Raw genomic sequence first — 72,089 nt, forward strand, 5'->3', positions numbered from 1 at the left:
AGCTGCATGACTTGAACAGGCTACATTGGGTAACTCCTAGCTCTGTCAATACAGCTTTAGAAGAATGTTTTACAGCCAGCATTTGAGAATCAAAGGGTTACAACTATATACCCTATTAGCGGAGATTGCCAACACTGTGATGCTAAATCTGATCAATATTATATATATATAATATATAGAGAGAGAGACGACACATGAGCAGACAGAACCTTTACTGCCTCTTATTCCAATTTCCTACTCCCAATAGCACGAGGTTTCTTTATAACCACTTTGAGGTTTGCTTATTGAGAAAGCCTGGAAAGGTTCAGAGAGGTGAACAAAGTATAGTGATTTGGATAATTGCTGGGTGAGATAATTAGGTTTTCATTGCTTTGGCTGTAAGTAGCAGTTTTGCTAACAAACATGCTGAACTGCCCCCCTCCCTTCCATCATCTGCTCCGTAGGGGCAGAAAAGGTGACAAATACAATTTTCCATGGTGCGCAAACACCAAGGAAAATTGAGAGTGAAACTTTTGGCTTTGATGAAAAGAGGCTGGTCAACCCCAGTTTTATCAAAGAAATGTGAAGCTACAATTTCTTTTTGCCAAGAATGGAGAGCCTGTCGGGTTCTGGGTGCTGCTTGGATACAGCTTACATCATTTCCCACCACTGACCATGTTGGGAGTGGCTGATTTGGTGTGTGTGTGTGGGGGGGGTAATTTCCTTAGCTCTCCTCCAAGAAATACAGTGGTGCCTCACAAGACGAAATTAATTCGTTCTGCGAGTTTTTTCGTCTTGTGAATTTTTATTATTATTATTATTATTATTATTATTATTATTATTATTATTATTATCAAATGGGCCTTAGAAAGCATTGCAAATAACAAGGCCAGTGGAAGTGATGGTATTCCAGCTGAACTATTTAAAATTTTAAAAGATGATGCTGTTAAGGTGCTACACTCAATATGCCAGCAAGTTTGGAAAACTCAGCAGTGGCCAGAAGATTGGAGAAGGTCAGTCTACATCCCAATCCCAAAGAAGGGCAATGCTAAAGAATGCTCCAACTACCGCACAATTGCACTCATTTCACACGCTAGCAAGGTTATGCTTAAAATTCTTCAAGGAAGGCTCAAGCAGTATGTGGACCGAGAACTCCCAGAAGTGCAAGCTGGATTTAGAAGAGGCAGGGGAACCAGAGACCAAATTGCAAACATGCGCTGGATTATGGAGAAAGCTAGAGAGTTCCAGAAAGACATCTACTTCTGCTTCATTGACTATGCAAAAGCCTTTGACTGTGTCGATCACAGCAAACTATGGCAAGTTCTTAAAGAAATGGGAGTGCCTGATCACCTCATCTGTCTCCTGAGAAATCTCTATGTGGGACAAGAAGCTACAGTTAGAACTGGATATGGAACAACTGATTGGTTCAAAATTGGGAAAGGAGTACGACAAGGCTGTATTTTGTCTCCCTGCTTATTTAACTTATATGCAGAATTCATCATGCGAAAGGCTGGGCTGGATGAATCCCTAGCCGGAATTAAGATTGCTGGAAGAAATATCAACAACCTCAGATATGCAGATGACACAACCTTGATGGCAGAAAGTGAGGAGGAATTAAAAAACCTTTTATTGAGGGTGAAAGAGGAGAGCGCAAAATATGGTCTGAAGCTCAACATCAAAAAAACAAAGATCATGGCCACTGGTCCCATCACCTCCTGGCAAATAGAAGGGGAGGAAATGGAGGCAGTAAGAGATTTTACTTTCTTGGGCTCCATGATCACTGCAGATGGTGACAGCAGCCACGAAATTAAGAGACGCCTGCTTCTTGGGAGGAAAGCAATGGCAAACCTAGACAGCATTTTAAAAAGTAGAGACATCACCTTGCCAACAAAGGTCCGTATAGTAAAAGCTATGGTTTTCCCAGTAGTGATGTATAGAAGTGAGAGCTGGACCATAAAGAAGGCTGATCGCCGAAGAATTGACGCTTTTGAATTATGGTGCTGGAGGAGACTCTTGAGAGTCCCATGGACTGCAAGAAGATCAAACGCATCCATTCTTAAGGAAATCAGTCCTGAGTGCTCACTGGAAGGACAGATCATGAAGCTGAGGCTCCAATACTTTGGCCACCTCATGAGAAGAGAAGACTCACTGGAAAAGACTCTGATGTTGGGAAAGATGGAGGGCACAAGGAGAAGGGGACGACAGAGGACGAGATGGTTAGACAGTGTTCTCGAAGCTACAAACATGAATCTGACCAAACTGCGGGTGGCAATGGAAGACAGAAGTGCCTGGCGTGCTCTGGTCCATGGGGTCACGAAGAGTCGGACAAGACTGAACGACTAAACAACATTATTATTATTACATATTAAAATAAAAAACTATTCTAGGGTGTCATATTCTTTTTGTAATACTTATTATTAAATTTATATCATACCCCAAGAGCCCAGGGTGGCTAAACATAAATGTTCTAGCAGGTAAATCATCTAAAAGCATCTAAAAGCCAATTCCTGGACAGATGCATACTGGAAAGATCTCTACTTAAAAGGCTTGTTGAAAGAGTCAGATCGTCACTAGCTACTGAAAAGGTATCATATGGCCAGATAGTCTCAAACAAACATGTGCTTTCCCAAGTAGGTAAACATTGCCAGCATGTCCACACTCCTGTCTCCATCATGTCTACTCTGGCTTGGTCATGTCCACATAATAGAAGATGGCAGGATCCCCAAGACTGTGTTCCATGGGGAGCTAGCTTCAGGTACCAGGCCCATTCTGACATGAAGGTTGGCAACATCAAGCCCACCACGTGGGAATCCCTTGCAGATGACCACAGTGCCTGGAGACAAACACCTTTTTAAATGATGAGATTTCCCTATTTCCAGGGTCTCTTAGAAATAGAATACTTCTGAGCCATATAATTGTCAGAGATTCTCCATACATCATAAATGCATTGGCTTTGTCATCTGTTAAATGAACATAAATATTTAAGACTATATCATGAAATCCATCCAAGTCATCAAAACGGGCTACTTGTGGGATTCTTTGCGTGAAGGCTAAACAGATTCCATTATGGGAAAGTAATGGCTCCAGGGTCTGCAAGAAATGTTCTCCACTATTATCATCGACAGTGAAGAGCCCGACCCAGGTCCATCCAAAATGCTTAAGCAAACTGATAATCCCCATATGCTGATGGGCTTCATTGGGCACCATGCAGTAAAATGGTACTTGACTTCCATAATTTTCATCTGGGGGAAATGATCCATATGTGAGCTACAAGAAAATGTACATACGTTAAAGAGACTGTTTAGCAGCAGATGCCTGTTTATTTAAAAAAAAATACATTTTAAGGAATTTGTGGTGTAAATCCAAGAAGTTAGTTAGTTAGGTAAGTAGTTAGGTAGTTAGGTAATTAGGTAGTTAGGTAGTTAGTTAGCGTATTGCCCTTCATCTGAAGATCTTGGGGTGTTTTCGTCATATAAATGTGTAATAAAAACACAAAATAGCAAATATAAACAAGAACAAAACAAAACAAAACAAAACAATGGCCCCTACTCACTCCCAAAAGGTTTTTATAACTGAAAGGAAAGGGGGAAATTGAAAAAGTAAATGAGTGCAGGAAAACAGATAACTAGAACAGACAAGGAAGGGACAAAGGGCCAGGAAGGAAGAAACGGCAGGAAGCTTCGGATGAAGTTGAAGAAGGAGCAACAACTTTGAATGAATTGAGGTAGTAAGTGCATGTGACAGAAGGATGTTAGAAGGCAGTGATTTCCCTTTTGTTTCAGTGAGTGTGGCAGGGGAGGAGGTTGGAAGCTGTAATTTCCAGCCACAGATTTGTTCATGGAGCAAGAATGTGTCCTCCTTATGGCTGACCTGGAGATGGGAATGGATTTTCTAGAAATGTAATGCTAGGGAAAATGGCACTTGTAGGGGGATGCACAGAGATGTACTAGACGCACTTTAAACCAGAAAGTTGCAGAAAGCTCAGGTCAACTTAAAGCTCTGCAATCTGTAACAACAACAACAACAACAACAACAACAACAATGACCGTAGCATCAATTTAAAAAATCAGATTTAAATATCAGTCAAAAACCCATCCTTTTTCTAAAGTTCAAAATGACTCCCAGAATGGTAAGGCAAGAGTGCATTTGTGATACCTTTTCAGAGACCCTACCTGCGGAATCTTGTAGAGGCCAATTGAAGGTTTGTTCAAGGAGCAAGCATGTTGGGGGTGGCTTGACTGTGTCCTCCTTATGACCAACATGAAGATGAGAATGGATTTGTTAGAAATGGAATGCTAGGGAAATGGCTCTTGTAGGAGGATGCTCAGAGATGTACTAGGCCAGCTTTAAACCAGATGGGGAAGAGTTGCAGAGAGCTCAGCTCAGCTTAACACACTGCAGTTTGTAACAACAACAACTACTACTACTACTACTACTACTTCAGATTTAAATGTCAGTCTTTCAAAAGTTCATAATGACTCCCAGAAAGGTAAGGCAAGAGTTTATTTTGAGATACCTTTTCAGTGATCCTACCTGTGGAATCTTGTAGAGGCCGATTGTGTCAGCCATATGGAAGGAGGTGTCAGCGCTAAGTCCCCCAATGATGGCTATGAGATTTTTCTGGGTGTCACATTTGTAGTTGGGAACAAATCTATGTGATTTGAAGAGCAGGTCAAGAGTGGTACGATAGGTCATTCTGGCATCATAGTAGCTATCATAGATGTGGAAGCCGAGAGTGATATTAGGACAAAACTTGGGGTTCTCGTTTATCTCTTTCACAGCAAATGCCAAGGCAAGAATGTGCTGGTAGAATTTTGTTACTACACTGTAAGCAAAGATAATTAATGTACAATTTTGGAATATGAGATCTATTTGCCACAATGCCATTTTTAGCACAAACAGATTAAGATTGACCTGAAATTATTTTAAATGTCATTGATGTTTCTAAGCTATTAAACTCAGTGCAGTTCATATAAAGATTATGCTCTCTCAGAGCATGCCTAACACTTTGAAACACATGCTATCAGTTTCTTTCTTGACCTTCTCAGTTCTCTTGGTTCCCCAGTGGGAATCTTGGGAGACAGTCTACTATACTCCTGAAAGTTGTCGATTGCTACATATTATAAAGTACTTTTATTTATTTATCTAAAGGGGAGAAATTGTTTATTTAGGCAAAATGAAGGATATTCCTTTCTTAAAAAAAAATCAGCAAGACCACTAATCCCAGGGGCTTACCAGCCAGATTCACCATCTCCCAACATTATTTTAAAACTCAGGGAAATACAACATGAGTTATCTCCTTCCACAGAGGAGGCAATTTGAAAGCATTGCATAAATGTTTACTAGAAAGAAAAACATGCACAGATTTAGCTTTTTAATATGGCTTTTAACTTTGCTTACTGCTTGATTTTATGTATTTCTGATGTAAGCTACTTTGATATTTTTTATAAAATAATGATGTATAAATATATATTTAAAATAGATTTGTAAATAAAATATAAACACACATATTGTCCACTGCACAACAATGAGATAAGCTTAACCTCATACCTTGAAAAATTACTAACGTTCCCTGCAAATGCAGAAAAATTTAGGATTCTTTAATGTGGGAGGAAAACTTTTGAGAAATTGAAAGACAACCTTAGACATGGCTCTAGTCTTATCATTTGAAATTTTTTCCCCAGATTACCACAGCACCTGAAAAAATATCTAAGACAATATCTGTCTTCAGATTTGCAATCTAAAACACATGACACAAAACAAAGGGGATTTGGAATGATGCAAAGAGGGGAAAGGCTCTTACAATGGAACATCAAACATATCCTGTGAAGGGTGCTCCTTGAAAGAAACTTCATTGAAGACATAATAGACCTGAGAAGCAATCCCACCAATGATGAAGCCACCTGGTTGGTACCACTGATGTGGAGCAGGGAGTGGATAATTCACGGGGCACCTAAGAGTAACTTCTTTGCACACAGCAGGAGGGAGAAGAGATAACAGCAACAGCCACATCATCCTAGTGGTCAGACTTTTCTCTAAACACACCCTGTCCTGTTTCCATTCAGAGCAGCTGCATGACTTGGACAGGCTACATTGGATGATTCCTAGCTCTGTCAATACAGCTTTAGAAGAATGGTTTACAACCAGCATTTGAGAATCAAAGGGTTACAACTGCATACCTTATTAGTCAATATTGCCAACACTGTGATGCTAAATCTGATCAATATTTTGTGTGTGTGTGTGTGTGTGTGTGACACATGAGGATTATCCCTGTGTCCTGCTCCCAATAGCATGGGGTTTCTTTATAACCACTTTGAGGTTTGCTTATTGACTGATTTCTTGAGTCCTAGGAAGCCTCGAAAGGTTCAGAGAAGTGAACAAAGTATAGTGATTTGGATAATGTTGGGTGAGATAGTTACTTTTTCATTGCTTTGGCTGTAAGTAGCAGTTTTGCTAACAAACATACTGAACTGCCCCCACTTTCCATCATCTGCTCCTTGGGGACAGAAAAAGTGAGAAATACAATTTTCCATGGTGAGCAAACACCAAAAGAAAAGTAAGACTGAAACTTTCGGCTTTGATGACTCCGAGAAGTAGTAGATGATCCTGAAATGAAAGGAGGCTGTTCAACTGCAGTTTTATCAAAGAAATGTAAAGCTACAATTTCTTTTTGCCAAGAATGGAGAGTCTGTGGGGTTCTAGGTGCTGCTGGAATACAGCTTCCATCATTTCCACCACTGATCACGTAGGCAGGGGCTGATTCCTAAAGTGTTATTACTCAGACCAGAAGTGTGGGAGATTGGCTGCTTTTGATGGGGATGCACGTCTTCTGAAGGAGCCGGTTCATAGCTTGGGGGTATTCCTGGATCCCTTGCTGTCATTGAGGCCCAGGCGGCCTCAATGGCCCAGAGTGCCTTCCATCAGCTTTGGCTGGTAGCCCAGCTACACCCCTATCTGGACAGGGATCGCCTAACTACTGTTGTTGATGCCATGGTAATCACAAAACGTAGGGTTGCCTCTGAAGATGGATCAGAAACTACAACTGGTGCAGAACTCAGCAGCCAGGTTGATCACCGGAACTAGACGGTTCAACCATATTACACCGATCCTGGTCCAACTGCACTGTCTACTGATATGTTCTGGTCCCAATTCAATAGACCTAGGAAGCCTTAAACAGCTCAGTACCACAATACCTTAAGGGCATCATAGAATTCTAGAGTTGGGAGAGACCTCAAAAGTCATCTAGAACAAGTCATCTACTACAATCTCCTTTAATGCAAACTGAGATTGTGGCTGACAGGAAAAAAGGATAACCTTTATCAATGTTATCAAAAACTGTCAAAACTTTATTAACAATAAACTGGAGGGTGTGACATAGAACACTGAACAATAAATTAAACAATGATGTCAAAATAAATGCAAGTGTTTTCATCTAAATATCATTTATTTGTTATATAAAGCAGGTGGTGGAGAACATTTGGCCTTCCAAATTTTGCTAACCTATAACTCCCATCACCCCTATCCACTAGCCATACCTGCTTGAAATAAAGGGAGTTGTAGCTTCTCAGCATCTGGAGGGCCATACCTTTCAATCACTTGGTGTCGCAATGCCAGGCAATAAGTCTATTTGAAGACACATTTCCACAAATGCATCCTCTTGGAGCAGGTAGTGTCTTCCACTGCAAAACTGAGTCTTTGCATGCAGTTGCTGCTTCTTATGGCAAATGCACAATCAGGAACTCACTTTAAGCTCCGAATTGTTCCTCTGAAATAATTGGTACCTGTGATACACTTACTGTCAATTGTATAGTCAGATGAGGGGTAGATGAGTGTGGATTGTCAGGAATGGTCTGGCAATTGGAATCATTCCTAGATGAAATTTGGCCCACCAGCCAGAGGTCCCCTATCCCTATGCTAGGTTGACATAACATTTAATCCACTTTAATTTCACAAATCTGAACTTTATAGTACGTGATGTACTTCTCCCACAAAAGAGTTAGAGACCAGAGGTACTTATAGTAACAACTTTCAACTAAACTCCTTAATATATAAGAGTACAATAGAATAAAGAACTAAGATGCAATCTTTAGGAGAAAACTTTACATCTTTCTCCTTATTAGTTGCTCCCTGCTGTTCAGCTCAGGCTTCAGAACAATGATGTAGAATTTAGGGGCAAAGATGCATCCCAACAATCCAGCGCTGGAGGACAAGATGGAGAAAATCTCCACCACCACCATGTATTTTCCTTTGGTGCTCAGATAGGTTGGAACAAAAGAAAGCCAAACACTGCAGAACAGCAACATGCTGAAGGTAATGAATTTGGCTTCATTGAAACTGTTTGGTAATTTGCGAGCTGCAAATGCCACAATGAAGCTGGCAATGGCCAGGAGGCCCATGTAGCCCAGGACACAATAAAACATGATCACTGACCCTTCATTGCACTGCAAAATGGTTTCCTCTGTTACTGAGTTCATGTCTAGATCAGGGAATGGGGGAGAGGTCATCAACCAGCCACTACAAATGCTCACTTGAATGAGTGAGCCGGAAAGGACAATGGTGTTGGTCAGTCTTTTTCCTATCCATTTCCTCATACTGGATCCAGGCTTGGTGGCCATGAAAGCTACAACTACAGTGATGGTTTTGGCCAACACACAAGAAACAGCCACGGAGAAGATGATTCCAAAAGTGGGTTGTCGAAGAAGGCAGGTCATTTTGCCAGGGTGTCCAATGAATAGAAAGGATGACAAGAAGCAGAGTAGGAGGGCAATGAGGAGAGCATAAGTGAGATCCCTGTTGTTGGCTTTGACAATGGGGGTGTTTTTGTGTTTAATAAAAGTTCCCAGCACCAAAATTGTAATTAGGGAACAAAGAACAGCAACTGATGTTAAGCCAATCCCTAAAGGTTCCTTATAGGAAAGAAAGGTTATTAACTTGGGAATGCATCCATTTTTGTTCTTATTTGCATACTGATCTTCTGGGCATCTGAAGCAGTTGTCCATATCTGAAAAAATAGCATAAAGCCAAAATCCAGTTGCAATTCATGAGTGTTCTTTGCTTCTTACATCTAAGTTATCATTCATCTTGTCAGAATCCAGGTAATTCTCTCCCTCCTCCGGTGGATGCAAGGAGCAGAGAAAAAGAAGAAAGAGTGTCAGCTGGCTGCTCTGTCTCACCTGGCTCTTCTCCCAACAGCTCCCAAGTCTTTTGTTCATCTGTCTCTGAGCTGCGACTTTCCTAAACTAACAATTGTTATTCAATACAGTGGTACCTTGGGTTAAGAACTTAATTCGTTCTGGAGGTCCATTCTTAACCTGAAACTGTTCTTAACTTTAGCTAATGGGGCTTCCTGCTGCTGCTGCGCCACCACTGCACGATTTCTGTTCTCATGCTGAGGCAAAGTTCTTTACTCGAGGTACTATTCCTGGGTTAGTGGAGTCTGTAACCTGAAGTGTCTGTAACCTGAAGTACCACTGTACTGCCATCCTCTCCACTGGAAGCTTCAGGAGAAGGGAGGGCAACCTCCACTATTTCCCTCGATCTTGTTCCCTTTAGACCAGCCCCTGCACCTGTTTATCTCAATCTTCTGAAATTAAGGAAATTGGTGGTAATGTAATATTATCTGAATTACCTTTTGAGCTGAACATATTGTAGCATTTTGTAAAACATTTTAATTAATATTCATTTTTGAAAGTTTTTATAAGAAGTTACTGGAAGGCATCAGAAAAAATGTTCATGCCACTCTAAGGAGGATAGTGGCTACATGCACAACATAGTATGTAAGTTCTTTTAAGTCAATATGACTCATTAATCATTACTAGTCTTGTACGATGAAAAATGTCGTATACCCTTCTGGTTTGAAATCTTCCCTTCTGGACATGGAACACAATCGTAGCAGCAAAATTTCTGCCCTTCCTTCCTTTTCTTCTGATTACCAGGGTGGCAGTAGTCATTGCACACAGAAACAGGCACCACCTGTCAACAGGAAATTATCTTATTTTTTTGGAGAGGGGTTTTTAAATGAACTTTATGAGGGTTTATAGATAAAAATACAAAACTTAATATCAAATATTTTCCCTCTCCTTTTTCTCCAAACTAAGACTTTGATCTTAATAAAATAAAAACATAAAGAGATGTGGGCGAAAGAAAGGGATAAAGAAAGAGAGCAAAACAAAGAAAAAGAAATAGAAAAGAGGTTAAACGAGAGAGAGAAATAAAATTCAGAATGAAAGTGACTTAAAAACTATAGCAGGTCTGATATAAGTCTTACGACGCACAAACCAGTAACAATTAATAGCTGCAGAAAAAAGAAATAACTTCTTATTAAGAAACCCGAAAACGGAAGGGTAGGAGGTCAAGGGAGGTGTAGGGAAAAGGTTTAAATATTTAAAAATATAATGTTTTAAGGAAAAGGACAAAAACGGTAATGAATGTCATTCCTGTGTTATGTACGGATATTGCTTATTAATCTGTTGATTTGTTTTGTTTTTTCTTTTTCTTTTTGATCTTTTTCTTTTTTTTCTTTCTTAAGAGAAACTCAATAAAAAGAATTTAAAAAACAACAACACAGAATGAAAGTGACTTCTGGTTCTTCCTCTGTCTGCTATAAATAAGCAATATTCACTTTATCCACTCCAATATAACACCCAGAAAACCACACAACCATTAGCTTCAGTCCTCAAATCAAACTGTTATTATTTCTTTTTCTTTTTCACGTGAAATGTCCAAGAGAGGTTTCCAGTCTTTAACAAAGTTTAAGAATGACTTTTCTCTGAATAAACATGCCAATTTTGCCATCTCAGCTAGGTCCATTAGTTTTAACAGCTATTCCATTGTTAGAATAATGGATCCTTCCATCTTTGTCCATATAAACGTTTGCAGCCATAATCCTATATTATAGCAAAGTTCCATTTTCTAACTGTATATCCGTAAGACCCAGGAAGTGTTTTGGCACAGAGAAAATTGCATAGAGAAAAGACCATGTGTAGGAACTATTTAAAACTTTCATAAGCTCCTAATCCTGTCATGATAGGGTGAGGTATTCATGATTCACAAAGTTAAAAGACTTCTGCTTCTTGGGAGAAAAGCAATGACAAACCTAGACAGCATCTTAAAAAGCAGAGACAACACCTTGCCAACAAAGGTCCATATAGTTAAAGCTATGGTTTTCCCAGTAGTGATGTATGGAAGTGAGAGCTGGACCATAAGAAGGCTGGTCACCAAAGAATCTATTGAATTATGGTGCTGGAAGAGACTCTTGAGAGTCTCATGGACTGTAAGAAGAACTAACCAATCCAATTGTAAGGAAATCAGCCCTGAGTGCTCACTGGAAGGAGAGATCCTGAAGCTGAGGGTCCAATACTTTGGCCACCTTATGAGAAGAGAAGACTCTCTGGAAAAGAGCCTGTTGTTGGGAAAGATGGAGGGCACAAGGAAAAGGGGACAGATGACAAGATGGTCAGACAGTGCTGGAATTCATCCGAAAAGCACTTACTAGACTGCCTCCACTAACCGCACCTACCCTTTATTGCTTATACAGTTTCCAATGAAGTTGGAAAATCCCTCCCCCACCCAAACCATCAAGACAATCATAGGAGAGAAAAAACCTACTTGGCCTAAACAATGGTGATCACTTTACATAAAATTGCATATGGTGAAGAAGAAGGATGGGGTGCCGCCGGCAAATGATAGACAATCTACATTATATGGCAGTGCTTCTCCAATGCTGGCACACATCAACAACATAGCCCAAGTCACTTTTCTAAGCTAGACTGGGGGAGCGGTAATAACACTTTAGGAATACAGAAATGGTTAGGGTTTTGTCAGCACTGATCTGTCTCAGGAGACAATGGAAGAGTGGACCTTCGGAGTGAAGTCAAACCAATGGAAAGTTACAGAACTACCTAAATATTAAAACATGCCCTTCAAAAGTGCTATGTCAACTTACCATTTAAAAGGGAAATCACCTATTTTTGCCTCAGTTTTTTTATCTATATAATTTAAGCATTGCCATGTATAAATGTGGCATAGTAAACATTATTAAAATAAAAGATCAGTTTTGTTTGGGAAGTTCATAATTGCATCCAGCTGGTACCAAAATTATTTCCATGCATTTATGAAAGAAATTAGTGATGGTTATGTAGAGACACCTGAATGACCCATCTGAAGAATGATTACTCCAGATGCCAGACCTGTTTGAAACCTTTGTGCCACATAATCATGTCCTCATTAATGATGAATTCTTTTCCATCAAGAGCATAGGGATTCACCGATCCTATTTTCAATTGAATGAAGGACTTATTTGGGAATGTGATCATGTTCATAATGTCAAATCCACCTCGCATTTCTCTCTTATCAGTAAATGATACTTTTTCTCCAGCTGAGTTGTTAAATGAAATGTCATGCAAAAAATGGTGCAGCTAAGGAAAGAGACGAAATATATGAATGGAAAATAACACAACAGAGTTTTTGATAAAATGCCATGATTTTCTGCCACCATTCTTTAGGGATATTATTTACCTATACTTATGTGGCATCATCTAACAAAGACCAAGCATGAATCAATTGTTTGATATTAAATATTTTTCAGTGAATGAGACACGCAATAACATTTCAGTGGCTACTTGTTTCTGGCAATTGTGATCAACCTTTTACTTTTTACTAATCTGTTCATTGAAATTGTCCTATATTTTGCTATTCTTCAATTGCAATGCATTACCTGCCAAGGCTGCAGATCCTGAAATTTTAATATTCCACTGTTTCCCATAGCTCTTTTCTTGAAACTAGTAAAGTATATGCCTTGCAAAACATGGGCCACAACATAAACAGCCTTGTAGATGCTGTAGCTGTGGCCAGTCATGCTCAGTTCAAATAGAGACCCTGGAAGACTCTGCAAGCTCTCTTTCCTAGTACACATGTCATTGACCTCCATTGGCACACTGGGATTTGGAAATGTACAATCAAATGCTTGCTCCCAGAAGTCCTTGAAAAAGCCATCTCCCTGTGTCCAGTGAAGTTTTATTCCCTGAAGAAATTCTTGGAACTGTGGGAGATTTTGTGAATGAATTGTGAAGGAAATAGCACCTTGGAAGATCTGAAGGCCCCAACTCCTTTGAAATCCTGTTAATATGAAATCAATCTGAGTTGTTACAATCCACACCTTTTTAAATGATGAGATTTCCCTATTTTCAGGATCTCTTAGAAATAGAATCGTTCTGAGCCATATAATTATCATAGATTCTCCATACATCATAAAAGCATTGACTTTGTCATCTGTTAAATGAACATAAATATTTAAGACTGTATCATGAAATTCATCCAAGTTATCAAAACGGGCTATGTGTGGGATTCTTTGTGTGAAGGCTAAACAGATTCCATTATGGGAAAGTAATGGCTCCAGGGTCTGCAAGAAATGTTCTCCACTATTATCATCGACAGTGAAGAGCCCAACCCAGGTCCATCCGAAATGCTTAAGCAAACTGATAATCCCCATATGCTGATGGGCTTCATTGGGCACCATGCGGTAAAATGAAGGTACTTGGCTTCCATAATTTTTATCTGGGGGAAATGAACCATATGTGAGCTAAAAGAAAATGTACGTACGTATTGGTTAGCAGCAGATTCCTGTTTATTCAAGAAACACTTGTTTAAGCAATTTATGAATTAAATCCAAGTATTTATGTATCTATTTGTTTGATTTGTATATTGCCCTTCATCTAAATATCTCGGGGTGTTCTCAGCATAAAAATGTCAAATAAAAACACATTATATAAACAAGAACAAGAACAAAACAAAACAATGACCTCCCTACCACAAGGTTTTTCTAACTGAAAGGAAAAGGTGGAATTGAAAATACGAATGAATGAAGAAAGACAGATAACTAAAGTAGACGAAGAAGGGGTATTAGCAGAGAAGGAAGGGGGGAAATGCCAGGGATGATATTGAAGAAGCAGCGAGGACTTTGAAAGAATTGAGGTAGAAAGTGCATGTGACAGAAGGATGTTAGAAGGCTGTGAGAAGGTTTGTTCAAGGAGCAAGCATGTTGGGGGTGGCTTGACTGTGTCCTCCTTATGACCAACATGAAAATGAGAATGGATTTGTTAGAAATGGAATGCTAGGGAAATGGCTCTTGTAGGAGGATGCTCAGAGATGTACTAGGCCAGCTGTAAACCAGATGGGGAAGAGTTGCAGAGAGCTCAGCTCAGCTTAACACACTGCAGTTTGTAACAACTACTACTACTACTACTTCAGATTTAAATGTCAGTCTTTCAAAAGTTCATAATGACTCCCAGAAAGGTAAGGCAAGAGTTTATTTTGAGATACCCTTTCATAGATCCTACCTGTGGAATCTTGTAGAGGCCAATTGTGTCAGCCATATGGAAGGAGGTGTCAGCGCTAAGTCCCCCAATGATGGCTATGAGATTTTTCTGGGTGTCACATTTGTAGTTGGGAACAAATCTATGTGATTTGAAGAGCAGATCAAGAGTGGTACGATAGGTCATTCTGGCATCATAGTAGCTGTCATAGATGTGGAAGCCGAGAGTGATATTAGGACAAAACTTGGGGTTCTCGTTTATCTCTTTCACAGCAAATGCCAAGGCAAGAATGTGCTGGTAGAATTTTGTTACCACACTGCAAGCAAAGTTCATAAATGTACAACTTTGGAATAGGAAATCAACATGCCACAAAGCCTTTTTTAGATCAAATTGATTTAGATTGACATGAAATTATTTTACTTTTCATTGATGTTTCTAAGCTAATTAACTCAGTTCACTTCATATAAAAATTATGCTCTCTCAGGGCATGCCTAAGATTTGAATCACCTGCTATTAATCTTTTTCTTGACCCTCTCATTTCTCTTGGTTCCCCAGTCAGAATCTTGGGAGACACTCTACTCCTGAAAGCTATCAATTGTTACATATTTAAAAGTCTTTTTATTTATTTCTCTAAAGGGGAGGAATTTTTAATTTAGGCAAAATGAAGGACATTCCTTTATAAAGTAAATCAGGACCACCAATCCCAGGGGCTTGTCCAAAAGATTTTCTGTCAATAATTAAAAATGATTCCTTGAGGAAAGATAGAAGTATTGATTCAAGCATTTTTTAATGCCTCTCTTCAGCTACATGTCTCCCACAGCACCTGAAAAAATATCTAAGACAATATCTATCTTCAGGTTTGCAATATAAAAAGCATGACACAAAAGCAAAGGAGATTTGGAAAGATGCAAAGAGGGGGAAGGCTCTTACTATGGAACATCAAACATATTCTGTGAAGGGTGCTCCTTGAAGAAAACTTCATAGAAGACATAAAAGATGTGAGAAGCAATCCCACCGATGATGATGCCACCTGGTTGGTACCACTGATGTGGAGCAGGGAATGGGTAATTCATGGGACACCTAAGAGTATCTACTTTGCACACAGCAGAAGGGAGAAGAGATAACATCAATAGCCACAGCATCCTCGTGGTCAGACTTTTCTCTAAGCACACACCTCCTGTTTCCATTCAGAGCAGCTGCATGACTTGAACAGGCTACATTGGGTAACTCCTAGCTCTGTCAATACAGCTTTAGAAGAATGGTTTACAACCAGCATTTGAGAATCAAAGGGTTACAACTATATACCCTATTAGCGGAGATTGCCAACACTGTGATGCTAAATCTGATCAATATATTATATATATATATGACGACACATGAGCAGACAGAACCTTTACTGCCTCTTATTCCAATTTCCTACTCCCAATAGCACGAGGTTTCTTTATAACCACTTTGAGGTTTGCTTATTGAGAAAGCCTGGAAAGGTTCAGAGAGGTGAACAAAGTATAGTGATTTGGATAATTGCTGGGTGAGATAATTAGGTTTTCATTGCTTTGGCTGTAAGTAGCAGTTTTGCTAACAAACATGCTGAACTGCTCCCCTCCCTTCCATCATCTGCTCCGTAGGGGCAGAAAAGGTGACAAATACAATTTTCCATGGTGAGCAAACACCAAAGGAAAATTGAGAGTGAAACTTTTGGCTTTGATGAAAAGAGGCTGGTCAACTGCAGTTTTATCAAAGAAATGTGAAGCTACAATTTCTTTTTGCTAAGAATGGAGAGCCTGTGGGGTTCCAGGTGCTGCTGGGATACAGCTTACATCATTTCCCACCACTGACCATGTTGGGAGTGGCTGATTTGGGGGGGGGGGGGCTAATTTCCTTATCTCTCCTCCAAGAAATACAGAGGTGCCTCGCAAGACGAAATTAATTCGTTCTGCGAGTTTTTTCGTCTTGTGAATTTTTTCGTCTTGCGAAGCACCACTGTGTATTGACGGTTTCCCATAGGAATGCATTGGAGGTTTTTAAAAAAAGGCGCAAGACGTTTCGTCTTGCGAAGCGAGCCCATAGGGAAATCCGTCTTGCGAGGCAACTCAGAAAATGAAAAACTCTTTCGTCTTGCGAGTTTTTCGTCTTCCGAGGCATTCGTCTTGCAAGGTACCACTGTAAATCTGAGGGAGAGAGTAAATGAGGGGCAATAATAAATTTTAATTTTAAGGAATGCCATCAGTCATGTTCCAGATAGAGTATCTATTCGTATTATTATTATTATTATTATTATTATTATTATTATTAGATTTATTTTTAAAAAACAACTCTAGTGTACCATATTCTTTTTTGTAATATGGACCCCTTTAAAAGCAGCAAATGGAGAAGCTGGTTTCCATTCTTGGGCATCGTATGCATCGTAGAATTTTAGAGTTGGGAGAGACCTCAAGAGTCATCTAGTACAACCTCCTTTAATGCAAACTGAGATTGTGGCTGACAAGAAAATAAGATAACCTTGATCAATGTTATCAATAACATTCTCTTAGTAAAAAGTTATGCACATTGCCAGCACACCTGGAAATGAGTCTCATAAGACATAAACTGTCACTACTTTATTAACGATAAACTTGAGGGTGTGACACAGAACACTGAACATATTACACTGGAAATTTGCAGAATCCATCATGGAGCCCAGGCTTTGTCATTTGTTTTGGTTTTAGATCATTTTTATCAGTTTCCAATAAAACAGCCAATTAACATATCCATAATCATAATCCAATTAAAAATAAACTAAGATTAAAAAAACAACCAAATTGCAGTCCAAATTATTATTTTTTCCGGGTTTCCCATAGTCTGGACCTCTGAAGTATATCTCCAATATCTTCATGCCTGCCTTCTTCTTGTTGTTCTCATATTTTCCACATTCCGATCTTATTGCCTTAAGGTTCCCCATCCCTGGCTGTGCAATTCTCAATCATGTCAGAAATCATATATCCTTTCATCCATCGAATACAGCTTTATTTGTGTGTGTGTGTGTATATATATATATATATATATATATATATTCAACTCTATTTCCCAGTGCAGCTTTTCCTGTCTTTATTCCAATATTCCAATCCGGGCTATTGTCCAAGTCTATCATTTGAAGTTTAATGACACATCAACTCCCAAGTAGTTAAATCATTCCAATCTGATCTGTTATCCAAGCCTGTCGTTTGAAATTTATACGTTGTTAAATTGTTGCTGTACACAATGATTTCCCATTGTCAAATTGTTAAGCATACTGTTTGCAATATTGCAATGTAAATGAACTGTATTCCACAGAATAAGTTATTTGGCGATCAATCAGCCTTCCCAGAAACCACACAATCCCCCCCCCCTCCCGGGCCCTAGAAGCGGGGTTGCTAGACATCCATTTAGCTTTCTCTCTCCCTCATAATGAAGAAATTCTGCAAACAGATGCACTGTCTGTTGTTCCAAATTGTTGTCTCAAGTCATTATAAAGTCAGCTAGCAGGTATTTCCCACTTCCCTCGAAAAAGGGAGGAATCCTCATTTTTCCATGCTGCGTCGTATTAACAAGCACCATCTTGTTTCTTCTTTTATCTTTATCAAGTCTTTCAAGTCTGAGTAAAGCAGCGCAATTGAGTACTTAATTATAAATAGAAGTCCAACTGTACTTTTCAAAAAAAATAGGTTTCTTGGTGAGCCTTGGCATAGAAAAACAATTGTAGATATTAAGAAGAGAAAAAAGGACATATCAATCACCTCCGTAATCCAAACACCATGATGAAAATCTCTTTTGAAGTCTGAGCTTATACACCAGGGAATGTGCCGTTTTCTGGTTTTTTCTCAGTCTTCTTCAGTCCAGACTATGTCTGTTTATTGTCCAATTCTAATTATTTTATCAAACAGATATTTCCAGCTTATGTGAGTGACTTCGGAGAGTGCCAGCTGATTTGTGCTCTGGGACCCAGCATCCTGCCACTTGCACCTTGATGCAAGCTGACAATCTTGGACAATCTGCAGGTCTACGAGACAGTCCTCCTCCACCCTGGGGAGTCTGCCAGGGCTAATTACCCCCATATCAACCCTGAATTACCGGCACGGCTGGGGTCCAATTGTGTGGGAGTCAGCCATTTCTCACCGCCAGAAACAGGAAGCCAGGCTTTGTGGTTTTTACCTAGCAGTTCATAAGTTGGCTGAGAGGGAATAGGAACAGCAAAAGAAATGATGGAAAGCCCAGAGTCCCCTCCAGACTGTTGCTATTTTGAAGGAGGGAATAAATTCCATACTGGCAAATTTAGCTTTTTGAAATTAAAGTGAATTAAAGTGCTCTTGTGCAACAAGCAAACTTTTAAAAAATGGAATAAGGAGGGGGGGGGGATACATTCAAATGTGTGGAATAATAATTGCTAGTCATAATTTCTGGTAAATCATAAAATCTCTCTCCAACCAAATAAGGGTGAATCTCAATAAACAAAGGGCATTATATAACCTCTCCACAAGCTTTGTGAAGAATGAATTCTCAATAACCACTTTGCTTGAAGGCACCCAAAGTAGACCATTTAAATAAATTTCACTGATTAATATTAATCTATTTTCTCCTAAATTCAGTGTTATTTTTCTAGAAAAGAGGTGCTGGAACACACCATAAATGCCTCTGTTGTTTCCTTACAATGGCAATGGCACCCACCAGGGAGGTGCCCAAACTGAGTTCTGGCAAGTTCTGGCTGGACAACCAACCAAAAGCCCTTCCCAAAATCAGTACCCTTCATATGAAACAACACAAACAATACAAAAGGTGGGAGAATCAAGAGTTCCTTTAATTCTTTCTTCTCCTTAGTTGTTCTCTGCTGTTCAGTTCTGGCTTCAGAACAATGATATAGCATTTAGGGGCAAAGATGCAACCCAATAACCCGGCACTGGAGACCAAGATGGAGAAGATCTCCACAGCCACCATGTATTTCCCTTTTGTGCTCAGAAAAGTTGGGATAAAGGACAACCAAACACTGCAAAATAGCAACATGCTGAAAGTAATAAACTTGGCTTCATTAAAGCTATCAGGTAGCCTGCGGGCCATAAAGGCCACAATGAAGCTGGTAAAAGCCAGGAGACCCATGTATCCCAGGCCACAATAAAATATAGCAATGGACCCCTCATTACATTGCAGAATGATTTCTTCAGTTACTGAGTGCATGTCTAACTCAGGGAATGAGGGAGAGGTTGCTAACCACACAATACAAATACTTACTTGGATAACACAACAGAAAAGGACAATGGAATGAGACAGTCTTTTCCCTACCCACTTCCTCATACTGGAACCTGGTTCGGTGGCCATGAAAGCTACAACCACAGTGTTGGTTTTGGCCAACACACAAGAAATGGCCACTGAGAAGATGATGCCAAAAGTTGGTTGTCGGAGCAAGCAAGTCACTTTGCCAGGTTGGCCAAAGAATAGGAAAGAAGAGAGAAAGCAGAGTAGGAGGGAGACAAGGAGAGTGTACGTGAGGTCCCGGTTGTTTGCTTTGACAATGGGGGTGTTTCTATGCTTAATGAATATTGCTAGCACAAAAGTTGTGAGTAGAGAAAAAGAAATAGCAATTGAGGCTAAGCTGATCCCTAATGGTTCTTCATAAGAAAGAAAGTTCAGAGTTTTGGCAACACATCTGTTTTTGTTTGGATACTGATCTTCTGGGCACATGAAACAGTCGTCCATATCTGAAAGAGAGGAAAAATAGAACAAGTTCACATTCCAGTGGCAATTTATTTAAGATTCTTGGTGAATTTCTCTGCCTCTCACATGGTAGCTACTGCTCCTATTAATTTGAATCCATTTGTTCAAGGGTTAGCGTATTGGAATAGAATGTATCTATTATAGTGATGTACACCATGTAAGAGTTGTATTAACAAATGGAAAACTGGGAGTGACGGGAAGCTGCATAACATCCTTTTTGGTGCATTCTGGCACTCCAACCATGAAATTAGGCAAAAATCACTATATCAAAAGGTGATGAATAACTTCATTGCCTAACAGACATTTATTCTTACTTTATGTTCATAACATACCACTCTGGTTTGAAATCTTCCCTTCTGGGCATGGGACACAATCATAGCAGCAAAATTTACCCTCTTCCTTCCTTTTCTTCTGATTGCCAGGGTGACAGTAGTCATTGCACACAGAAATAGGCACCACCTGTCCACAAACAGAGAATATTTTTTAAAATAATAATATAAAAAGTTCTGCTCTTCAAACAAAGAAATTGAATACTCAGGTCAGTAATGCACCCTAAACGGCATCAGTCCAGTATACCTGAAGGAGCTTCTCCACCTGCATCGTTCTGCCCGGACACTGAGGTCCAGCTCTGAGAGCCTTCTGGCATTTTCCTCACTGCGAGATGTGAGGTTACAGGGAAACAGGCAGAGGGCCTTCTCGGTGGTGCTTCCAGGTGGAACGCCCTCCCATCAGATGTCAAGGAAATTAGCAACTATCTGACTTTTAGAAGACATCTGAAGGCAGCCCTGTTTAGGGTAGTTTTTAATGTTTGATGTTTTATTCTGCTTTTAATCTGTTGGGAGCTGCCCAGAGTGGCTGGGAAAACCCAGCCGGATGAGCGGGCTATAAATGATAAATAATTATTATTGTTGTTGTTGTTGTTGTTGTTGTTGTTGTTGTTGTTGTTATCATCATCATCATCATCATCAGGATATAGCCTTGATATTGCCCTGTTCCTCTTCAGGGGTAAGGTTTTTTTTCCCAGCAGTCATACGTAAAAATGTGGGACTTTCATACTAACTGCAAAATTGGACAATGAATGTAACGCTTACCTTTGTAACTTGCGGTCCAGCTAAGTACACATGCATACACCAATGAGAGGGGGCATGACCTGGTAGGTATTTGAGGACCAAACAGATCTGGTCTGCATTAGCCTCTGGTACTGAGGTTCTCCACACACAATGTCAGAAAGTGTAGCTTCAAGCCCTGGATATGCAAGGGATTGACATTCTTTTCCCATTCAAAGCATTTGTTCTGGTGAACACAACCCAGTAGAAATTGTGATGGCCAACTTGTGGCATCAGATCAATTTTGTTCTGAATTTCAGAGAACCCTCCCATATTTAAGAAAGACACAACACGAACACGTCACCTGCCAAAAATACAGCATTGTTTTGGCGAAGCAAAATGTTGCATCTGAATTTTGGATGTGGAGGGCAGTGAGATTCTCTAGGTAAAGGTAAAGGACCCCTGGATGGTTAAGTTCAGTCAAAGGTGCCTATGGCGTGTAGCAGTCATCTCACTTCGGAGCGCATGGAGGCGCCGTTTACCTTCCCGTCACAGTGGTACCTATTTATCTAGGGATGCAGGTGGTGCTGTTGTCTAAACCAAAGAGCCTCTTGGGCTTGCTAATCAGGAAGTTGGCAGTTCAAATCCATGTGATGGGGTAAGCTCCCATTGCTTTGTCTCAGCTTCTTCCAACCTAGCAGTTCGAAAGCATACCAGTGCAAGTAAATAAATAGGTACTGCTGCGGTGGGAAGGTGAACAGCATTTCCATGTGCTCTGACACTTGTCACGGTCCTCCATGCGCCTGTAGCAGTTTAGTCATGCTGGCCAAATGAGTCGGAAAGCTGTCTTTGGACAAACTCTGGCTCCCTTGGCCTGAATCAAGATGAGTGCTGCACCCTGTATTTGCTTTTGACTGGACTTAACCTCCCAGGGGTCCTTTATCCTCACCTTTTCACCTATTTATCTATTGCACTGGGATGCTTTCGAACTGCTAGGTTGGCAGCAGCTGGGACGGAGCAACGGGAGCTCACGCCGTCACGGGTATTCAAACTGCTGACCTTCCAACTGGCAAGCCCAAGAGGCTCAGTGGTTCAGACCACAGTGCTGCCTGCGTCCCCTTTCATATTCTCTATGGTCCTATCCAGTAGAAACAGAAATGATTGTACAGAAAAGGGATTTTCATGTATCCAAATGACACATCCAGAAAATGAAGGGAAGCCAAAGAATACGCTAGAATCCAAACCTGGTGAATACCATTGTGCCACACAATCATGTCCTCATGAATGATGAATTCTTTTCCTTCAAGAGCTTCAGGATCCACCCATCCAACTTTCACTTGACGGAAGGACTTGTTTGGGAATGTGACAAAATTCATGATGTCAAATCCACCCCCTATTTCTCTTTTATCATTAAATGAAACTGTTTCTCCAGCTGAGTTATTAAAATAAATTCTTTGAAGAAAAGAGTGGAGCTAATTGAAAGAGAAAGAGACACAGCATAATAGCATAGTGAACATTTACAAAAACCCACCTTAACCAATATTGTTTAAATAGCTTCACCCAACAAAGATCAATACATAAAAAGAGCTATTTTGCAAAGACCAAGGAAAAATATATGCTGCAAATGTAAAATGTTTTAAACATTGGTTGAAAACTAAAAATTAAAATTAAAAATCCAGGCCCAATATACTCAGAAAACTTCATCTGTGAATGAAAAATACAACACTATTGCGGGTATTCAATACTGGTTCTATTCATAGTAGAACTCTTGAATTTAATGGACATAACTAAATTAAGTTTGTTAACTTTACTGGGTCTACTCTGAGTAGGACAATTCCAAAATATCAGATGCTCATAATAACTCAGAGTAGGACTTTCATTGGGGCTCCCCGTGTTCTGTACAACAATATTATTGTTAAGTTACTGTGTCCATTATCTGTACTTTCTGGAAATGAGTCAAGGCATTCTTATTTTCCATGTGATTTTCCAGATTGATGAAAAGATCTCTGCCTAGGTGTTCATTTTCTGTTGTTTTTAAGCCTTAACTCTGCTTTTCTTCTTCTAATTTAAAAATCATTGTAGCTTTTTTTTTAAAAAAATTGTCATCTTGATAAGACAGTGCACAAATCCATTATTATTATTATCAATATTATCATCATCATCATTACATTAGTTAGTTGTGAGTGGCTATCCATATGTAGTAGCGCCTTGCACAAATTAGTTCATTGAAATAAGGTTTCCTTTCCATGACATTACCTGCCAAGGCTGTGGGTCTTGACGTTCAAATCTTTTATAGCGCAACATTATCCGGTGCTTCATTCTAGTAGAGTAAATGGCTTGCAAAGCATGAGCCACAACGTAGACAGCATTGTAAATACTGTAGCTGTGGCCAGTCACACTCATTTCAAACAGTGGCTCAGGAAGGCTCTCCAATCTCTCCTCACCAGTACATGTTTCATTTACTTTGGTTGGCTCATGAAGAGTCGGAAATGTACAGTCAAATGCTTGCTCCCAGAAGTCCTTGAGGAAACCATTTACTGAGGTCCAGTAAGGCTTTGCAACTTGAAGAAAATGCTTGAACCCTTTAAGTTCTTTTGAATGACTTGAGAACGCAATGGTGCCTTGAAAGAACTGGAGGTCCCATCCTCTTTGAAAGCCTACTAATACAAAATCAGTCTGGGTTGTCAAGATCCACACCTTTCTTAACGACATGATTTCATTATTTATAGGATCCCGCATAACTATAGTTACTGTCAGCCACGTCAGTGTCAAAGATTCTCCATAGATGATAACTGTACTGGCTTTATCATCTGTGAATGGTATATAAATATTTGAGGCTAGGTCAAGAACATCACCAATTTCATTGAAATGGGGTACGTGTGGGATTTGCCGTGTGAAGGCTGAGCAGATTCCATTCTGGTAAAACAAGGACTCCATTGTCTGTAAGAAATGTTCTCCACTGTTATCATTCACAGTAAATAGTCCAATCCATGTCCATCCAAAATGCTTCAACAATGTGATAATCCCCATGTACTCTTGGGTTTCATTGGGCACCATGTGGTACAAAGAAGTAACCTGTCTTTTATCGCTCTTCTCTGAAGGAAATGAACCATATGTCAGCTAAAAATAAATGATGAAATAGGGTAGAGATGTGTTAGGGCTGTTATATGTGAGAATGTGCTTGTTTGTCAATGAAATATTTCTTGAAGTTGTTTGTAGGTTCTGTGAGTATTATACTAGGAGTATTTCAGCTAAACTTTCTAGAGATATGGAAACAGTATACCATTTCTAGGAATTGCCATCCCTCAGGAATTGCAGAGGGAGTGGTTTCTTCAGTTCCACTTTTTATCAACAGTCGTTCAGATATTGTATTCAGGGATCAATGGAACCCCAAACCCCAATTACTCAGAGTCCCTCAATATGAACCTTTTTTGCTTCCATCTGCAGCATAGGAATGGCAGACAAATGACACAGGTACAGTGTTATTTATGGAAATTCCCATGTCTCCAATACATTCCTACCTGTGGAATGCTGTACAAGTCTAAGATGTCTGCCATATGGAAAGACGTGTCAGAGCCAAGCCCTCCGATGATGGCTATGAGGTTTTTCTGGGTGTCACATTTGTAGTTGGGGACAAATCTATGCAACTTGAAGAGCAGACCTAGAGTGCTACAATAGGTCATCCTTGCATCATAGTAGCTGTCATGGATGTGGAACCCAAGTGTGACATTGGGTAAGATCTTTGGATTCTCATTGATCTCTTTCACAGCAAATGCCACAGCAATGGTGTGCTGGTAGAATTTTGTCAGCATTCTGCAAACAAAGCAAATTAATTTACCATTTCAGAAGAAAATTTTACAATGCAGGAAATAAATGTATTATTTATGAGCTAACAGACACCTTCCTCCTTAGAACACATATAATATAGGCTGCATGAGTGCCTTTATATTCTGCATAGTATTTTGACACCTCTTGGAGCCTGACTTTCTGCTGCAAACCACAATCCCCTGGGGTTTACTCAGGAATAGTCATATATGGAACTGCGTCATATTTGTTACACTTATTCCCACTTATTCCCAATAAATTAATCTGACTTTTTAAAAAGACCCATCCATTTTAGTGGGGGGAAACTTACAGTGCAAGCCTATTTATTTTAAATCAGATGACCTATGATGATGGATGAGTAATATGTAAGATGGCAGTTTTAGTCTGAATACAATCCTTAATCTTTAAGGTACCAGAAGGTTCTTCCCTTGTTTTGGTTAATGATTGGCTATTGAGTGATAGCAATTAATTTCAATGGTTCTACTCTGAATACCACCCAGTGTTTATGTTTACCCTTTCAATTTTTTGTTACTAGCTGCTTGGGTTCAAGTGTGTGTCTGTGTGTGTGCAACAAATAAGCATCCTGCAAAATATCTAAGAATGATGCACAAAAATCAGTGTGTGTGTGTGCGCGCGCACACACACACACACAGAGAGAGAGAGAGAGAGAGAGAGAGAAATGAAGTGTCTACTGTCACCTTGAAGACTAATGAACCTAATATGGATACACTTTTGTTGATTACAATCAATTTCATTAGTTCCAAGAAGTGTTACTCTCAGATATCTCTCCTTGTTTTAGATTACTACTAAAAATCAGTTTCTAGTTGACTTTCAAAGCATAGCACAGTGCACTAAAAAAATCAATTAAGCTCAATAAACACAACAACAACAATGAAATATCAGCAGTATAAATACACTAAATGCCTGAGAATATACTGAAATAAAGTCCATATGTAGTGCCTGAAAGCTTAGCAGAATGCACAAAATTCAAAATGTGATTGAGAATCAGGAGCTGGCCAACAGGAATGCTGTCAGTTATCAAGACAATTCCCCAAGCCTAGAAGATGGAGAGTGGGGATTGATCCTTACTGTGGAACCTCAAACATTTTCTGCGAAGGGTGCTCCTTGAATTCAATTTCAGAGAAAACGTAAAATATCTGAGAAGTAATTGCACCAATGATGAGGTCACCTGGCTGGTACCACTCATGGGGAACAAGGAGAAGATTGGTCACATCATCTAGCCTGCACACCATGGGAGGAAGCAGAAACAGCAACACCAATAGTGGCAACATACTGTCAACAAAGTTTCATTCTAAATACAGTCCTTCCTTTCCCCATCCATACCACCTGCCTTAGTTAAATAGGTTTTGTTGAATGATGTCTGACTGTGTCAATACAGCTGCAGAAGAATAATTTATCAGTTGTATTTTTACTATTAAATGATTGACTCTGAACATCTTGATTAACTGCTGAGATTACAAACACTTGATATGACATCTGACCAGTATTATAGGTGTGGGCAGAAGAAACATCAGGAAGGCTGCTAACAAAGCTCTGTCTGCCTTATGCTCTTATGTCCAAGGGGGGTTATTTATAAGCACTTTCAGGCTTACTTGTTGATTGTTTCATGATGCCTTCTGGGCAGTCTCTGGGCAGTGCCCATTCTTTGTGATTTAGATAATTGCAGGGGGAGAAAATCACTTATTCAGAGACTGGATCCTGAGTGGCCCTTTTGATAGAAAACATGTTGGTCCATATGCTACCTCTGTTCTTTAGTGGCACAAAAAGTTGTGGATTGGTTACAATTTTATCCAAAGGGCAAATGCCAAAGGGAAAGTCAGAGTGAGGCCATTTTCTTTGGAAAAACAAAGCATTGCTAAATGCTAAAAATAATGTCTACAGTGGTACCTCGGGTTAAGAACTTAATTCGTTCTGGAGGTCCATTCTTAACCTGAAACTGTTCTTAACCTGAGGTACCACTTTAGCTAATGGGGCCTCCCACTGCTGCCACCACGCTGCCATTGCGCAATTTCTGTTCTCATCCTGAAGCAAAGTTCTTAACCCTATTGCTGGGTTAGCAGAGTGTAACCTGAAGCGTCTGTAACCTGAAGCATCTGTAACCCGAGGTACCACTGTACTCCCAAAGCCATGTGCAGCTACAATTTATCCATGCAATAAATCAATGGCTAAAAAAAGTACGGAATTGACTATAGGGGTAAAATTGTAGATTTAATCTCAAAGAATGTCTAGGGTTGGCTTGAAATTTATTTCATTGTCATTTCTAACTTATTAAAAATAAATAAATGAAACACTAAGTGACCTATTTGTTTTATGGCAGCATATACAGAAAGCAAACAAGCAAATGCTGTGTTAGAAACCCACTTGTTAGCAGTGGCCAGAAGGCTATCAAATCAGCACATGCATGAGTGGGAAACTGCCTGGGTAGACTGATATGATCACCATGGGCTGATGAAAGAGTTTACTCCCTTCCCATGTAGTTTGGCTCCAATCAAAATCACAATGTGCACACAGACATATACGCACTTATTTATGACAAATAAAAGGGTTTCAAAGAGCTCGCTGTGACGTATAACATGCCATTTTCTTTTAAATCTAAATCCACGAGAATAGTGCTGCCACTTGCTGACTGAAGAGTTTCTATATTAGTCTAAACCTGCACTCATGATTTAGAACATAATTTGTACCAAATTCTTCTCCACAGGAGTAATTCAAAGGTCATTGGCAGGGCAATGCTGGTTGTTGTTCATCATTTTGCTGAGGCCTTTGACTAATTAAGCAAACTATGGGTGGGGGGTATTATTTTTGTTTGTTACCATGTTATGCATGTATGTGTTTTTACATTGCAAACCACCCTGTGATCCTCGGCTGCGTGGCATAGAAATCTGACAAGTAAAATAGATATAAATAAATTGGTGAGGAAGGAAAGCAATAGAGAACGTCAAATATTTGTTTGACTGCTTTGCTGGACAGCCATCAAATCACTATTGCATGCTAATGCAATGCTTTGTGAGGAGACAACCATGGAAGCAATCCAACACCCAGTTTTTGCTGTTTTTAATCATAAGCACCACATCATTAAAAGCAGAAGGATGGAGAAACTGGGTGTAATTCATGGGAACAAAGGGACAAACTTGGTTTGAACTTGTTTGTTAGAAAAAAATGGATAAACTTTATTATATATATATATATATATATATATATATATATATATATATATATAAATAATTAATTTTCCATTAATAACATTCCAATTGTTAACAAATCAAATCAAATTAAATCAGGCCACATCATAATGCAAACAATAAAGCCAATTATACATTCCAAATTAAAAAAAAAATTAATGGGACTTCCTTTTTTTCCTTAATGCAAAATTATGTACAACATAAATTATACATATAAAACCAAAGAGGAAAAGGAAAAAAAACAAAAATAAAAACACCCATAATATTCACAATACATAACAAAACATACATAGACTTTGACTTCCTTCCACTGTTTTGGGACTTCAAATTTTCAATCTTTTTAATTGTTGTGTTATATTTATATTACTTCTAGCTTTGTACCTATTACAACCATTTCTTCATTTCTTTGACCCTGCAAAACTTCACTCATTACATACAGTGGTACCTCAGGTTAAGACCTTATTCATTCCAGAGGTCCGTTCTTAACCTGAAACTGTTCTTACCCTGAAGCACCACTTTAGCTAATGGGGCCTCCCACTGCCGCCTTGCCGCCACCATGCAATTTCTATTCTCATTCTGAAGTAAAGTTCTTAACCCGAGGTACTATTTCTGGGTTAGTGGAGTCTGTAACCTGAAGCATTTCTAACCCAAAGCATTTGTAACCCGAGGTACCACTGTACCAATATTTTTTGTTCCAGAACAATGTTTTTTCATGTACTCTTTAAAATCCCTAATAAAAACCCAGATCAGGGCTATACACCTTAGAAAGGCTTTCTTCCTGGGTGTTGTTGAACTACAACTCCCATCATCCCTAGCTAGCTGGACCAGTGGTCAGGAATGATGGAAGTTGTGGTCCAACAACATATGGGGACCCAGCATTGAGAAAGGCTGTCTGAGAGCTAGAGAAGGTGGTACATGGGAGTTGAGGTAGATTGTAGGTTGCTGCCAGAGAATTTTGTGAATGCTTCTGGGATTCCATTCAACAGGCACTATTAATGTGCATTGAAGCAAGGTGAAACTACATCAGAGAGGCAACCAACAACACAGCTATGTCAGCAAAAAAGAGCAGCAGATCCCTAATTGGCTGGCATTAAGAATATGGAGCTTGTTTTCGCTGCAAAGTGCAAGGTTCTTATGAACTGCAAGTGTGCACTGGGAAAGAAAAGGAGCAATGCCTAGCAGAATGCGAGATAACGTTCCAATGACTATTGGTTAAAGCTGTGTCAGAGCCTTCAACTCAACAGGGACAACACTATTGAGAGGCAAGACTGCCATAGAAAGGCATCGAATCAGCATTTGAAGCAATAGGAAAACTGCACCACTGAAAACCTTTTGTAGAGCAGGCATAGGCAAACTCGGCCCTCCAGATGTTTTTGGCCTACAACTCCCATGATCCCTAGCGAACAGGACCAGTGGTCAGGGATGATGGGAATTGTAGTCTCAAAACATGTGGAGGGCCGAGTTTGCCTATGCCTGGTCTAGAGAGATTATCACAGACTGCAGCAAGCAGATGAAGTGATGGGCAGAGAACTATCAAGAACTGTACTTACTCATGGGAAAGCAGAGTCTCTGACACAGCAATTGAAATCATCCAGGCTCTGTCTTGGAAGAGCTGGATGTCCCTTCCCCCCTTGAAGACTATGTTCCTCTGGCTTAGAGTTAATGAAAGAAAGCAAAGCAGCTTGTCATAAAGAATTTATTGGATTCCCACCCCAACCAATTTGCCATGCTATGCCCGTTTGTCAGCCAAATTGAAAAAAAATGTGTTATACAATCTATCCACATCCAAGTGGTTGTCACTTTCCAGAGATCCACAGTGACACTCCTGTTCATTTGTGGAAGTTTCACCTTTGTGGTCCTCTTGACATACCTCTGTAACAGGAAATAAATATTAGAAAACTTTGATGACTCCCCAGCAATGGATTCCTATCTTACATAAAGCTGTCTTCATCTTTCACTTGTGCAAATATTATTCCACATGCAAGAACAATTACCTCCAATTAGTCACTTTTGGATATATATTTTCTTTTTTACAGACTCAGTTTTCTGGCTTGTTTCTTCTTTTTTAACCTGCTTTTTTCTATGCTGAGACCCAATAAAACTTTCTTTTTCTCCCTGCTAAGTAGGACCAGCTGAGACTTTGGCTGTGATTAGGTAAACATGATTTTCTTTTGCAATCTGATAGAAACACTTCAACTCAGAACTGGCAATTATCTCTTCTGTAATTATCTAATTAAACATAATCACTTCTGCTTCTCTTCTCCAACCCAGGGGAGGGAAAATAGCCACATACAAACTATGAAACAAAACTGGAGGAAGCAATCTCCAGACCCTGGACCATTCAGAGCTCATGCAGGATCCAAGGCTCTCTCAGACTGATCACTAATTTCCTTACCCTAAGTGGACCACATTTTCACATGCATTTCAGAGAGACTTTCCTCATCAAGAATACTTGGGTGATAATGTGCAAGGTTACTGTTGCTCAATGTTCTATGAGGGATCCACTTCCAATTCTGCACCAATATTATCAGTCTGGGGACTTCATCATTGGTGGCATCATGTCTCAAATTTATATTACTTCAAGTATATTAACTTTCCGCGAACCTCCCTCTCCTGAATTATTTGATGACATTTTGTAAGGAATTGTGGTTTTTATATATTAAATATGTGCTTAAAGAGTATATTTCTGCATTTGACATATGATGATTAAGAAGATGACGATGATTTCTACTAGCCTTCTCTCCTTCTTAGTAGTTTAGATGCTTATTGGGGGTGGGTTGGAAGATCTTGAGGTATATCTCAAAATTCTTTGTGCAAGCTCTGCGAACCTTAGATTCAGAATTTCAATTTATTAGGCACGTCTAAAAAGTAGCATTTAGACATTATAAAATTATCACAAGACAGAAGACACAGTATTATTCAGTTTGATATTTAAGGTTTTGGAGCTATTACTCATGGAAGACTGTGAATTTTGAGAATCCATATTTGACATTTATGAAACCTGCCATGAATGGTTAATCACTAAGATTTGGAACTGACCTTGTTACCAGCTTTGGGCAGTTCTGTATTAATGGATGACCAGCCATTGTAAACTTTTAAAGCAGTATAATATAGTATTAGTATCATCATTAGATAAAGTTATAATAGCAATGATAGTAGGGTTGGCAGGAACAACTACTTACACTCTGCAAATAAAAAGCACATTCTTACTTGAAATATGGTCCTAGGTCACATTTTGCTGTGGTGTATCCACAGAATGTTAAATGCCAACATAACAATGTATGGTAGAATTCTTTCTATTTTTTGATAATTTTTTAATTATTTTTCAATTACAATATCTAATAAAAACTAAGTTTTTCAGGAAACAATAGCAGGGGAAACAGAGTGTTGTGCTTGTATCTGTGCAAAGAGGCTGTTACTTATCAACATCAAAGCCATGTCAAGAGTTGACTGTACAGGGAAGCCAAATGTTCAGGTCTATCTATATCATCTGAACAAATTTCTATGAACAATGGTCATACAATCTATTTTTTCCTGAGCATTCACTGTTATGCAATATGTTTTGCTTTCCTTCCAGGCCAATGACACAACTCTATCAGCATGTGCTGGCCTTGACATTTGCTGTGAAGGAGATAAATGAGAATCCACATATCCTACCCAATGTCACACTCGGCTTCCACATCTATAACAACCATTTCCTTGCAAGCTGGACCTATCAAGCCTCTCTTGAACTTCTATCCAGGCAAGGCAGATTCATCCCTAACTACAAGTGTGATGCTGAAAATATTCCAATAGCTGTCATTGGGGGATCAAACTCAGACTCATGTCTCCAGATGGCCACCATCCTGTGCAGATACAAGATGCCCCAGGTAAGATGTGAGCCTAGAGCATGCATGGCGGTCAAAAGATTTACTCTTGTCTTTGATGATATCACTTGAGGCTGAATGTTGGTACTTATACTTGAGCATCTTTAAGAAGTGAAGGTACATCGCAAACCTCAAGGACAAAACAATTTTGGCCTCAAGAGAACAGCAATCTTTTGTACTGGCTGAAGTAGTTATTTAAAAAGAATAGGACATTGTTAACATTTTAATGTATTTCCATGGATACTGAAAAAAGGATTTTAATATACATGCATACCTATGTAGAAAACAAAGGGAAATCAAGGTAAAAAGAAGGTAAAAAAGATAACGGCTGTTGAAATCCACATGACGGGGTGAGCTCCCATTGCTTTCCCCCAGCTTCTGGCAACCCAACAGTTCGAATGCATGCCAGGGCAAGTAGAAAAATAAGGGAATCAATTCTCCACTGAACACCATATTAAAAATTAGTGTAATTACCTGAACTAATAAATGCTGAAAAAATACCCCTACTGCTCTACAATACAAAGCGTTTTTAAAACTTTTCTCTCCCCATTAATTCCCACATGACAGCCACAATTTCAAAAATGCTTAACCATTTTATTTATTGCATATTTTCCATATTGTAGGTGTTGTCACACTAAACAATCAAGTTGTTACAAATGTGGAATGGGTATTATCTGGCAGCTGTAATAGTGTCAATTCTGCAAGCTGGAACAGTCAAATGGGCACAGTTCTGTCGGGCCCAAGGGACCTGCATCAACAGAGCCTTGAAATTAGGCACAGCTTTCAAAACTGCAGCCTTACCCCATCTTATTTCAATTTCCATCTTTCTTTCTTTCTTTCTTTCTTTCTTTCTTTCTTTCTTTCTTTCTTTCTTTCTTTCTTTCTTTCTTTCTTGAAAAATAAAAGAATAAATGTAATTCCTTCATGAGAAATGTATGCATTTTGTATGCACATCTTGAACAGATTAAAAACATAGTATATGTAAATTAATGTTTTCAATGTTGTCCTGTACATTCGTTCCTCAAATTATGCATTTTTATGTATCTTGTACACAAAGAAAATAGTCCGATCTTCACCTTTTGTGCACCGAGGCAGCATCAAGAAATTCAAAAAAGTGCATAATTGACTGGTGATTACAAATTCAGTGCTATTTTTCTAGAAAAGGTTGTGCCGGAACTCACTGTGAACACCTCCCTTACTCTCTTATAGTGGCAATGGTGCTCACCTGAGAGGTGCCAGAACTGAGTTCCAGGGAGTTCCGGCTGAAAAAAAAGCTCTGGTTATAATCCAATCTATACTCAACCACATCAGCATTGCTTCAGTACATGCCAAACAGTATGACGTTCCAAACCGCATTTCCCTTTCTATCCAGACCTACCACAAAACGTCCAAAGCTTGTGGCACCCCGGCTGCAACTTTGTTTGCTTCATATGAAGCCACTGAAATCAACATTTATTCTCAAACTGCTCATTTAATATTCCTGTTAGCTATTTCTCTGGTCATGCAGTGTGATGCAGTGGTTTTACCCTCAAAGCCCTAGTGATGAAGTATACTCCCCAAACAAGACTTAGATGATGACTCTTTACTAGCAGGATGGCAACTATTAACAAGCAGTATTGTTTATGCATATCAAGTCCCATACAATGAATTTTTCTCCCTCCAGCCCACAGGAGGGTCTCCTTACTTCCAAAACACCTTAGTAGCGGTGCGTAAGCTATCAGTCCATAAATTATAACTTGTTTCTCCTCTCTGACTCCTTTAAGTTTTCTTAAGTTTCCACACTCAGCAAAACAACAGTAAAGCAATCAGCCAACCTCCAACTGCCACCCCTCCTATCTAAGACTAACACAAAAACACACACTTTTAAAGGGAGTTAACCAAACAACAAGACAATGATTAAACATTTCTGTGACCTTAATTGGAATCACAAGGTTTTGAAGCTGTTTCATTATATTGCATAGGTTTTCTTTTCCCCGGTACAATTAATTCTTTGTAAAATACATTTCCTAAAAGATAAAGAACAAATGCTAACAGTTCCATACTAACAAAAATGAATAAAATGGTGGGTTATCCCTCCCTACTGATAACTACTAATCAAATTTATTGAAAATGAAATTTTGTTTTCAGATGAATTGGTGCTTGCTAGCACATTTTTTTCAGGACCTTTCTTTTATGTTTAGCTCAACTTTTGCCACCCTTCCTTTTAGCTCATCTATGGCTCTTCTCCCATGATGGAAAACAATGCACAAACACTTTTCTCCCAATGGATGTCTCCAGATGGGACACATCAGTACAATGGGATACTCCAGCTTCTGCTGCATTTCAGCTGGATATGGATTGGGGTGGTTTCTCTGAGTGATGACACTGGAGAGAGATTTGTACAAAATGTTCTTCCCATGTTTGCGCAGAGGGGCATCTGCTTTGATTATATACAAAGGTTTCCTCAACTTAAGTTTTCTGGAGAGTTCAATCAAATGGTGGCTGATGGTTCTGAAACAATCCGTATTGTGATGGGAAGCACTGCCAGTGTTGTGGTTGTTCATGGTGAGATTCATACCATTCTGGTAATGAGAATGATGCCAAAGCTTGCAGAAGCAGATGATATACCATTCAAAGCCACATCAAAAGTATTCATAATGACTACACAGATGGAATTCACATCATTTCCCATTCAAAGAGGATGGGAAATAGATTTCCTGCATGGGGCTCTATCCATGGCACTTTACTCAAATGATCTTATAGGATTCCAGAAATTTATTGAGATGAGAAACCCTAACTTAGAGAGAGAAGATAAGTTTCTCAGGGTTTTCTGGGAAGAAGCATTCATCTGTTCTTTCCCCCATACCTCTTTGGATAAGAAACATGAGGAATTCTGTACTGGGCAGGAGAAGATTGACACCCTTCCTGGGACTGTTTTAGAAATGAGCATGACTGCACAAAGCTACAGCGTCTACAATGCTCTATATGCTGTGGCACATGCTTTGCATACCATGCGATGCTGCAAATTCAAACACAGAGCAATGGCAAATGGAATAACATGGAACCAGCTAAATCAACAAACATGGCAGGTAATGCTGTCATCCAATTAATGCAAAAGGTATATAAATATATATGCATTAGCTAAAAGTGGGCTCTCCTCTTATAGATTTTTTTCTTTGTTGAGAAGATATCATCCATCAAGTTTTAGAACGTAATGAATAGGTGTGGTGTTTGTCCATTATTTTAGAAATGTCTGTACAGAGGGAGAGAAAGAGTTAATAGGGCTGATAGAAAAGCCAGAGGCAGAGCCTACCTGCTTTTTAAAAGGCTTAGCCAGAGGTTTAGACAGTTGGAGGGAAGGAGCAGTGGGGGGAAAGCAGTGGGGAGGGGGGAAGCAGTTGAGAAAGCAGTTGGAATACAGATGGAAATAGAGAGACAGTGCAGTTGGTTCTTGTGTGAGGGGAGGTAGAAGAGTTAGAGACAGGAGAAAATAAGACTAAGAGGGTAAAGGGTAGCAGTAGCAGCATTTCAAATGCATTTAAAGTTTATCTGTGTTTGCAATAAACTACAATCTTTGTTGTTAACTTGAGAACCTGACTGAGACTAAGTGATTTACCTGGGAGAACCTGGTTGGTGGCGGTGGATTAGTGGTGTATAGTCTGGGCCAATAGTCTGTGAGACGACCAGGGGCTCTGTATGAACACCACAATGGGTTACTGTTTTTATTCTAAAGTAGGATATCGATTCTCATTGCTAATATTCACTACCTGGTTTGTTATGAATTATGCAGTTTGCAATCAATTTTCACATATATCCTTAACACCCGTTTTTGGAAGACTTGCCACTGAGCTCTAGTTCATTTGAGAATTTGGCACCCCAGGTATTAACATTGACAAGGTTTTGAATTCCCCAAATTGTAAGTGTCTCCATTCCCTGCACTCTCATCTTCACTTTGTGTCATAAATTGGGCCATGCCACATTGATCTTGCTCATTCATATAGTTGAAACACCATCCCATATTCAGAAACCAGCAGATAAATCAAAAGACCTGCATCCGTATCTGCCCCACACTCTACATAACATTGGACATCAGGTGAGTGCTAGGTAGGTATAGTTTAGGGAAAACTGCATCACAATCCAAAATGGGTGGAGTGCCATCGAGAGACCTGATTTTCACAGTCATCACTGTGTTTGAAGATGACAGTAGATTGAATGTGAGTTGGCAGATTAGAACTTGTTTGGGACAAGACTAATGCACTGTAGGTCAACTGGTCAATCCATATAATGAGACGGTCAGCTTTTAAACAAATCATGAACCCAAGCTCTCAGGTGTGAAATATAATCTCACTCATGTCATAAGGAATCCATTTGTAGATTATCATTCTCTTTCCCCACCTCCAATTTAGCTCCAGCACTTTCTGAGAAGTGTCTCCTTCAACAATAGTGCCGGAGAAGAGATTTCCTTTGACCAAAAGGGAGCATTAGTAGTTGGATTTGATATTATCAACTGGGTCACATTCCAAAATGAGTCCTTTCTTAGAGTCAAAGTTGGAAAAATGGACCCACAGATTCCCCAAGAAAAGGGGCTCACAATTAATGATGATGCCATTGTATGGCCCAGAAACTTCAACCAGGTAAATTCCATTTTAGAGTATATCCAGTCCTTCCCCCAATGTTTAATCTGCTCTCTCCTCAGGTCAATATAGACCAGGCTAGAAAATCCATTGCAATTTCACTTATCTGGGATCATTTCACCAACCAAAAATAAATCAACCAAAGCAGTTATTTCAACTGTGGTAGGGGATAATGACAGATTAACACATTCCTGAAAACATCTGTGAAAATGTACTCATTAACTGAAATGTATACGGTACTTGAAGTTTGATGAAGCCAAATAATTGTTGATTCATTACGAAGTTACTGATATTCCAAATAACAGCAATTTACAAAAGATTAATGCATTGAGTATACCTTTAAATGTAGGATTGACAGTGTTCCGGGATTAATAATAATAATAATAATAATAATAATAATAATAATAATAATAATTACTTCATAGGATTTTGGTCTCTTAGGAAGGTATATTATAAGACAAAGCTCACAGGAACTCCACGTGCAAACTAATATATTTAGACCCGGTCCAAGCAAAGGTTATCTTTAAAAACATATATTAATGGTAAAACATAAAAGTAGAGAAGTTAATTGTGCAAGTAAGAAATACTGAAAACAAGTATGAAATCCAGAGAATTAGGACAATTGGCACCTGAAAATGTTCTAACTTGACAGGTCACTGCATCAAGCAGATGAAGTCCTGGTTAAGATTCATTTTTCCACAAACACCCAGTATGTATGCAGTCCCTTCTGTATGCCTCTGTATGCAGTATGGGCTGTTGGTTGTAGGAATTTCAGGGCCAGGACTCATCTTTTCCATCAACTTCATACAGTTGGGAGTAATGTTTTCATTTATTTGTTTTAATTGGCTGTTGGTCCATGGAAGAAAGACAATTCAAGAGATGATGTGGTAAATGGCCGAAGTAGAAGTGAGAGAAAGGCGCTCTATGATCACCTTACACTAGCTTTCACTGGGTCATTGGGTGAGCCCTGTCAGCTTGGCATGCCAACTGGGGGGTGGCAGTGAGTCTGCTACTTGCTTCTCACAAGAAGGAAGCATTCATTCCAATTCTTTGCTTCGAGGCTGCAGGCATTGCCAGTAAACTTGTCCACGAGAGGGGAGTGACTTGCCTTAGAGGATTTGCACATCCTCTAGACTGTTATATATTTCTTCCAAAATAATGTGTTTTGAGTTTTCTCTTTAAGATGTGTTGGTAAAGGCAGTGTTACCAATGGTATAATTGATTCTGCCTGCAGCTGCATGAAAAGTGCTATTTTCCTATATTATTATCCTGAACTGAAATATATTATTATTTCTGAACTGTAGATTTCACATTCTATGTTGGACCAGCGAGATGCAATCACTGAAACCATTATCTTCTTCTATTTTTGTACAGACACCACCTCTTTCTTTGTGTAATGAGAAATGCCCTTTAGGTTACTCCCGGGCCAAGAAGGAAGGGAAACCTTCTTGCTGCTATGATTGTCACCCATGTCCAGAAGGGAAGATCTCAAAGCAGAAGGGTAGGAGATGTCCTGTGGATTCTTCAAAACGATATCTTCTTCAAAAACGATATCAGGATCTGGACTGATATTACTACAGAGGTTTCTATTTGGTGTGCAATTATGAATAGCATGGGAGGGATCGTTTGCAGAGGGATTTTAGCAGAACTATGTATTCTATTCATGTATTTACTGATAAAAACCACTTGCACGCCAAAATTTCGTTAAAAATATCAAAGTAGTTTACAAAAACCAAAAATAGACAGAGATATAGTCATGTATATATAGAAATATATGTTTGTTTCTGTGTGTGTGTGTTAGAGAGAGAGAGATCAGCAGCTGTTTATTAGAGGGTATATTTCTTCTTACTTTTCTGCATAAACTTGACAGCAATAAAATTATTAAAAACAGATCTCTAAAGTTTACTGCAGAAGATTCCTGTTAATTATCTATTGAATTTTCTTATATGCCAATGGAATGGTCTATTATCAATAAAGCCTTGGTCTCATTTACTCAAGATGCAACAAGGAATCCTCCTACAAATCATCTCAATAATCAAGCTGGAATAGAAGTCTTCAGGCTTTACCTTCAATTCCTTGGTCTGAGGTGTTGAAGGCTCTGTAAAATAGTACAAGGACCATGAATCTTCCTTGATAAAAGATGATGAGGCAGTGCAGACAGATTAACAATGTTCATATATGCTGTCAGCTAGGCACCACCATTAACAGGGTGGAAGTGATCACAGCCCAGGAAAGGGCCATGGTAGCCCTTCACATGGATCCAAGATGTTAATTGTTGGGGATCAAAACCAAAAGTGACTGCTCAATATAAGGTTCTTGACGTACCTAGGAGTCATAATTCAAGGCTTTTCATTTTTATGCATTATTTCTGCCAAGCATGACAGAGAAGATTTCCATGTATAGAAACCTGTCTTTTCCGTTCCAGACATGGATGACTGTTTTGAATGCCCTGGTGACCAGTATCCAAACAATGATCAGGATGGATGCCTTCCAAAACAAATAACCTTCTTGTCTTATGGAGAAGCTTTAGGGATAATTTTGGCCACTTTGGCTCTTTCCTTTGCTTTTCTCTCTGTTTTCGTGCTTGGAATCTTCTTGAAGCAACGGGATACTCCCATAGTCAAAGCCAACAACCGGAACCTCACCTACACTCTACTCATCTCCCTCTTGCTTTCCTTCCTTTGTGTTTTTCTATTCATTGGCCAGCCTGATGCACTGACCTGCCTCTTTCGACAAACTGCTTTTGGCATGATCTTCTCAGTGGCAGTTTCTTGCATATTGGCCAAAACCAGCATTGTTGTTCTAGCTTTCATGGCCACCAAGCCAGGATCCAAGATGAGGAGATGGGTGGGAAAACCATTGTCCACCTCCATAGTCCTTTCCTGCTTCCTTCTTCAAACCACCATTTGTACTTTGTGGCTGTCAACCTCTCCCCCATTCCCAGATTTAGACATGCATACCATGATGAAGGAAATTGTACTGTTCTGTAATGAGGGGTCAGTCCTCATGTTTTATTGTGTACTAGGCTACATGGGCTTCTTGGCTATTGTCAGCTTTACCATGGCTTTTCTAGCTCGGAGGTTGCCTGACAGCTTTAATGAAGCCAAGTTTATCACCTTCAGTATGTTGATCTTTTGCAGTGTTTGGCTGACCTTCATCCCATCCTACCTGAGCACAAAAGGAAAATATACGTTGGCTGTGGAGATCTTCTCCATCTTGGCCTCCAGTTTTGGGTTATTAGGCTGCATATTTTTCCCCAAATGCTATGTTATTGTACTGAGGCCTGAGCTGAACACCAGGGGAGAGTTAGCTAGAAGAAACTAATAATCAACATAACCAAATTATCTAAATCACATTACCTTTAAATTTCATTGATTGGTGAAGAGTGGCACACCCTCACAGCTTACAAAAGCAATGGGACCTCTGAATGGTTGAATCAACCATGTGTTCCATTAAGTCAGGAATGATGATGCCATGAAAGTTGGGAAGTAATGTATCAAAGTGTCTCTTGGAAGAGTGTTAGCCAGCAATTTTCTTTACTTCTAGTTAGGTTCGATTCCAATAAATCATAATTCTCCAAAAGAACTTTCATGTTTCTTGTATTGTTGCTTTCAAGAGATTTATTGCCCCTTTTGTGTCATATTGTTTAAAAAGAGGATTAGATAAATTCATGGAAAACAAAGCTATCTGTTGCTAGCTTTGTAGCTTTATTCACAGTGTATTCCTGTCCTTCCCCATCTTTAAGTTGTGAATAGATTATTCCAAGTCTAGGAATAATTACTTAAATTGGTTTTATATTTTCTTTTTATGTACTCAGTTTTCAGGATGGCATTTTTCTTTAACTTATTTTTCTTCCCTTTAATGAAACACATTACAGCTTTCTTCCTTTCACTACTATGTAGGACAAACTGAGACATTAACTATGATAAGGTAAATATGATTTTATTTTGGAATGTCATAAAAACCCTCAGTTCAGGAGTAGCATTTATCTCTCTTCTAATAATCAAATTGATTGTAATCATTTCTGCTGTTTCTCCCCATACCAAGGGAGTTTCAGAAGTTGCATGCCAACCACGAACCAAAAGTAGAGGTTGCAATTATTAGACCCTGTGCCATCATTGGCTCATGATGGAGATCTATAAGGCTTGCTTAGACTGATCAATGATATTCCAACACTGAGCAGACCAAATTGCCATGCGTTTTCAGGGAGGCCTTCTGAGCACAATTCAAAATGTTGGTGCTGACCTTTAAAGCCCTAAGTAGTCTCAGTCCTGTATACCCGAAGTAGTGTCTCCACCTCCACTGTTCAGCCCGTACACTAAGGTCCAACTCTGAGGACCATCTGGAGGTTACCTCACTGTGAGAACTGAGATTACAGGGAAACAGGCAGTGGGCCCTCTCGGTAGTGGCACCTGCCCTGTGGAATTCCCTCCCATCAGATGTCAAGGAAATAAGCAACTATATTACTTTTTAAAGACATCTGTTTTTAATGTTTTTAATGTTTAATTCTGTTTTGTGTTTTTAATATTTGGTTGGGAGCCACCTAGAGTGGTTGGGGAAACCCAGCCACATGGATGGGGTATAAATAATAATGTTGTTGTTGTCAAAATCACTTGAAGGACCATCTACAAGGAGATTTCCTAAAAAAGTCCTTCAAGATCCCAGTATATGTGGTATTTCCATCAGTGTTGCTGCCTCAGGCTGCCTTCTTCACAAGAGTTTGTATGTTTATGCAGGGGTTGTGAAGCTTTGATACCTCAAAACACTTTGTGCAAGGTTAATCAGACTTAGATTCAGAATCTCCATTTGTAAGGCAGGTCTAAAACAAGCATGTATCCAGAATAAAATTATCACAAGTCAGTAGAAACAATAAAATTCACTTTCACTTCTTTAAGGGCTTTTGCTTATCTGCCATGAAATCTGAGATTCCATTTTTTGCTTTTATCAAATCTGTCATGAATGGTTAATTCCTCAGAATAGGAGGGGATCTTTTGATCAGCTTTGGACAGTCTTGTTATGACACTGCCCATACATTTAAGTTGTCCATTATGTGAAGTGTCCCGGGGCCCCCCTCCTTTTCCCGCTTTAATTTTGAGCAGTTTGGCTGCTGGGCTCTGGGTGAAGGATTTTACCTCCCTCTTGTTGCCTATCACTAACGTCTCCTGAATAACATACAAGGAACTTGTATTTGAGGATTGCAGGGGCTTTCATGAACTTCTCCTGCTGTTTGTCTTTGATCACTGCAGAAGGTGTCTATATTGGCAATTCCAATGGGCTCCACCTCTCCTTGCCTTTTCTAGCTGCTGTGGGAGAAGGGCTTTCCTCCTTGGCAGTGATTGCTCAGAAGGAGTTCTCTGCCACACACATATTTTGGAGGCACAGAGTTCTGCCCCTACCTGGTGCCTGTGTCTCCCTGCCTTTTACCCCAGGAGATATTTTCTGAGTGCACAATTTATCAGGTAAACCCGCATGATTAGAACTTAGAAAAGGAGAACTGTGTAAGGGAGAAGGGACAGAATTAATTAATGTTCACATTAATTGGGGTGTTTGGTTGTTCACAGAGGTGTCTGTCCTGAGAATCTTTCAAGTGTAAACACACACATGCGCACACAACAGGAAACAAGTTTAAACTTCCTGCTATCTTCATATAGCCCAGATAAGTGCCTCTACATGCAACAGGGATTCTGAGGACTTCTATAGCTCAACAGCATTAAGTGCAGTCTTTGCATGCAGAATGTTCTTGGTTTGATCCCAGCCAGCTCCCCACTGATTTCTCCAAGTTTGATTCATCAGGGCATTTTTATTCTTCATAGGACTTTGACACACCTACTTTTCATCTCTTCCTTTATCTTTTCACTTCACTTGATTTAAGAATTGTTCAAATCCTCATATTTCAAACAACAACAACAACAACACCTGAAGGCAGCCAACAGAATATTAAAATACAATACTCTATTAAACTTTAAAAGCTTCCCTAAACAAGGCTGCCTTCAGATGTCTTCTAAAAGTCTGCTAGTTGTTTTTCTCTTTAGGTTCATCATCAGTGTATCCAGACCTATGAAAGCTGCAACTCTGTACACTCTGAACTTCAAATAAGTTCCATTGAACTTGAGAGACTAGTAGTACATTGAAGCAGGGATATTTTTAATAGAAACAGTGTGAAGGGTAAAGTGTTTTGGAACAAAATGCCATTGAAACAACGTGCACCATGAAACCTCCTCTGTTGTCAGGGAACTGCCATCTGAGTGGGAGGCGGAGAGGAGGCTCCCGGACGATGGTGGAGAAGGTCCTAGTAGGAAGAGAAGAAGAAGAGAAGAAGAGAAGAGTTTTGGATTTGATATCCCGCCTTTCACTCCCTTTAAGGAGTCTCAAAGCGGCTAACATTCTCCTTTCTCTTCCTCCCCCACAACAAACACTCTGTGAGGTGAGTGGGGCTGAGAGACTTCGGAGAAGTGTGACTGGCCCAAGGTCACCCAGCAGCTGCATGTGGAGGAGCGGAGACGTGAACCCAGTTCCGCAGATTACGAGTCCACCGCTCTTAACCACTACACCACACTGGAGGAGGGATAGCCCATCCGCTGGGGAAGGTAATCAGCGCAACACCAGTGGAGAAGCGGAGGAGATGGAGGAATCAGAGAGGTGGCTCCAGGACTCTTCGCAGGAGACCAGCGGAGAGGGTACTAGTACTCCGTTGCCCACACCCACCTTGCACAGAAAACTTTTGCACAGGCAACGGGGGAGGAGACTGGGTGTCAAACAGCTTCTATGCTGGAAGCGGTTTAAGAAATGCCCACTGACGGATTCTGCCAGCGACTGAGGCAGCCACGGAACTTGAGGCTGTCCTGACAGAAAGGGTTCAACCATGCAACCTAGCCAGGAGTAAAGGCAACTTACACACGAGCAACCCCTAGAACCATTACATCTGTAATGCAGATTTTTTTCAGAATAGACATCAAGTCTTTCCATTTCCCTAATGCTTATCCCCAGCACCTGATGGCGTGAATTCTGGAGTTTGAAAGTCCATCACATTTTGATATGAAATGAATCAGTGCAGGGTTTGTTATTTTAATTTTAATTTTAATCATCATCATCATCGTAAAAGGAAACAATATGTATCCACAAGGGAAGAAAATCTTTTACAAACTGGAAGACAGGCTTTGGCACAGCACTAGTTATCACTGTGCATTCTCACTATGGGAGACCAACCTCCATATTTACAGTCTGTAATTTTCAAAAAATGCAAGAGTCTGGAAGTGATTAAATAGAACTAAAAATATTTTTTTTAATCTATTATTTAAATGATTCTGTGTGAACCAACAAATTTATTTTCTTGAAGCACATTTTGATCTTACTCTTCAGCCAAAAGAAATCTCACAGATCAGTTTATGTCAGTGATAATCTAGGGTCAAGCCTAAGGTTCACAAACTAAAATACCTTTAAAAATGAGAAAGGAGATTTGGAGGGATGTGGATGCCAGGGAATACATTGAAAGGATGATGATGGTGATGATGATTAACAGGCATATCTAATGCTTCCAATAATGCACAAGATTAAGAATGTGATTGAGAAAGAGGAGTGCCCAGAGTGAACCAGGATGGTTTTTTAACAACTCAGATATTTATAGATTCAAGCATTTCTTTGTCTCTCTCTCTCTCTCTCTCTCTCTCTCTCTCTCTCTCTCTCTCTCTCCACCTAAACAGACCTCCCGCACCAGCAGATAAATATTAAAAATGTGACACTCCCTTCTCTGAGGTTTGCAATCTAAAAGGCATAACACAAAAGGAAAGGGGATTTGGAGGAATGTAGAGAGGGAAACACTCTTTCTGTGGAGCCTCAAATATTCTGTGATGTGTGCTCTTTGAAGAAAACTTCATAAAATACATAAAAGAGCTGGGAAGCTATCCAACCAATGATGAGGCCACCTGGCAGGTATCACTCATGTGGAAAAAGAAATGGATTGTTCACTGAGCACCTCAAAGTATCTTCTGTGCAGTCAGCTGGGGATTTTAGAAATATCAATAGCCACAACATCATAGCCTCCCAGCTTTTCTAAAAATGCAGACCTTCCTGTGTTCATCCTTAGCTAGAGCTGGCTATTATTGGTGATGCCAATACAGCTCTACAAGAGACCCCTGTGAACTGTTTTTGAGAATCGAAAGATTACAAAAACGTTATTAATAGTAGATGAGAGTGCTGAAACTCTGATTTGAATTCTGGTGAATACCGGGGGTGGGGGAGGTCAGAAATGAAACTGATGAGGTATAATTGGCTGTCTCTGCTCCTATTTACAGCTATCTAAGGCATTTGAGATTATTTTTAATGGCTTTCAGACTTGTTTTTTTACTTTTCTAGTGCCTTCGAAAAAACATCTCTGGCTTTGATTAGGTACACCTTGCTCACAGGTCCTCCTCAAGTTAACAAAAATCCCACCACTGAATCCAGTGTCACTTCTCCCATAACCACAGCCTTGGATTCATGCAGGAATAAAAATTTCATTAAAAAATAGGGGGAAATAAAAGAAATTTTTACATCCTTTTCCTTATTAGTTGTTCTCTACTGTTTAGCTGAGGCCTCAGCAAAATGATGTAGCATTTGGGAGCAAAGATGCAGCCCAATAACCCAGCACTGGAGGCCAAGATGGAGAAGATCTCCACAGCCACCATGTATTTTCCTTTCGTGCTCAGATAGGTTGGAACAAAAGAAAGCCAAACACTGCAAAACAGCAACATGCTGAAGGTAATAAACTTGGCTTCATTAAAACTGTCCGGTAATTTGCGAGCTGAAAATGCCACAATGAAGCTGGCAATGGCCAGGAGGCCCATGTAGCCCAGGACACAATAAAACATGGCAACAGATCCTTCGTTACATTGCACAATGATTTCTGTGGTCACAGAGTGCATATCTAAATCAGGATATGGGGGAGTAGTTGCCAACCACAAAGTACAAATATTTGCTTGAATAAGACAAGAGGAAAGGACAATGGAGTAGGCCAACCTTTTCCCCACCCATTTCTTTATGTTTGACCCTGGCTTAGTGGCCATGAAAACTACAACAACAGTGACAGTTTTGGCCAAGATGCAGGAAACTGCCACAGAGAAGATCATGCCAAAGGTAGTTTGTCTCAGAAGGCAAGTCGCTATCCCAGGTTTCCCAAGGAATAGAAAAGAAGAGAGAAAGCAGAACAGAAGGGAGATGAGGAGAGTGTAGGTGAGGTCTCGGTTGTTGGCTTTCACAATGGGAGTATCTTTGTGCTTCACAAAAGTACTAAACACTAAAGTTGTAACAATGGAAAAAAACAAAACAATTGAGGCTAAACTGATCCCTAATGGTTCTTCATTTGAAATGAAGTTTAGAGTTTTGGAGATGCATCCATTTTTGTTCTTGTTGGGATATTGATCTTCTGGGCATCTGAAACAGTCATCCATATCTGAAAAACAAAAGTAGGTCAGATTCCAAAGACAATATTATATTATGCTGAGTTTGCTGAGTATATAACAGTTTAATCACTTTAATATTTCTCCTTTTTAGGTTATCTTAATGTGAAACTGGGACGTGGGTGGCGCTGTGGTCTAAACCACAGAGCCTGGGGCTTGCTGATCAAAAGGACGGTGGTTCGAATCCCCATGATGGGGTGACCTCCCGTTGCTCAGTCCCAGCTCCTGCCAACCTAGCAGTTCGAAAGGACGTCAAAGTGCAAGTAGATAAATAGGTTCCACTCTGGTGGAAAGGTAAAAGGTGTTTCTGTGCGCTGCTCTGGTTCACCAGAAATGGCTTAGTCATGCTGGTCACATGACCCGGAAGCTGTCTTCGGACAAACGCCTACTCCCTAAAGAGCAAGATGAGCTCGCAACCCCAGAGTCATCCGCGACTGGACCTAACAGTCAGGGGTACCTTTACCTTTACCTTTAATGTGAAACTAAATTATTTGATCTTCATTGGGGCTTACTCTCAAATCTGTGTAGAAAGTATTGCACCAGGAGTATTTGTTTTACTAATTATTCTTGAGAGGATAATGGTGTCAGCAGAGAAACATTTGCAAATCATTCCAAGCAAAGTACAGTGGTACCTTGGTTTTTGAACAGCTTAGTTCTCGAACAACTTTGAACCGAAATGCTGCAAACCTGTAAGTAACGTTTTTAGTCCTCTGCTTCCGATTAGAGTGTTCCTCTTCCAGTTGGAGTGTTGCATTTCTGATTTGAGCCCCCCCCCCCCCGCTTCCGGGTAGATATTTGGAGCTTATATTTGGTGCTACTGCTTTTGCTATTATTATTATTTTTTGCATTTTTGTTTGTGTGGTTTTCCCATTTCATTTGTTTTTTTGTGACTGTGTGGAACCCAGTACAGCTACTGATTGATTTATTGCATGTGTGACTGTGGAAATGGGTAAAAGCTGCAAAGTCAAGAGAACCATTAACAGAACAACAATAGAGGTAGTAAAATTCATGTTAAATTCCTGTTTTAGAGTTGTTTTTAAAAGTCTGGAATGGATTAATCCATTTTGCATTACTTTCTATGGGAAAGTGTGCCTTGGTTTTGGAATGCTTTGGTTTTGGAACCAAATGGATTAAGTTTGAGAACCAAGGTACTACTGTACTATATATATATATATATATATAAAATTTAACATTTGTAAATACAGTATTAGAAAACAAGCCATATTAACACTTTCTAACAAAAAGAAAATATGATTTCATTGTCATATACCATTTTGGTTTGAAATCTTGCCTTCTGGACATGCGGCACAATCATAACAGCAAAATTTTTCGCCTTCCTTCCTTTTCTTCTGATATCCGGGGAGGCAGTGCTCATTGCAAAGAGAAATAGGAGTCACCTATCCATATACAAGAAAGGAGTCTGAGTTGAGGCTTTTCTGTTTGATGGACAGTATTAGGATCAAAATACACCAGAAATACACTGGTATCTCTGGAAACAATTATGTCAGTTAGAAAGTTATGTAATGCAATGTCAAACTAGAGAAATATTTGACCCCTATTCCCACACTGAATTGTCTTTATGTTTGTGTAGAAAAATATTGTCTAAGACAGCATTTTGTGTAATAAGGATAACGCTTCTTTGAAACACATGGTTTTACAATGTCCTATAATTAATAGATTTTGGGAGAAAGTACTGGATTATATAAATGTAATTGTGAAAAAATAACAATAAAAATCAGAGAATACTATTATTTTGAACTAACTACATGCATAGTGTACAGAATTTGACAAGTAGACAACATGAATGGATTATCCTTAACCTTCCTATGGCCGAAAGACTAATATTGCTGCATTGGAAAGATTAATGTACGACTCCATTTATTAAATGGACTGAAGACCTAACTATGCCTACCATGTATGAGTGGATTGTTTCTAGATGTAGACTTTAAATAGACATCTGTAATTAAACTTGGAACTCATTTATACAAAATACACTAGCTTTAAAAATGCAATAGTTAAGTGATAACAATTGTTGTAGTTATCCATTATATCCTCCCCCCTTTAAAAATGCAGTTGGTTAACTGTAAACAATTGTTATGGTGATTTACTATACCCCTGTTCCCCTTTCTCGTTTTCTTATTTTCTTTCTTCATTTTTTAAAAAGACTTTTTATATGTGGTATTTAAATTTGCGGGGGTGGGATGATTTGCCACTTATGCAATGCAAATAGAGACTACCCTCTACTGGCTCACTAATACATTTTGAAATGCCATATATAAATGAGGTATAGATAACAACTACATTAAATATAGCATTGGGTTCTTTTCTTTTCATTGTTGCACCTAATCCTTCAGTGTAGTAGATGGCCACATTATTCCCATGACCCTGTCCAAAAAAGACAGATTGTATGTAAAAAAGAAGTGATTATTCTGCCAGGCCACATCTATGTAGCTAATGCAGGGGGTAACAAGAATGACCAAGGTTCTGGACCTGGTTAAAACCTTTGTGCCACATGATCATGTCCTCATGAATGATGAATTTCTTTCCTTCATGAGCATTGTCATCCACCTGCCCAGCTTTTATTCGGAGGAAGGACCTGTTTGGGAACGTGACCATGTTCATGATGTCAAATCCACCTTCCATTTCCCTTTTAGCAGTGAAGGTCATGGATTCTCCAGCTGAGTTGTTAAAGGAAATATCACCAAGAAAAGGGTGAAGCTAATTGAAGGATAAAAAGATGAAATGAGAGGAAGTAAAGCAGATTTTGCACATAATGCCATGATTTTGAAACACAGTTCTTCACTAGTATTGTTTACTAGTATTGTTTCTCAATAACCAAGAATGAAAAATCATCAATTCTGCTATAGTTGATATTGTTACAGAAGCCCAACACCTGTTTCTCTCTTTGCCAAGCTGTGCCAAAAGTGCATGGGGTCTCAGGTGCCCACACAGAGTCTGTGTCCCTTTGAAGAAGTACTGTGGAGGCTGTCGTGCTTCAAGAAATGTGGTTTACTCTCCTATTTTCACCCTCAGTCTTTCATCATATCACAAAAAACCTCAAATCCTAGCATTTATTAATGTTAGTGTTTAGGTGGACCCCCCAACCCAGTTCTGTAACAATATTAACTCCATAGAATCATAGAGCTGGAAGAGACCACAAGGGCCATCGAGTCCAACCCCCTGCCAAGCAGGAAACACCATCAGAGCACTCCTGACATATGGTTGTCAAGCCTCTGCTTAAAGACCTCCAAAGAAGGAGACTCCACCACACTCCTTGGCAGCAAATTCCACTGTCGAACAGCTCTTACTGTCAGGAAGTTCTTCCTAATGTTTAGGTGGAATCTTCTTTCTTGTAGTTTGGATCCATTGCTCCGTGTCCGCTTCTCTGGAGCAGCAGAAAACAACCTTTCTCCCTCCTCTATGTGACATCCTTTTATATATTTGAACATGGCTATCATATCACCCCTTAACCTCCTCTTCTCCAGGCTAAACATGCCCAGCTCCCTTAGCCGTTCCTCATAAGGCATCGTTTCAAGGCCTTTGACCATAATATGCAAGATGTTTTCACTACCCGCTAAGTTCTTTAAATTGGTGGAAAGTTTGGATCTAAAATACTCCTGGAGGTTCAAACATGAGTTAAAATAGATCACACCTCTTTCTCAGAACCAAAACAATTTCAAGTAGGATTTATGCCATATGGCTATCTACAGATTTATTGGGGAGAATACATGAGACACAGATCCTACCAAACACAATTTTGGACCACAATCTGATTTTACTTCAATTAAAACTAGAGTGGAAAGTAGGAATAAGAAGATGGAATTTAAACGAATCACTATTGTATGATGAGAAAATACTAGAAGATGCAAAAGAAACTGCAAGAATTCTTTAAATTTAATAAAAAGATACAGAATCGTGAATAATTTGGGATACTAGTAAAGCAGTTATCAGAGAATAGTTCATAAAAAAAATGCTATACAAAGAAAAAGGTGAGGGGGAAAATAGAATATTGAATGATTTTTTTTAAAAAAAAAAGGAAAAAGAATTGAATAAAAATCAAAAAAAGGAAAATATAAAAACAGAAATTAAATTATTAAAATCGGAATACCAAACAAAAATTGAACAGGAAATGGATTGGAATTTAAAAATTTGGAAGCAAAATAATTTCAAATTTGCTAATAAACCCGGCAAATATTTGGCTTGGAAATTAAAGAAAACAAAAAACGAAAAATTGATAAATAGGCTAAAAATAGGAGAAAAAATTATAGATGACCCAAAGACAATAATGAAGGAATTTGTGAAATATTATGAAGAGTTATATAAGAAAAAAGAAGAAAATAAAGATATAGAAAGAAATCAAATAGTTGCCAATATAAAAGAAAAAATAAGAGTTAAATATCCCAATAACTTTACAAAACATCAGAAATGTAATGGAAAAAAATGAAAACAGATAACATACAATGAGAATGTTTGGAAATCATTTTAAAACCTCAACTACTTTTTCTTCATTCATATATATATATATATATATATATATGCAGGTTTTGGTGTCCTCGGGTGTCTTCCCGTGTAAAAGTTGGGGTGTCTAGGCGACGTTTCGACGAGGTCTCACTCGTCATCTTCAGGCTGGTGCTTTCGGCTTCTTGTTACTGGAACAGAGCAGGATCTCAGTGTTTGAGTTCCTATAAATACTGTTGAGGAGGTGTGGTGTATAGCCTCCAATGTTCTGGGCAGAGAGGAGGTTCCCAGGCTAGTGTGCCTTTTCTTCTTTTGTTCCTTAATTACTTGAGGGATATCTTGAGTGATTTCTTGAGTGATTTTCTGAATCCCACTTAGGTGGGTCATTAGGTGTGGATTAGTTGCTAAAGCCTTCGTGTCTTGAACTCTTGAACTTTGTGAAGAGTTTTTCTGAGAAGATGGCTGTACTGCACTTGGTTGTGCTCTGGCTTGGCTTCGTGTATAGGGGCGAGCTGTGGTTTTGTGGCCTGTGCCAGCCAGATCTGTGTAGGGATTGCAGGGGGGTGCAGCATCCGGAGGTGCCACCCTGGTTTGGCTACTGGATGGTGTCTGTAATTTATCTGTGGAGAGGGTCTGGGTTTGGGTCTGGAGTGGTTGATTGGTGATGGCGTTCTGTGTGCCTCTGGATCTGGTGTCAGATTTTGTGGGGAGGGCTAATTTCCAGATGTCTGGCAAGCGGGATGTGTCGTCACGCTTGTTCATGTTGTGAGGGTGTTTCTCTATCTCGATGGCTTCCATGATTATTCTCTTGTGGTGATGTTCCATGTTAAAGAGCAATTTGGAATCTGCAAAATTAATTTCGTGTCCTGTTTCTTTCATGTGTTGGAAAAGAGAGGAAGTTTTTTCTTCTTTTTTGACGGCATTCTTGTGTTCTGCGATACGTGCATTTATTCGTCTGTTTGTTTGTCCAATGTACGTGGCTGGGCAGACTTTGCAGGGTATTTCATAGACCCCTTGGTTTTCCAACTGAATTTTATCCTTGGGGTTTCTGAGGATATTGGCTATTTTTTGGTTGGTGCAAAAGGCTGTTTTGATATTGTGTTTATGGAGGATTTTGCTAATTTTATCTGTAGTGCCCTTGATATAAGGAAGGAGGGCTATGCCATTGTTTTCTTCTGTGTCTTGGTTTTTGGGGGGTGTTTCTTTTTGGATTAGCTTCGTAACCCTGTTTTGCTGGTATCCATTGGCAATTAACACATTTGAGAGATTCTGTAACTCAGTTGTCAAGTGGTCTTCGTCAGCCAGGCGTTTGGTTCTGGAGATGAGAGTCTTGGCTACGGAGTTTATTTGTGCAGGGTGGTGGTGTGATTGTGCATGTAAGTAGCGGTTGGTGTGTGTTTTTTTCCGGTAGATAGTGTGTCCTAGGGAGCCATCAGGTTTTTTGTAGATTAGGACGTCAAGGAAGGGAAGTTGGTTGTTGGCTTCTATTTCCATAGTGAATTGTATTTTGGGGTGTAGGCTGTTGAGATGTGTGAGGAAGCTATCCAGTTTTTCCTTCCCGTGTGGCCAAATTACAAAGGTGTCGTCAACATATCTGAGCCAAAGTTTGGGTTTGTGTTCTGACTTGTCTAAAGCATTGGTTTCAAAGTGTTCCATGTACAGGTTAGCGATGACCGGTGAGAGGGGTGATCCCATAGGTGCTCCTTCTATCTGTTTGTATCTTTGTCCATTGTGGATGAAGTACGTGTTGGTTAGGCAGTGGTTGGTCAGGTCCAAGATGTATTCGGGGGGATTGTATTTGTTTTGAATGGCTGTCAAGGCTTCATTAATGGGCACTTGTGTGAAGAGAGATACAACATCGAAGCTCACAAGTAGGTCATTGGGTTGTAGGTTTTGCTTCTTTATTGTTTCTATGAACTGGAAGGAGTTTGGAACGTGTGAAGAGATGGATTCTGCATAGGGCTGAAGTTGCTTGGCGAGAAATTTAGCGAGATTTTGTAGAGGTGAGCCTATGGAGCTGACTATTGGTCTGAGTGGTGTTCCTTCTTTGTGTATCTTGGGGAGGCCGTAGAGTTTGGGGCATCTGGATGATTTTTCTCTGGGGATGATTCTTAGCTGGATTTCTTCACTGATAGGAGAGGCTTTTATTTTGGATTTGGTGGTTTTTTCCAGATAGGTGGTGGGATCTGTTTTTATAGGTTGGTAGGTAGGGTCTTGGAGTAGATTTGATAGTTTTGCTTGGTAGTCCGATGTGTTCATCACAACAGTGGCATTACCTTTGTCTGCTGGGAGAATGATTATGTTGTTGTCTTTCCTCAGGTTGGTGAGTGCTTTCTGTTCTTCTTTGTGTAAATTGCTTCTGGGTGGTTTGCTGGAGCAGAGGATGTTGGTGACTTCAAGTCTGATTTTATTGGCTTCATCTGGATTGATTTTGGTTAGGCTAGCTTCGACTCCGCATATGATGTTTTCCGTGGGGATGCGTCTCGGGGCGACTGCAAAGTTGAAACCTTTGGAGAGTACTTTGGTTTCAGTTGAGGTGAGGATCCTGTCTGATATGTTATGTACTGTTTGTTTCATGGGTTGTTGTGGAGGGTGGCTGGGCTTCTGGCGTTTCTCTAGTTTGTGGAGTTTGTTGGTGTGTGTGTCTGTCTTGTGTGAGGTCTCCGTTTCAGCTCTCCAGACGGCTAGTTGTTTGCATTTGTCCCAGAGTGCAGGGTGGATTTTGTTACAGAGTTTGAGGTGAAGAGTGAGTAGATCTTTGTTGGTTTGGTTTAGTAGGTATCTTTTCTTGTGTAGTTCGTTTCTGATTAGAGATAGTTCAGTTCGTTTCAGGATCCTTTCGGTAGCTGGGGTTTTAGAGTGGAATTTAAGTTGGAAGCATGTGGGAATTAAGTTGTTGTCTCGGCAGTTGCGTAGGAACAAGAGATCACATAAGATGGTGGCTCTTCGGATTTCTAGTTTCTCGTAGGTTCTTGTCAGCTGGAAGGTTTCCTCCCCGTAGAGGTGAGATATTTGCTTTCGTAGATTTTCACGGGTACAGGAATGCAGGTTTTGGTGTCCTCGGGTGTCTTCCCGTGTAAAAGTTGGGGTGTCTAGGCGACGTTTCGACGAGGTCTCACTCGTCATCTTCAGGCTGGTGCTTTCGGCTTCTTGTTACTGGAACAGAGCAGGATCTCAGTGTTTGAGTTCCTATAAATACTGTTGAGGAGGTGTGGTGTATAGCCTCCAATGTTCTGGGCAGAGAGGAGGTTCCCAGGCTAGTGTGCCTTTTCTTCTTTTGTTCCTTAATTACTTGAGGGATATCTTGAGTGATTTCTTGAGTGATTTCCTGAATCCCACTTAGGTGGGTCATTAGGTGTGGATTAGTTGCTAAAGCCTTCGTGTCTTGAACTCTTGAACTTTGTGAAGAGTTTTTCTGAGAAGATGGCTGTACTGCACTTGGTTGTGCTCTGGCTTGGCTTCGTGTATAGGGGCGAGCTGTGGTTTTGTGGCCTGTGCCAGCCAGATCTGTGTAGGGATTGCAGGGGGGTGCAGCATCCGGAGGTGCCACCCTGGTTTGGCTACTGGATGGTGTCTGTAATTTATCTGTGGAGAGGGTCTGGGTTTGGGTCTGGAGTGGTTGATTGGTGATGGCGTTCTGTGTGCCTCTGGATCTGGTGTCAGATTTTGTGGGGAGGGCTAATTTCCAGATGTCTGGCAAGCGGGATGTGTCGTCACGCTTGTTCATGTTGTGAGGGTGTTTCTCTATCTCGATGGCTTCCATGATTATTCTCTTGTGGTGATGTTCCATGTTAAAGAGCAATTTGGAATCTGCAAAATTAATTTCGTGTCCTGTTTCTTTCATGTGTTGGAAAAGAGAGGAAGTTTTTTCTTCTTTTTTGACGGCATTCTTGTGTTCTGCGATACGTGCATTTATTCGTCTGTTTGTTTGTCCAATGTACGTGGCTGGGCAGACTTTGCAGGGTATTTCATAGACCCCTTGGTTTTCCAACTGAATTTTATCCTTGGGGTTTCTGAGGATATTGGCTATTTTTTGGTTGGTGCAAAAGGCTGTTTTGATATTGTGTTTATGGAGGATTTTGCTAATTTTATCTGATGGCTCCCTAGGACACACTATCTATGGATACCAGCAAAACAGGGTTACGAAGCTAATCCAAAAAGAAACACCCCCCAAAAACCAAGACACAGAAGAAAACAATGGCATAGCCCTCCTTCCTTATATCAAGGGCACTACAGATAAAATTAGCAAAATCCTCCATAAACACAATATCAAAACAGCCTTTTGCACCAACCAAAAAATAGCCAATATCCTCAGAAACCCCAAGGATAAAATTCAGTTGGAAAACCAAGGGGTCTATGAAATACCCTGCAAAGTCTGCCCAGCCACGTACATTGGACAAACAAACAGACGAATAAATGCACGTATCGCAGAACACAAGAATGCCGTCAAAAAAGAAGAAAAAACTTCCTCTCTTTTCCAACACATGAAAGAAACAGGACACGAAATTAATTTTGCAGATTCCAAATTGCTCTTTAACATGGAACATCACCACAAGAGAATAATCATGGAAGCCATCGAGATAGAGAAACACCCTCACAACATGAACAAGCGTGACGACACATCCCGCTTGCCAGACATCTGGAAATTAGCCCTCCCCACAAAATCTGACACCAGATCCAGAGGCACACAGAACGCCATCACCAATCAACCACTCCAGACCCAAACCCAGACCCTCTCCACAGATAAATTACAGACACCATCCAGTAGCCAAACCAGGGTGGCACCTCCGGATGCTGCACCCCCCTGCAATCCCTACACAGATCTGGCTGGCACAGGCCACAAAACCACAGCTCGCCCCTATACACGAAGCCAAGCCAGAGCACAACCAAGTGCAGTACAGCCATCTTCTCAGAAAAACTCTTCACAAAGTTCAAGAGTTCAAGACACGAAGGCTTTAGCAACTAATCCACACCTAATGACCCACCTAAGTGGGATTCAGGAAATCACTCAAGAAATCACTCAAGATATCCCTCAAGTAATTAAGGAACAAAAGAAGAAAAGGCACACTAGCCTGGGAACCTCCTCTCTGCCCAGAACATTGGAGGCTATACACCACACCTCCTCAACAGTATTTATAGGAACTCAAACACTGAGATCCTGCTCTGTTCCAGTAACAAGAAGCCGAAAGCACCAGCCTGAAGATGACGAGTGAGACCTCGTCGAAACGTCGCCTAGACACCCCAACTTTTACACGGGAAGACACCCGAGGACACCAAAACCTGCATTCCTGTACCCGTGAAAATCTACGAAAGCATATATATATATATATATATATATTCTCCTTTTCCTTTCTTTTCCTTTCTTGTCTTTTCTTTTCTTGTCTTTTCTATTCTCTGTTTTCTTCTTCTTCATAAATTGCATTGTTATGTGTATTGTTAGGTGTACAAGGTATTTTTGCTTCAGTTGCCATCATTTTCTTTTTTGTTACGAACAAAAACAGAGAGTGTTGTATAAATGTTGTATAAATGTATATTTTTAAAAATAATAAAGATCAACATGGTGTGTGTGTGCAAGATGTTTTCAGTGAATAAAACATACCATTCCAGATGAGAACCTGGAAATTGTCTTATATTATACTAATGGACGCAATGTCCTATTTTTAATTTTTTAAAAAATACATTACCTGCCAAGCCTGAAGTTCTTGAAGTTTGAACATTTTATGACCCCTCTTTGTTCTGTGCCTGGACCTAGTTAAATAAATGTCATGTAAAGCATGAGCCACCACATGCACAGCATTGTAGATACTGTAGCTGTGACCAGTCATGCGCCTTTCAAAAATTGGATCTGGTAGGCTTTCCAGGTTTTCCTCTCCGGTACATTGTTCACTGATGTCCACGAGGACACTGGGGTTTGGAAAAGTACAGTCAAATGCTTGCTCCCAGAAATCCTTCAGAAAAACATCTCCATCTCTACCATCCATTTTTATGCTCTGAAGAAATTCCTTGAACCCTATAATTGTTTTTGAGTGAATTGTGAAGCAAATGGCACCTTGGAAGAGATCAAGATCCCAGGTCCTTTGAATCCCCAACAATATGAAATCTACCTGAGTTGTTATGATCCAAACCTTTCTAAGTGATGATCTGTTCACATTTTCAGGATCTCGCAGAATGACATTAGCTGTCAGCCATATAGTTGCCATAGATTCTCCATAGATGATGATTGTATTGGCCTTGTCATCAGTAAGATCTGTATAATGACTCGACAATGAAACACACAATTCATTCCACATATCAAAACGGGGTAATTTTGGGAGACTTTGCGTGAAGGCTGAACACATTCCATTTTGGGAAAGCAAAGGTTCCATAGTCTGCAAGAAATTTTGTCCGCTCTCATCATCCACAACAAAGAGTCCAACCCATGTCCACCCAAAATACTTAAGCAGGTTGATAATCCCCATGTATTGATGAGCTTCATTAGGGACTATGCGGTAGAACCAAGGGATGTGACTTGTATCACTGTCCTCTTCAGTGGGAAATGAACCATAAGTGAGCTAAAGGAAATTGTACAGATATTACAGAAGTAAAACAGGAGAATTCTTTGTGAGTACATGCTTGTTTATTCAACAAATAGTTGAAGCAATTGGTAGTTTCTGTGTGAATTAAATCCAGCATCCTTGCTAGTAATTTTTTCTACAGTTATGAAAATCCCTTTCCCAGGTTGACCCACCTCTCACTACAGAAAATGAGAACTATCTTAACATTTGAGGCGATCTGTAGTGAATGGTCTATCTTTTAGATATTTTGTGTTGTTCAGGGCTTAAAATTGTCCAGGCCTTAGACACTAAAATGAGCATCTTGAATTGGACTCACAAATGAATTGGACCCATAAATGAACTCATAAATGAACAGGAGAAGTATAGATTGTGGAAATCATCATGTCACCACATTCACAAACCCCACCTGTGGAATCTTGTAGAGGGATATGGTGTCAGCCATATGCAAAGAAGTGTCATAGCTAAGACCACCGATGATGGCTATGAGGTTTTTCTGAGTGTCACATTTGTAGTTCAGGATGAAACGATGTGATTTGAAGAGCAAGTCAAGTGTGGTACGATAGGTCATCCTTGCATCGTAGTAGCTGTCATAGATATGGAACCCAAGTGTCGCATTGGACAATATCTTGGGATTCTCGTTTACCTCTTCTACAGCAAATGCTAAGGCAAGGACATGCTGGTAGAATTTTGTCATCATACTGCACATAAAGTGAATAATTTGAGAAATTCAGATGAGAACTGTACAATACCAGTCACCCTACATCAATATTGGTCATTTCTATCTCAAACAATTTCAGATTGAAATGGAATCATTTTGTATATTTCTCCCCCTAAGCTATGGAACAACAAACTGTCAATAGAAAATGTGTGTTTCAATAGGACAGTTGTATACCGCACTGTATTCTAATATACCTGCTGTTAATCTCCTGGTTCCCCTTCATGGAACCATAGCTTCTCTGAGTTCTTCAAGCCCCTTCGCCTTGCCATGGCGAAGGGGCTTGAAGAACTCAGAGAAGCTATGAACTATGCCGAGCAGGGCACCCAAGATGAACAGGTCATAGTGGAGAGTTTTGACCAAACGTGATCCACCTGGAGGAGGAACTGGCAAGTATCCCTGCCAAGAAAACTCCATGGACAAAGACAACAGGCATATAAAAGTTATGACTCTGGAAGATGAGCCCCTCAGGTCGGAAGGCGTCCAACATGCTACTGGGGAAGAGCGGAGGACAAGTACAAGTAGATCCAGAGCTGATGAAGCGGCTGGGCTAAAGCCAAAACGACGTTCAGTTGCGGATATGCCTGGAAGCGAAAGGAAAGTCCAATGCTGTAAAGAAAAATATTGCATAGGAACCTGGAATGTAACAACCGTGAACCTGGGTAAGTTGGATGTGGTCAAAAATGAGATGGCAAGAATAAATATTGACATCCTGGGCATCAGTGAACTAAAATGGATGGGAATGGGCGAATTCAGTTTGGATGACCATCATATCTACTACTGTGGGCAAGAAACCCGCAAAAGAAATGGAGTGGCCCTCATAGTCAACAAAAGAGTGCTGAAAGCAGTACTGGGATGCAATCTCAAAAATAATAAAATGATCTCGATACGAATCCAAGGCAGACCTTTTAACATAACAGTAATCCAAGTTTATGCACCAACTACTGGTGCGGAAGAAACTGAAATTGACCAATTCTATGAAGACTTACAACACCTTATAGAAGTGACACCAAAGAAGGATGTTCTTCTCATTATTGGGGAATGGAATGCTAAAGTAGGGAACCAAGAGATAAAAGGAACAACTGGCAAGTTTGGCCTTGGAGAGCAAAATGAAGCAGGGCAAAGGCTAATAGAGTTCTGTCAAAAGAACAAGCTGGTCATCACAAACACGCTTTTCCAACAACACAAGAGATGACTCTACACATGGACATCACCAGATGGGCAGCATCAAAATCAGATTGATTATATTCTCTGCAGCCAAAGATGGAGAAGCTCAATACAGTCAGCAAAAACAAGACCTGGAGCTGACTGTGGCTCAGATCATCAGCTTCTTATAGCAAAATTCAAGCTTAAACTTAAGAAAGTAGGAAAAACCACTGGGCCGGTAAGATACAATCTAAATCAAATCCCTTATGAATACACAGTGGAAGTGAGGAACAGGTTTAAGGATTTAGATTTGCTGGACAGAGTGCCTGAAGAACTATGGATGGAGGCTCGCAACATTATACAGGAGACAGCAACGAAAACTATCCCAATGAAAAGAAAATGCAAGAAAGCAAAATGGCTGTTCAATGAGGCCTTACAAATAGCGGGGGAGAGAAGGTAAGCAAAATGCGAGGGAGATAGAGAAAGATACAGGAAATTGAATGCAGATTTCCAAAAAATAGCAAGGAGAGATAAGAAGGCCTTCTTAAACGAGCAATGCAAAGAAATAGAGGAAAACAACAGAATGGGAAGAACCAGAGATCTCTTCAAGAAAATTGGAGATATGAAAGGAACATTTTGTTCAAAGATTACCATAATAAAGGACAAAAGTGGTAAGGACCTAACAGAAGCAGAAGACATCAAGAAGAGGTGGCAAGAATACACAGAGGAATTATACCAGAAAGATATGGATGTCTCGCACACCCCAGGTAGTGGGGTTGCTGACCTTGAGCCAGACATCCTGGAGAGTGAAGTCAAATGGGCCTTAGAAAGCACTGCAAATAACATGGCCAGTGGAAGTGATGGTATTCCACCTGAACTATTTAAAATTTTAAAAGATGATGCTGTTAACAACAAACCGATCCATTCTTAAAGAAATCAGCCCTGAGTGCTCACAGGAAGGACAGATCATGAAGCTGAGGCTCCAATACTTTGGCCACCTCATGAGAAGAGAAGACTCCCTGGAAAAGACCCTGATGTTGGGAAAGATGGAGGGCACAAGGAGAAGGGGACGACAGAGATGGGTGGATAGTGTCTTAGAAGCTACAAACATGAGTCTGACCAAACTGCGGGAGGCAGTGGAAGACAGAAGTGCCTGGCGTGCTCTGGTCCATGGGGCCACGAAGAGTCGGACACGACTAAACGACTAAACAACAACAACAATCTCCTGGTTGACTTTTGCAGCCCATTCGATTATTATTAATAATAATACTTTCTCTCTTAGTAGGATACTTTTTTATCTTTGGTAATCAATAAGGCAGATAGAACTACTATGAGGAAATTTTGGTTCACTGTACCAAAATCTACAATGAATAGAGAAATTGGAGATTCATGGAAGATTTTGTTTCTAGTTTACAACTCTTTAGAGAAAAACAAAGTTTCCTACACCAGCTCTTAGGTGTCGGTGATAAGAAATTCCCTATCATTGGCTTTACAATCTAGAAGACGTGACAGAAAAATTAAGGGAATATGGAAGGACGCAGACGGCAAACGAAAACGCTTACTGTGGTAATTCAAACATATTCTCTGAAGGGTGAACCTTGAAGAACTCTTCATAGAAAGTATAACAGATCTGAGAGGCAATCCCACCAATAATGAAGTCACCTGGCTGATACCACTCATGTGGAATTGGAAATGGATTGTGAATGGGGCACTTCATAGTATCTACTTTTCCCATAGTAGGAAACAACAGAAACAGAAAGACCAATAGCCACCACATCCTGGCAGCCTATTTTCTTTCCACATCCAGATTCCCCTTTGTCTATCAGTGACAGCTGACTGACTTAAACAGATTGCAGTGGATGATGCCTGGCTCTGCCAATACAGCAGCATAAGGAAAATCCACAAGTCTTATTTTAGAACCAAAGCATGACAGACACATTCCTTGAATGTCACCTAAGAATGCTAACACTCTGATTTCAATTCTGGCCAACAAATAAGGGAGGAGAAACATATAAAATTGATAGAGCCCTTCCTTTCTCTTGCCCCTACCCTTCATGGTACAGGGACTTATTTATTATAATCACTTCAGGCTTGCTCATTGTCTGATTTCTAATTGCTTCCTCCATTGGTGGACAAATTATAGTGATTTGGAGAACTGCAAAGAAAGAGAACTTCTTCAAAGCTTCAACTCAAAGGGGCATTTCTTTTTGTAAAAAACATTGGGTTGTGTGTTTTTCTGAAGTCTCTGCACATGTTACCTCTGTTCCTTAGTGGCACAAAAAGTGCCAATTTGTTTACAGTTTCCATGGGAAGCAAAAACCACAGGGAAGGTCAAAATGAAATAAATTTATTGGGCATTACAAAGCAACACATCCCAAATTAAAGATCACCGCCAAACTCCAGGTTTACCAAACACTGGACAGCTCACATTTCTCAGGAGAATAGACATGAAGCACAATACAGTTGTGTCATAAAGGTGAGGGGACCTACAGGGCAATCATACACAAAATAAGCTGATGTAAAATTAAATTACACTGGGATAAAGTACACTAGATGCAAACTCAGAGCTTGACTACTGTTGGCAGAGCTGCCCAAACCCTAGGAAAAGGAAAATAAGCCCACCTCTAGTATAGGCAGTCAAGAGAAAGGTTTGTGTGATACGAAATCTTTATTGATAACAGAAGTAGCAAAAGCATTCACAATAATTCACTGCACAGAAGTACATGGCTTCAACAATGTTAAATCTTAGATAATAACTTTGGTTAACATAAGCATTTTAGCTACGAAGCTAAATCCTTCCTCACCAGGGGCACCAATTTTCTCCCCACATAGAGGGGGCCTGGAGTCACATGACCCGTCCTGCCTCCACCCTGACATACCATTGCTCACCTGGGGGGGGGGTGGCAGCCTGCCTCAATATTGGGGGGCGGGTAGTCCCCTGTCCAGAAATACTGAGAGGACTGAAGCCCTTTCTGCCCCCTATATTTGGTACCCCTGTCCCTCACCATATATCCTAAAAGCATATCCTAGAATGGTGCTGATCCTTCTCAACCTATTTCACCCTGCCACTAACTGAACACTCCCTCCCTCATCCAACTCCAACTTCCTTAGTTCTTATTCAATCACTATTCACTTCCAGCCTTCCAGGCACACCCTCTCCCATCCTAATACTCATCTAATATGCTTGTCTACATATTTAGCACAATACAAACAAGAACAGACTGCTTTGAAATAATTCCTTAAATATGTCTCTATATCAGAGGATATCAGCCCAGTTAGATTGGTGGCATTTAAATAATAAAATCATTATTATTATCCCTGCTTTTATTTTCCAAACTACACATCATCAGCATTCTAGTTTCCTAGAGACAAAATCTTCACTGTCAGTCGAACAGCACTCTAAAATAAACCTGTGAAGTAAGAGAGGATTTATTTTCCCTTTTTGCCTTCACGAGAACTGCAAATATAAGTCAAATGGAAAGGACCATTGTCTGCATGCGCACATTTTGAGGTTTTCTACACACTTTGAGATATGCTACAATCAATCAGTATATTTTATGAAAGAAAACTAAAACAAATTTCCACAGAGCCAGAAAGATACACATTTCATTTTGTTTTGTGCCATCTCCTTGTATAACATAACTTCTCAGTTTTCTTCATACCAGGTCAACCATAGATGATCTTTCTAAACTTGATATTTTGAAAACTGCTCAATTTTTACTGCTCAAATTGCATCACAATACAGTTCTTCATTTTTGCTAGTTTCCATGCCCAGGATCTATCACAGGACTTGAGCCAGTTACATGAACTTGGATTGGCATTGGAATAGCAGCAGGTCCACTATGGGGAGGCTGTAGTAAAATGACCTTTCATATATAACAAAAGCATGGAGGAAAATCACAAATGTTCTTTTTAATTCTTTCTCCTTATTAGTTGCTCTCTGTTGTTTAGCTTGGGCCTCAAGACAATGATGTAGCATTTAGGAGCAAAGATGCAGCCCAATATCCCAGCACTGGAGGCCAAGATGGAGATGATCTCCACCACTACCATGTATTTCCCTTTGGTGCTCAGATAGGTTGGAACAAAAGAAAGCCAAACACTGCAAAACAGCAACATGCTGAAGGTAATGAATTTGGCTTCATTAAAACTGTCAGGTAATCTGCGGGCCAGAAATGCCACAATGAAGCTGGCAACAGCCAGGAGGCCCATGTAGCCCAGGACACAGTAAAACAGGATCACGGACCCTTCATTACATTGCACAATGATTTCTGTGGTTACAGAGCGCATATCTACATCAGGGAATGGGGGAGATGTCATCAACCACAAAGTACAAACAATAGATTGAATAAAAGAACAGGAAATTACAACAGAGTAGGTCAGTTTTTGCCCTACCCACTTCCTCATGCTAGACCCTGGCTTGGTGGCCATGAAAGCTACAACTACAGTGATTGTTTTGGCCAACATGCAAGAAACAGCCATAGAGAAGATCATGCCAAAAGCAGGTTGTCTGAGAAGACAGGTCACTTTCCCAGGTTTGCCGAGGAACAACAAAGAAGATAGGAAGCAAAGCAGAAGAGAGACCAGGAGAGTGTAGGTGAGGGCTCGGTTGTTGGCTTTGACTATGGGGGTATCTTTGTGCTTCACAAAAGTGCCTAACACCAGAGTTGTGAGAAGAGAAAAAGAAAGAGCTACGGAAGCTAAGCTGATCCCAAAAGGCTCTTTATAGGAAAGAAAGCTCAGAGTTTTGAGGATGCATTGGCTTCTCATTTTGTTTGGATATTGATCTTCTGGGCATCTGAAACAGTCATCCATGTCTGAAAAGAATAGAAGTAGGTCAGATTCGAAAGACAATTCATAAGCTTTTTTTGCCTTCCACATAAGCATGCTGATTCTTAGTGAGTAGGTGTCAATGTAACATTGTATTTTGACAGACCACCAGGCTCAATATTGGTATTATCAGTACCATTATGTGCCAAATATTCTTGCTTCTGCACCAATTTAGGTTTGTTGAAGAGATAATGGATGAGGCCCCACAGCTAATTATATCATTCATTATTTTACCATAACCCAATGCACCACTTTAAAATTCAACAAACTTGGTCAAAGGAAACTTTTTGCTTTTTTTTATGTCCTTCAGTGATATATCATATATCATCACTCAAACATTTCCTATTTTGAACTAACATCAATCTCTCCTGAATTTAAGATTATTAATAGGATATAACTGACTTCACGGCATTATTTTTAAAAATTTGAATTAATCAATCCACACCTACAATAAAATGTGCCATGTGACTCAACATCTGCATCACACTGACAGATACTCCCGTATCTTTGAAATTATGCATCTTATATGAACCAATCACATACCATTCTGAAAAAGATGTGATGCAAAAATAAAGTATAGCAATATTGTCTTATGAAGAAAGTTTTTGTTAGTGGGAGGAGGTTTGTTAAGTTACAATAATATAGTGTTTCACTGAACATCGAGGATTTAAGAGAATTGGCAATTATGTAATATACATTTGTATTTTTCAAAGGAAATGTAGTATAGCTATCCCATCTTTGGGAATCTAATTGGTCTAACTTTGGGATGTTCATTGCATGGTTACCAGTCTTACCCTTACTGATCCAAGTAGTTATGATTTCACTACAGTTTCTAAATTATCCTTCTGTAAGTTAGATTTTGCTGTTCTTGTTCCTTAACCTAATTTATCTTCTCATCCATAAATGTCAAAAAGTTCTGTTGAGTACATTAATTTTATTTTCTCCACATATATGCCAAAGACCTATCCTTGACTCTAAAATATTATTTGTGCTGATGTGTGCTGAATGTGGCATCTGCTTCAGAAGGAACTGGGGTGAGATAGCTATCAGACCCAGAACCTGCGGCATATAATCAAGTTTAGATCTCACATCTGACCAGATTGAATTAGTCATCACCACCATCATTTCTATTATCACTTGTCTGTTGAGGTTATAATAGTCTTGCTTAAACTGTTTCTATATGTCTACCTTTTTGGATATAAATAATTTGGTCTTCATTGAGGCTTACTGCCAAACCATAGAGATAGCATTGCACAAGAAATATTGGTTTTACTAAGCACTGGAAGTCAGCAGAGATATATTTGCACTTCATACCAAGCAGGATAGCTTATTTACATGCACAGCATGGCAAATAAACATCCAGTCATAGCTCTGGTTATGAACACTGTTGTGCATTTCCGGTTTACGGACCGTGATGAACCCATAAGTAAACATTTCTAATTAGTTCTTAAGCAGAATAGTAACAATACTTTGTGATGAAAATAAAAATGATTTCTTTCTCATGTACCATTCTTGTCTGAAATCTTGCCTTCTGGACATGCAGCACAATCATAGCAGCAAAATTTTTCACCTTCCTTCCTTTTCTTCTGATGACCAGGGGGGCAGTGCTCATTGCACACAGAAATGGGCATCACCTATCCACAAATAGGAAAGGAATTTCAGGTTGGAGAAGTTTTCTTACTGAATTTCTTATAAAATGAATTTTTGCATGGAATCCAGCTTTATCTGCAGTCCGACCTTCAAGTCCTCTTGCTTTCTAACATTTTCATAAGTTGTTTTTAATGTTTTCTATTCGTATTTAGAGATGCAAAGGATTGGCAGACGGGACTTCACATTTTAAGGAAGATTTTATTCAATTGAGATTTATGCAATGAAGAGGGAGATAACCCAATGCTGGCTCACTAAACGTTTCATTTAGATCCCTCAGATGAGGCTTTAATCTGCAACAAATATACCACTGATTTCTGGTGGTTCAGTGTTTCAGCTTGGCTTTCAATGTGCTAATTATCTGGGTCTTTAAGAGCCTGATGCACATATAACATGACAGAAAATACAACTTTGCTTTTCAACTCATTGTTGTGCCTAGGCTTTCATTCTGCTAGACAGCAGCATTATTGAAGTTTTCAATAGGAAGATAGAGGGTTTGCAGAAAAAACAAAAATTTCAGGCAGGACATAGTTGTAGGTTACAGCAGACCCCCCAAAACCCAAGAAACACTGTTAGGATCCCGACCTGGTTAAAACCTGGGTGCCACACTATCATGTCTTCATAAATGATGAATTTATTTTCTTCACGAGCATTATCATCCACCTTGCCAACTTTGACTCGAAGGAAAGACTTGTTTGGGAATATGACCATGTTCATGATGTCAAATCCACCACCTATTTCCTTTTTAGCAGTAAAGGACAGTGTTTCTCCAGCTGAATTGTTAAAGGAAATGCCATGAAGGTAAATGTGGAGCTGATTGAAAGATTAAAAGACAAGGGTGGGGGGAATTAAGATTTTGAATGTAATGCCGTGATATAGAAACACAAAAGTGAAAAATCAACTATTTTCCATAGAAGATAAAAACCTACATTATACATTGACGACACAATGTATTTCCAGGCCAGAATGCGCAATACATAACATATATATATATATATATATACACAAAGCTTTGTAAAATAAAATAAAATGCGGAGTAGCAGTTCACACTTATTTATTTATTTATTTATTTATTTATTTATTGCAAAAGACAATATTGACTTATTTTCAGCATATTACCTGCCAAGGTCTCAGATCGTGAAGTTCAAATATGTTATGACCCATATTTGATCTGGGTTTGGATCTCTTTAAAGAAATGTGATGTAAGGAACGAGCAACCACATGGACAGCATTGTATATACTGTAGCTGTGGCCAGTCATGCCCATTTCAAAGAGTGGATCAGGAAGGCTCTCCAGTCTCTCATCTCTTGTACATTGCTCACTTGTGTCCATTGACACATTGGGGTTTGGAAAATCACAATCAAATGCTTGCTCCCAGAAGTCCTTCAGAAAACCATTTCCTTTCATCCCATCAGTCTTTATGCTTTGAAGAAACTCCTGGAACCCCAGAAGCTCTTTTGAGTGAATCGTGAAGCAAATGGCACCTTGGAAGAGAACAAGAGGCCAACTCCTTTGAAGCCCTGTCAACATGAAATCAATCTGACTTGTTATGATCCAAACTTTTGTAACTGATGAAATATCATTATTTTCATTATCCTGTACAAGGAAAATAGCTGTCAGCCATATGAGTGCCATAGATTCTCCATAGATGATAAATGTTTGGGCTCTGTCATCTTTGACATCCTTGCAACCTCTGAATAATACACCGTAAACGTCATCAAGGTTATCAAAACGAGCTAGTCTAGGGAGCCTTTGTGTGAAGGCTGAACAGATTCCATTTTGGGGTAACAATGGTTCCATAGTCTGCAAGAAATTTGCTCCACTTTCATCATCCACAACAAAGATTCCAACCCATATCCATCCAAAATGCTTAAGCAAGCTGATAATTCCCATGTACTGGTGGGCTTCATTTGGAACCATACGGTAAAAGGAAGAGACATGAATTTCATCACTCTCCTCCTCCATGGGAAATGAGCCATAAGTGAGCTACACAAAAATGCACAGATATTGCTGAAACACATTATGAGCAACGACTTCAGTTAATTTTCTACAATTACTGAGATATTTTCATGATTCAAAGAAAACTTTCATCAATCATAGTAGACCTTTTCTAGGAATATGCATCTCTTGTTTAAGTTTTGCTTATAGACACTTTCTGAATCTTGTGATGATTAATACAATCATTTTATTTCCAACGTGCTCTTCAACAACAGGTGTTGAGGATGCTTACAATAATTTAACATACAATAGAAAAAAGAGCAGCATCATGGCAGGGGTTTCCAGTTACCTTATCTTTTCCCTTGGAAACCTCATAAAAAGCTTTTTAAGGTGAAGGAGTGTAAGCAGGAGTGAAAAGGAGGGTTATTTCTAAGACATAGATGAAATTGTGAAGCTCCCTTCTTTTTGCTGTTGAGTGCTGCATATTAAGTAATTTTGTATGTGTTTTGGAATAGGAATGTTTGGTATGTCTTCAGGAGAAGGGAAGGTTAAGGAATAAACTGTTCACAAATCTGGAGACAAGTCCCTAAGACAGTTAAATGGCATCTTGTATGCCTTTCTTCTTGCAGCTTCTGTGGCCAAGCTGGTGCCCAATGTATTGCTTTTTTTTCCTTTGGACCATATCAGCAAGGCTGAGAGGTCTTCTCATCCGGGCAGAGTAGGACTGGACATCCATACACACTGCCCAGGCTTGTGTCCTGGGGAGGTTACTTCAGTGTTGTAGTGCACTCTCCGAAATAAATTTTCAGAGATTTGACTTCACCCCTGGAGGCAAACTCCATTGTTACAATGAAATTGTTGTTTTTATTGTTTTCTTATGGAATTATGGAATTGCCTTTGTAGTGTTTGTTTCAAATGCTTCCGTGTTGCTTTGTGACATTCCACTTTGAGCATGTATGTGTCTCTCTGTGTGTAGAAGCAACATAAAAATAAAATGAATGAATGGCAATCAAGAGAGTAAGGTTGGTCCTAAAATGTACCGGTAACTATAATGTGAAAATTCAAGTTGAAGAAGTGCATATTTAAAGAGCACATGCCAAAAACTATACAATGAAGGCACTAGACATTACCCTGCAGAGAATTCCATATTTTAAGGGCTGGCACAGATCATGACTTTTCTTAGGCATCACCCACTAAACAAACTGGCAAGGTACACCTTAAAAAAAAAAGAGTTATGGGAGTTCTAAATGTATACTCTGACCATGGGGCACTTTCAATTTCAGTTTAATGGATTAATAATGGCTGGTAGTCCAAAGCATAGAACTGTAGAGTTAGAAAATACAAGGCAAAATAGCAAGGGCAAGGAGAGAGGGAGGAAGGGCAGCGGGACTTTGCTCATTGAGAAACAGATATTTGCTTCTAATGGAAGGCAATAATATCACAAACAGCATCATTCAAATTATTGTTCTTGTGGAGAGGGATTTTGAAATAATAAAGACACTGTTTTCTTCAAGCTTGGTCAATTTTCCATGTTATTAACCTCAGAGAATGATATTTTATTGTACTTTAATTTCATTTGCAGTTTGTTCATTGCACTGCTGTCTCAGTTTTTCAGTGCTGGAACTAACTGCTAGGTATCTTGTGCTAGCCCTTCCTTCCCGCTGTATAGTCATCCTACTGGTTAAATATTTAATATCAATGTTTTATATAGAACATTGTCAAAATTCAGCTCCACAAACAAGATCAGGAGTCTATTCACCCCAGAAGTCATTATGCTGCTTTCTACTGGCTTGGTCAATTTTCAATGTTATAATATGAAATACTTTTCTTTTTCATTTGCAGTTTGTTCATTGCACTGCTATCTCAGTTTTTCAGTGCCAGAACTAACTGCTAGGTATTTTGTGCTAGCCCTTCCTTCCCACTGTATATTCCTCCTACTTGTTACATATTTTTAAAAAATGTTTTATAAATTCAATAGAAAATGCCAAAATTCATCTCCTAGAAATCAGTATGCTGCTTCTGCTCTTCAGAGATCCTACCTGTGGAATCTTGTAGAGGCCTATATTGTCTCTGATATGGAAGGATGTATCAGAGCTAAGTCCCCCAACGATGGCCATGAGGTTTTTCTGGGTGTCACATTTATAGTTGGGGACAAATCTCTGTGATTTGAAGAGCATGTCTAATGTGCTACGATATGTCATCCTTGCATCATGATAGCTATCGTAGATGTGGAACCCGAGAGTGATATTGGGCAAGATTGTGGGGTTCTCATTGATCTCTTTCACAGCAAATGCCAAGGCAAGTATGTGCTGGTAGAATTTTGTCACCATGCTGCAAATGAAGTAAATTAGTATACAATTCCAGAGTAGAATTCTGTAGTGCATAAAATCAACATTCCACAATTTTGACCATGTTTGTCTCCAATGATTTTTATTTAAATGAAATTATGCCTTTTGTAATTCATGTTTCTAAGCTAAGAGACAACACATAGGTGATGAAAATGTATGATTCACATGGGCACCTGTGTTCTGCATGGTTCTTTGACACACCTGCCTTTCATCCCTTCCTCAACATTTGCAGCTCAGTTGATTTTTTCAATTAAAAAAATCTTTCCCTCATCCTTCCCTTTAGGTAGCTGAATACTTCACATATCTCATGAAGTGTTTTCCAACTCATAAATGTCTTTTTGCTATAATCGTTTACCTTGTATAACCTGAACTGAATTCAATGGGACTTTTCTTTGATTGGATGGATATACAGTGATGCTCACTGGTTCCGTATGGGCGATTCTGCCAATTTCATGTTATCGTGTTTATATTTCCAATCTTAGATTCAGTTCTTCACATTTTCACATCAGCCCAATGGACACTTGCTATATGAAATGTTGCCTAATATACTGATTCCTGTAAATACCTCTTTTGAGGTTGTTGTGGGTTTTTTACAATATTCTCTAGCATGAAGTATTGTGATTAAAACATGTGTTTTATGTACACTTAACTGCAATGTATTTTTGGAAACATTATTTTTCTGGAGCACTTTAGTCCAGGTTTCAAGGGGTCCATAAATTCAGTCAAGTGGTTCGCAGGACATTCACATTAAATATCTGTGATTATTTTTATCAGTACTTAATTGAATTATTTTGTTGGTATGTTGTATGTTTTTGATTAAATTTTGTAGATTTTGATGCCATTCCAAATGAAATATATTAAAATACAATATAAATATAAAAGAAGCAGAAATGTACAATTCAAAATCTAGCTCAGCAGCTTATAAGTGTCATTGTACAGTCTCAACCATCAAGCTTTCAATGTTAAGGACCTGACAAAAGAGAGAGAGAGAGAGAGAGAGAGAGAGAGAGAGAGAGAGACTTGTTGGGTAGGAAGGAAACACTTACTATGAAACATCGAACAGATTCTGTGAAGGATGTTCTTTGTAGAAAATTTCAGAGAAGATGTGAAGGATTTGAGAAGAAATCCCACCGATGATCAAGTCCCCTGGCTGGTACCACTCATGAGGAACAGGAAAAGCATCTTTCATTGGACACCGGATAGTATCTGCTCTGCATGCAACAGGAATTTGCAGGAACAGCAACACCAATAGCCACAGCATCCTAGCAGTTTAATTTTTATCCTCTTCCAACAAATCTCTTAAGGAGAGCTGTTTCCCAGTCTATAGCTGTACTGAAATTATATTTAGATGTTTTCAGATGTTTTAGTCATTTTATAGGTTATGTGTTTGCTGACCTAGTGTAGTGGTTAAGAGCAATGTACTTGTAATCTGGTGAACCGGGTTCGCGTCCCTGCTCCTCCACATGCAGCTGCTGGGTGACCTTAGGCTAGTCACAATTCTCAGCCTCACTCACCTCACAGAGTGTTTATTGTGGGTGAGAAAGGGAAAGTGGATTGTTCGCCACTTTGAGACTCCATAAGGGGAGTGAAAGGGGGGATATCACTCCCAAACTCTTCTTCTTCTGCTGCTGCTGGATTAGCCGTATTGGATGAAGCCTAATAATGGAAATAGAAATAGTGAATTGTCAGCTACATAATAGAATCAAATCCTGACAAATGCATGCCTTGATGTATAGATAAGAGTGTCAACATTCATTAAAGTCTTGACTCTTTTCAGCTGCCAACAGAAAGTCTCTTAAGATTTCACCAGGTGAACTACATATAATTATTTGGATAATTGCTGGAAGAGATAACAATTTTCTGAATATTTTGCCATGTAATAAACATGTTTTTCCAAATCTGATTACATATTCCCTCTGCCTCTTAGTGGCCCCCAAAGTGGATTTTTTTCAAAGCAAGCAAACTGGAAAGTCATGGTGAAACTATAAACTTTGTGACTGCAAAGCAGGGATTTCTAAATCTCATGATTTAGATGTTACACCAAAAAAGAGCTGAGTACAATCAGTTTTCTGATGACACCTTGCCCCAAATTTCCTAACGCTCAAATCACAAGGACCACATCATATAATTAGCACTAAGGACATTAGGAACATGATCCTCTGCAGCACCCCACAGCACAACTTCTACAGTGCTGAAAGATTTTTAGTCGTACTGATTGCAGCCAAAAGCAAGCCCAATCTGCCCTGTGAGGGGCAGGTTATCACGCATACCTGTCCTGGATTGACGCCGATACTACTCAACCCAGAACAAATCCCAAAATAAATGTGCCTGGCAAGGCTATTGTTAGTTTCAGGGATAATACTGCTCCACAGAAATGTTGAGGGTACTTAGAATCCATTGATTCAATGGCTGTGTAAACCCCACCATTACACTATGAGGCAAGAGCCTCAACAGGAG

General features: G+C 39.6%; 1 protein-coding gene and 1 long non-coding RNA gene across 4 annotated transcripts; one reads left to right on the plus strand and one right to left on the minus strand.

The window, feature by feature from the left end:
• Positions 1-9,760: 9,760 nt before the first annotated feature.
• LOC310663248 lies at positions 9,761-24,688 on the minus strand. Of its 3 annotated transcripts, XR_014504432.1 has the most exons (4): positions 24,580-24,688; positions 23,315-23,715; positions 20,345-20,471; positions 9,761-9,951 (listed from the first exon to the last, which is right to left on the minus strand). It is a non-coding gene; the product is annotated as an uncharacterized lncRNA (long non-coding RNA). The 3 variants fall into 3 exon arrangements; XR_014504433.1 differs by lacking the exon at positions 24,580-24,688 and having other exon boundaries at positions 23,315-24,007; XR_014504434.1 differs by lacking the exons at positions 9,761-9,951; positions 24,580-24,688 and adding an exon at positions 19,594-19,996 and having other exon boundaries at positions 23,315-24,007.
• A 74-nt stretch (positions 24,689-24,762) lies between these two features.
• On the plus strand, positions 24,763-39,889 carry LOC310662649 (vomeronasal type-2 receptor 26-like; the record flags this gene model as incomplete). Its single annotated transcript, XM_083409593.1, has 7 exons — positions 24,763-24,791; positions 31,664-31,955; positions 34,160-35,020; positions 35,956-36,024; positions 36,338-36,565; positions 37,940-38,066; positions 38,991-39,889. The coding sequence occupies 7 exons, from the start codon at positions 24,763-24,765 to the stop codon at positions 39,887-39,889; spliced, it is 2,505 nt and encodes an 834-aa protein (XP_083265719.1).
• Positions 39,890-72,089: the final 32,200 nt, after the last annotated feature.

This window comes from Podarcis tiliguerta (genome assembly GCF_965153285.1).
Source record: "Podarcis tiliguerta genome assembly, chromosome: 13".
Lineage (NCBI taxonomy): Eukaryota > Metazoa > Chordata > Lepidosauria > Squamata > Lacertidae > Podarcis > Podarcis tiliguerta.